At 42.7% G+C, this 72,089-nt stretch overlaps 2 protein-coding genes across 2 annotated transcripts; both read right to left on the bottom strand.

The window, feature by feature from the left end:
* Window positions 1-18,602: 18,602 nt before the first annotated feature.
* Window positions 18,603-70,248, bottom strand: POC1B (POC1 centriolar protein B). Its single transcript, XM_066633133.1, has 12 exons — window positions 70,145-70,248; window positions 68,335-68,419; window positions 54,668-54,839; window positions 52,119-52,298; window positions 47,893-48,000; window positions 45,369-45,484; window positions 43,952-44,085; window positions 40,832-40,900; window positions 40,262-40,414; window positions 34,083-34,166; window positions 20,695-20,940; window positions 18,603-18,823 (listed from the first exon to the last, which is right to left on the bottom strand). Exons 1-12 carry the CDS (start codon window positions 70,157-70,159, stop codon window positions 18,725-18,727), a joined length of 1,461 nt encoding a protein of 486 aa, XP_066489230.1. The 5' UTR covers window positions 70,160-70,248; the 3' UTR covers window positions 18,603-18,724.
* On the bottom strand, window positions 58,180-64,599 carry GALNT4 (polypeptide N-acetylgalactosaminyltransferase 4). Its single transcript, XM_066633132.1, has one exon. It carries the CDS (start codon window positions 64,587-64,589, stop codon window positions 62,838-62,840), a length of 1,752 nt encoding a protein of 583 aa, XP_066489229.1. The 5' UTR covers window positions 64,590-64,599; the 3' UTR covers window positions 58,180-62,837.
* Window positions 70,249-72,089: the final 1,841 nt, after the last annotated feature.

Here is a 72,089-nt window from a genome sequence, read left to right as displayed (position 1 = left end):
TGATCCCAATGGGAACATTTATCATTGGGCAAATAGATGCTTCAAAGGGCCAGTTTGGATTGGAACTACGTGGGAGAATGCTTTGGATCTAGATCAGGCCCACATTTGCATGCTATTTTACATTGAAAAATCACGCATACTGACTCCAACCACGCGACAGGTGTATGATCTAGTTTGACTCTTAATGCCCAAGGGCCCTTATACAGAGGTTCCAAAGATAGTCGCTGTTGCTGTCGTCTACGTGGTCAACTCTGTTCTTAAACACCACAATATAGGGATGTCTTCAGAACTTCCCCTCCAGCAGTATAGCAAGAAGTCATGGAAGTGCAAGAAAAGGTTGGTGCTGGATTGCCACCCTCTCCAGCTGCCTTCCATTGCAATGAATCAGTGGTGTGTTCCAGCTCTTGGGTGCTGGTTCCCAGCCTCTTTGTTGATGCCCAGCCTGGCTTTCTACAAGCAGAGCAAGGTGATTTGCAGCTGCTAGGAATCCTGCACAAGGTCATCATCTGCTATTATGGGCTGGTGCTGGCAACCTCTTCATCCTGCTTCCATCATGGAAGGTAAACATGCCTTATGACTGTTTCAAGGAAATGTCATCTCTGCCTCCAAGTTTTTTTCGGAACGGCAGACAAATACGAATATCTACCTCCCCTCAGCTAAGGAATCCAGGCTTCCCTACAGGAAAGTGCCAGCTGATTGGCAGCAGGCTTCAGGTGTCTGCACGAGGATGTGGATTTGGGCACTGGCACCTGACCTCAATGTCCAGACAATCAAATTAGTCATTGTAGACTAATGTACTAACGAACTAGTGTAGAAGCCTGTTGGATACATCAGTGGCATCACTAGGGCTTGTGTCACCCAGTGCAGAAGGCCACTGCATCACCCCCATAATGGATCTCCTCCCATGCAGTGGGCAGGGCAAAGCCCTGGGCAGTGGGTGTGGTGACGTACTGTTGCCCTGCCCCGCTGGTGTTTTGGCTATAACTTTTGATAGAATAGAGATATTTCAAGGCTGTTTGTTCCATTGCATTCTGCAGGAGAATACGCATTGAATGATATATAACATGATGGTATAATTCAAAAATACCAAAATTTTAAAAATTTTGGCCAGTAGTGGTCACCTTCCCCCTCCCCCCGTGCACGTCACCCGGTGAGACCCACACTCCCTAGTGACACCACTGGGACACATGTTTGAGAGAGGTAGCATAACTACTGATTCAGTACCCTGGTAATACCTTTAACAGGACCAACCCAAATGACAAGAAAGTCGTCTGCAGGCCTTCAGCATGTGTGTAGAATAGTGCATGGGAGAGCAGCGAGAGCGCACTGGTAGGTGCAGCATTGATCCCTAGTAACAAATGCAGTACTCGGGGAAAGATCCTCCCCATCTTTGAGAGTGTTGGGATGCTCAGAATTCCTAACCATGTGGGGGGGGAGCCTTCCCCCCAAGACAAGAACATCACAGCAGAAAAATGCTACACTCATAGTGGCTGGGGAGGCAGGGCTTTGGAACATGTTGGTGGGACTTGCTGGCACTCTCCCTGCCCCTCCACCAGGTGTTGGAGTTCATGGTTGGATAACATCTACACAGGGCTTATGCCTGAAGCAAGCCTTTAAGTTCCCGGGAACCCTTAATCAGACTGGAATGTAAGCAGAGCAAAAGGGGGTGGGTAAAAGCTGGGCACGTTACAGGGGTGCAATTGTCTGCAGTTTAACCTTTTGAAGGTGCAGTGCATCATGTGTTACGCAGACTTATGTGAACTAGGCTAGCGAGGTGCTAGGCACTGGCTTCAGGATGCACCCTACGCTTCTGGGAGAGCAATGGCTCTTTCTTCATTCTTAGAAATGATAAAATCCAGCAGTTATTCTGTCCCTTCTCCAGAACTCCTTGAAGCACGCAAGCAGGAATGGCTCTAGGCTGCAGGAGACTTTGGGGCAGAATTCTGTACTGGCCCCTCCCCCTTGAGACCACCATTGCAAAGGTGCCATAAATCACTTTGCAACAATGTCACAGTTAGGCATGCTAGCAGAGGCCTCTGTTTTGCTCTCACTGCCCGGAATGGCTCTGGAGGGGCTCCCTGGCATGTTCAGGTGCCTGCAAAACTTAGTGCTTTGCACTCCCTCTAGCTACACTACGGGGGGGGGGCAGATTGGGCCTGGAAGAACGCCAGGATCAGTGGTGATGGTGTGCACAGTATCCTATCCCCCCTTCCCAGGCCTGAGTAACTGGCCCACCTCACCCCAGCACTGTCTGTTTTAGTGGCTGTCTGCTGGTATTCTTTTTGCATCTTTTTAGATTGTGAGCCCTTTTGGGACAGGGAGCCATTTAGTTATTTGATTTTTCTCTGTAAACCGCTTTGTGAACATTTAGTTGAAAAGCGGTATATAAATACTGTTGTTGTTGTTGTTGTTGTTGTTGTTGATCCGCAGACACGAATAAGTGTGAACTTTCACCAGTGATGTTGCTAAATTCCCCCGTAGGAATACAACGTAATCCACACTGCCCCTGCTGCATCAGTGCAGGGGAACTTAAGTAGGATTCAGCTGCCAGTCACGTTTGGCGCTTTCCACCTATAACTGAGAAAGTGAGAAGAGCCTATCTGGATCAGACCAGAAGTCCATTAAGTCCAGCATTCTCTTCCTCACAGTGGACAACCAGATGCCTGGTGAAAAGTAGTCCTGGTGATCCTCCCCTAAAAAGCCATTCCGCATTGCAGGCACCACCACCAAAGAAGCCCTGCCTCTTGTGCCTGCCTGCCATACTCTGAGCAGGGCCACTGATACTGGACTTCAAGTTCAGGCCGGTTCGTAGAGGAGACGGAGATTCACAAAGACGTATTAAACTTGGTGAAGTTGTGCAGAACTAGCTGCAAGGTCAGGCAGAATATTCTGGCTCTCCTATGAGCCATGGTTTAAACTAAGGATAATCATATTCCGCATAAGGCTCTGTTTCGTAACAGAATATTTATCTCAAGCTTTCAACAGTGTCATTATAGTGAGGAGTGGATGGGAATCATGAAGTTGATATGGAAGAGAATGCTCAGTAAAAAAAAAAAAAAAAAAAGGAGCGTGCATTTGCAATGTCAACAGTCAATTAGGTTTTAGGGTGGCTGACAGTGCTTTGCACCCCCCTCTAGCTACACCACTGCCTGGGATTGTACTAAGTTTTGCAGGCACCTGAATGTGCTGTGCAACCAGCCCCTTCCCTCCAGAGCCATTCTGGGCGATTCTGGCCTACATTTTGCTCCCGCTGCCCAGAATGGCTCCAAAGGGGAAGGGGAGGGGTTGCTTGTACAGCATGTTCCGGCACCAGCAAAACGTAGTGCTTTGCTATGCCCTAGCTACCCCCTCTAGCTCTGCCACTGATCCTAGGCACTCAGCTGTAGCTGGTGTAAAGCAATGAGGTTGAGTGAGATGCAGTGGAGCTAAGCCCAGTGACATCAGCTGAGTTCGGTTTGGTTCATGTTTGCAACTTCTTAAAAGCAAAAGCCCATCTCATTTCCACTGTAAAGTCAACAAGGAAATAAGTCACACCTTCGGTTTTGGAGAGGGGCTCTCCGGTGGCATTACTGAGCTGCGGCACCTGTGGAAGATGTTGGCACTATCAGCTTTTTATCACTTACCCAGGAAGCAGTAGCTGGTCTGGTGTTATTTATTCAGCTGGATATATTGACTTTCTCTGACAAGATCTGAGGGGGAGGCTGGTGGACTGTGTAACTTTGACCTGTAAAGGCTCTGTGAAGTTAATTACCAGGGCTCCGAACCATGATTGATGAGCATTTGTGTATAAGGTACTGAGAGTTGTGAATCACAGCCTGTTGAACTCCTTCCTCTAAATGGAAATAAAATGACATGGTTGTAAAATGATATCTCTGGGTAGATCTGTGGTATGGAACAGACATTTCACTGATGCGGGAGACACATGTATTGATCCAAATAGGATAACACTTCGCAGGCAGATCTCCATCAAGAGACCAGCTAAAAGGGGAATTTCTCAAACAGGGTTTTTTTTAGATGAATAACTCCAAATGGAGCCATTGACCTACCCACTTCTATAATAGTAGAGAGAGCTACATTATGGTCTCATTTAAGATGTAATACTAGATGATAGACCATTTTAAAAAAAAATCAGAGTTTTATGTTTGAATAAAGACAGTAATGGAGACAGTAAGGGACTCAGCCCACCCCATGCCTGGGGCAAAGGTCTGTGATGCTGCCCCCCCAACGCAATGCTGCCCCCTGCACAATGCCACCCCCCACACACTCATCAAGCCTGACAGAGCCTTACATGACTCTAAAACTGGCTGGGGAAGCGTTCTGAGGCTTCCCTGCAGTCTTAAACTGTACTTCCGGAAAACCGGAAGTACAGTCTCCAATTGCGTTGAGAGCCTCAGTAAAGCTTCCCGCACAGTCCGAGCTTCACACGGGCTCAGCGCCCAGGGCATTTGTCCCGTTCGCCCAGCATTAGGTCTGCCACTGAAGGGAGGTAAAGAATGATATCCACAAGACCACTCCAGCTCTCCCAATGTTACCTTAATCCTGACCTCTTCATAGCCATAAATGTAAGGGTGTTCGGTCTTGCATACACCCTTGTACTTTGAGGACAGAAGCCACTTTGAATGCCTGGCAGGGAGAGTGTGAATATCAAACCCCCCCACCCCCATGTGCATCACCCTGTGTGGTCTGCAGCTCCCTAGTGATGCCATTGGGTGGGGGGGCATGTCAGAGCAGGGATGGATGGCATTTGGTGCAAGCGACTTGCGCTGGATGCTATCCCCTCTTGAGTCAGCCAACATGCCTCCTTTGTCTCCTGAGATGTGCACCAGCTAAACAGCTGACGTGGTTCTGAGGAAACCCACTGGCGATTGAGGGGTTTATGAAGGGGTAAGGGAAAATCTTTTCCCTTACCTCTCCCAAGCCTCTTGGTTGGCCATCCCACCATTTTCAGTACTCACTTGGAGACTGAGGCTGATCCCTGGAGACTCCAAGTCAAACGTAAGTATCGGATGCCTTTAAACTTTCAACTGGACAGGAGCAAAAGGCATAACTCAATGAAAGCTTAGCACCCTCAAGTCTCACTTTTTGCAGCAGGAGAGTTAACCATGTGCTTAAACGTCCTCTCACTGAAATCAGTGGGAATTGAAGTGCTTCAGTTTTGGCTGGATTGCACATGGTGCCATTATTGGCTTCTAACTAAAGGAACTCGGGTTGCCATATATATTTTTTACAGGGCTTCTGTTAGGGGCATTCCAAGAGTGAGGCTGTTCATGTTGAGAAGCAAGCTGAGGGGAGTGGCAAAAAGACATGGGGGCTTATCACACCAAGCCTGCTGTCACCTCCCACCACAGTCCCCTTTCCACGCACTAAAAGCAAGGAGGAAATGGAAGAGAAGGCAGTGAGCCTGCCTCCTACCTCTGGCTTTTCTCCCTCTTGCAGTGCCTCTAAAGAAGATAGGAAGTGTGAGAGGTGCTGAAAGTTCTGCTGGAGTTTTCCACACTTCCTATTTTGTTTAAAGGGATCACAAAGGAGGAGGAGGAGGAGGAGGAGGTCGGAGACAGGCTTGTTGCCTTCCATGCAGTGGAGAGGCTGAGAAAAGCTGAAAGCATTACATTTCTGTGTGTTATGCCATTTTCAAGGCACGACAGGCTTTCCAGAAAGAAAGTGGCAACTCTAAGAAAAAACTTGCACATTTAACCACACAAGTGCGCACGTTTCCTCCTGCAATACAGACCTACTGTCCCTGCAAGGGGAGTGTAACATCAGCCCCTGGAATGCTTAATTCCATGTGTATTTCTTTGCAGGTCTGCAGTTTATCTGATAGCATTTTAACTGTTTAAATTCTAAGGCTTCTTCTTGCAAATCATTTTTCAAATAAATAAAATAAATAAATATCAATGCAATTCACTAAAGCTAGAAATCTATCTTAAAATGCAGAAAGTCATAGAATCAAGGCGGGGGAGGGGAGTGGTGACTGGATGTCCAATGGTTTTTTAGAAGTCTCACTACACAAGCTGTTCCAAGCATCTCAAATTGATTGTTCTCATCAAAACAGGAACTTTGTCTCAAAACAGGATGGTCTGCTTTAAAAGACGCCAGCAGATCCCAGGGGAGTTGGAGAAAAAACAAGGAGGGCGTCTCTCACTCAGCTGTAAAAGGGAAAACATCCCACTGGGTAATAAAATGGCATGGAAGGTAAACAGGAAAGAGACACTCCACAGAGTGAGAGGGGTGGAGGTGAAAACACTAGGAAGAGCTCTGACCTAGGAGTCTGATAAGGGCAAGTGAAAGAAGAGATTTTATTTTTAAACACCCTGGCCAAAAAATGAAGTGGCTGCAGAAGCACAGCCTCAGCCAGAGGTATCTACCTTCCCGCTTGAAGGCTTAACAACTCGCAGCCCAAATCTACTGGTAATTAATATGGGACTCCATGGCTTTCATTTGCTTTCCAATGAGAAACACTGTGACAGCCAAGTCAATCAGAACATAATTGCACAATTTGGAGGGTCCTTTTTTTATTTAAGGCAAACACAACAGGTCTGAAGGCACCTTGTTGTATTCTCTTTTCTTTGGGGGTTTGATGATAAGAAACAGGATTGCTTAGAGGTTCCATACATCCATCCTTAAATTCATCAATAACAGAACAACTTAGAAGTGGAATTAAATGGGGAGTGTTCTTTTGATGTCAGAAACAGCCATAGGGGACCTCAGTCCTCACTGAGACTGCAACAGGCAGTTTGGGGAAGTTCCTAGGGCAGTGGTTCCCAAACATTTTAGCATCGGGACCCACTTTTTAAAGCGACACTCTATTAGGATCTACCCAGGTTTACCAGATTTTTAAAAAAGGATATCTGGAAGAAATAATATTTATTTTTATAAGTAATAATAGCCAGATTAAAAAGACTCTCAAACATTTATCTCCCTATATTTACCCGTGCCTGCAAACTACAGGAGCTGAGTTCTTTGCATGGTAATTAGCAGCTACAGTATCTGATTTTTGAATAGCCTCAGGGCTTGGCAATTAGTTATCTGATCTTTTCATCACTCTTTGGTGACCCACCAGTGGGTCCCGACCCACAACTTAAGAACCACTGTCCTCAGCGAACCTTGTCAAGTGTAACCATTTCCATCCCTGTTTTTCCTATCAGGAGGACTCCCCAGCACTTCAAAGGCAGGCAACCTGTTCAATCAAAAGATTCATTCTTTTGCGTGCTTGCTCAGCACCACCACCTGCTGCTATCACAACCACATAGCCTGACCCTTCCTTATCATTTGCCCTCTCCCCTCTTATAGACTGACCTATCACCCCTTTCCCACTTTCTGTCACTCCAGATCTCGCCCAGGTTCTGTTCTTTCTCTCTTCTCAACTAAGGTAAACTTTTTGTCCTTCTTAGCCTTTTAGTTTCACTTCCTTTACCCCTGCTTCAACATCTCTGGCTAGAAGTAGCCACTTCGTTTGACGCATTGATTAGAGAAAGCATGTCTTTGGCAATGTCTACCATACCGCCTGGTCACATGCGCCCATCATGTGTCAGTCCGACACACAAGGATATCACAGAATTGTCCTCTCAGCTTTTCTAGCTTTCAGGAAGATTGTAGCACCAAAAATCAACAGGCAAACACAACTGTTTTCAAAATGGGTGTGTGCAGTGCTTAGAAATTTATGTTAATTCCAGGGTTGAAGGATGGGTTAGGTGTCTTGCATGAGTCCAGGTGGTCCAAAAGAATGGCCTTGTTACTGTTAGAACTTCCCATAGCCTTTCTCAGTATATCTTACATATTTTATGTCTACCTACACTAATGATCTTTTCTTTCACTTCCACAAAAAGTTTCCCAGAGGCTTCTCCCTTTGTCTTCAACAGGATACCTGTCTATGTAACCTCCAGGTAATACCGCAATTGTGTATCATCGTTGGTTCAGTGGCAATTGATAATTGTCAGATGTTCTCTTCAGATGTTCTCCGGTCTCTGTTGAAGAATGTGTTTTGAGTCTGCAGTGACAAATAGTGAATGCAAGGAGAGTTTTTTTTTCTGTGATTGTCACTTTGGATGGAACATTCAATATTCCTCCAGAAAAATTTCCCTGCACTCTTAAAAGTAAACATTCAGTGTGCAAAGGGTGGGAGCACTCACAATCAACAGGTGCAGGGCTAGTACAGTTTGATCCCAGGGGCCACCTTCCATATGTCCCACACAGATCAAAAAACATTTGAAGAGAGCTACACAGTCTTTCAATATACAAGTGGAGCCTCTTTATCCATGGTTCAAGTTTCCAGACACCCTGTGGATGCCAAAGACTGCAGATAATGAAATCCATGGTTTTCGGAGCCCACCTTTACTTCCGGTGGCCATTCCGGTGGCATCCGGAGCCATTCTCAGCCTCAGAGAGTCTGTGCATCACCTCGCATGGCCTCTCCAAGGCTCAGAATGGCCCCCCGAGCTGTTTTCGGGTGACTTCATCCAAAAACCACTCCAGCGGCCATTCTGAGCCTCGGAGAAATGGTACAAGGTGGCGCATGGCTTCTCTGAAGCTCAGAAAACCTCCCAGATGTGACTGGAATGAGCTTCTAGTCGCTTCTGGGAGGTTGCAGGGAGGGTGATCCAAAGGTTCAACATTCATGGTGGGGCAAATCCACAATGTCAAATCCGTGGATAGAGGCCCCACCTGTAATCTCCACATTACCCCTTGTCCAATTTTTGATGCATTGGAGCTGCCTCTTACCTTGCTTTGCACACCCACAACATACTAGTAATAGCCACCAAAACCAATAGATATTTCTGATTCTATGCTGCAACAACTAGACCCAGGAGAGAGGCAAAGCTGGGGGCTTGTGAAAATAATGCCTCCTTATTTCACACGCTGCCTTTGCTTTCAGGAAAGCTTTATACCCATTCAAAAATGTAGGCTTGAAGAATGGTCATACTTGTGTGCGCTTTTTAGAAGGCTATCCCTCCATTCAAGATATTTACATTAAAAAAAATTGTTTTGCTTGCCATCTTGATGGTCTTGAGCAAAAGTCTAACAGTTATTTTCTCCATGACAGAAAAATGATAATAATAATCCCCAGAATGTGGACAGAATCACTTTTCTATAAGCCTGTAGTAGCAATTGCCACACAGTGAGTTTTTCCCATGGCATTCCTGGCCCCTGAAATCCATAGGAAGAATTTGTTTGCAGCACATGAATCCCTCTACTACATTAATCAAGACTCAATGTATTCTTATTTGTCCAGGAATCAGATCTCATCTAACTGTCCTTTTCTTTTCAGTCTACTTATTCTCACCCTGTGATTGTTCAGAAGTACAGAAAAAAGACATTTTTTCCCTGGTTGGCAACCTTCAGTCTCAAAAGACTACGGTATAAGCCGGTATTCCCAAGAGATCTCCCATCCAAGTACTAACCAGGCCTGACCCTGCTTAGCTTCCGAGATTAGGGATGTGCAGAGTATTTTTTTCCCTATACAGTTCTGAAGGAGAGAAATAGTTGTTTAAGACAGCAACCATAAGATAGTTATTTCTATAATGTGGGAAGTGCTAAAATGACCTTCTTTGTAAATAGCAAGTCGTCACTTGACATTTAAAGAAATTTTCAGAACACACAGAACAGAATGATGACTGTAAAAAAAGTAATGATCGTTCAGCTTAGGCTCAGCCCAGCTTATTTCTGCCTAGTCATTCTCAGGTAGTCTCCGATTCTGCTCACTCTTTATGGTTAAGGCCAGCCCGCCAGCTTTTCTTGTGTAGACATAGGCCCACTGCTCAATCCTATGCACGTCTACTCAGAAGTAAGTCCTGTTATAGTCAATAGTGTTGTAGTCCTAGGAAAGTGTGAATCGGATTGGATTGTCCAAAGAAAACAGTGTGAACTCCTCTTACTTGATTCTGTGTTTCATTCCGTGATAGGACCATTGTGTCTTAGACAACGGTGTCCTGGCCAAATGTGTCTCAATCATTGGCATCCCTAGACATTTGCGTCCATTTTTTTTTTCTGTTCCATGTCCCAATATAGGCATATTAATGTGAGATGTACTTTTTTGTTCTTAAAATGCAAAGGTAGGGTTAGGACTGGACTAAGAGGCTTAGGGCGCAATCCTTACCCACTTTCCAGCACCGACATAAAGGCAATGCAGCTCCGAGGTAAAGGAACAAGGAGGCCTCCTTATCTTAAGGAGGCCTCTGTGAGTGCCCCCCAACTGCAGGATGCAGCACAAACCCCATTGGTACAGCTATGCCACTGCTGGAAAGTTGGTTAGGATTTGGGCCTTAAGCTATATAACATGGGGTTGTTGCACAGTTATAATAAAATAAATAAATACATAAATAAATAAAACAGGTATTTATATACCGCCTTTCTTGGTCTTTATTCAAGACATTATTCAAGGCGGTTTACATAGGCAGGCTAATTTAAATCCCTGGAAGGATTTTTCAATTGAAAGAAGGATCTATCTTTCAAGAGCCACAACATTCAGATGTTCCTTTCTTGATCTGGTCACACATTCTGGCCTCCATCCTCCCACACTCACAGCAGATGGAATAGCTCGGCTTCAGCTTGTCAGCTGCTTCAAGGTCGCACGGTGCTGGTGGCCTCGAACTGGCGACCTTGTGGATGTTATCTTCAGGCAAATGGAGGCTCAACCCTCTAGACCAGACCTCCTGCCCAATAATGGGATGCAAATAACCAGGATGTAAAAAAAAAAAAAGAGGTGGGGTGCTTGGAGCTGTGATTTTTCAGTGAAGATGAAATAAAAACACATAACACTGCTTTTTTAAAAAATAAAAAAGAAACCAAAATCTGCAAAACATCAACAACAACTGGGAAATCTGTGAAAAAATAAAAATAAATAATGGGCTGGACTGGGGGAGTGCATGGGTAATAGCTGTGGCTGCATCTGCTGACACTATACCACTTATCTAGTACACTTTTAAAGTGACTATAAAAATGTTTCCTTAGAATAAAAACACATAACATGGCTTTCTGCACTTTTCCTCCTTGGAAAAAATAATGTATATGAAAATATAAAAGCATTTAAGAAACCTCCACCAGGCATGAACGTTCAGGAATTCTATGCTTGGAATTCAGGCCAATTCTATGCTTGGGATCATTAGGAAGGGTATTGAGAACAAAACGGCTAATATTATAATGCCGTTGTACAAATCAATGGTAAGGCCACACCTGGAGTATTGTGTCCAATTCTGGTCACCGCATCTCAAAAAAGACATAGTGGAAATGGAAAAGGTGCAAAAGAGAGCGACTAAGATGATTACGGGGCTGGGGCACCTTCCTTATGAGGAAAGGCTACGGCGTTTGGGCCTCTTCAGCCTAGAAAAGAGACGCCTGAGGGGGGATATGATTGAGACATACAAAATTATGCATGGGAAGGGTAAAGTGGATAGAGAGATGCTCTTTTCACTCTCACATAACACCAGAACCAGGGGACATCCACTAAAATTGAGTGTTGGGAGAGTTAGAACAGACAAGAAAAAATATTTCTTTACTCAGCGTGTGGTTGGTCTGTGGAACTCTTTGCCACAGGAGGTGGTGATGGCGACTGGCCTGGATGCCTTTAGAAGGGGATTGGACAAGTTTCTGGAGGAAAAATCCATTATGGGTTACAAGCCATGATGTGTATGTGCAACCTCCTGATTTTAGAAATGGGCTATGCAAGATGCAAGGGAGGGCACCAGGATGCAGGTCTCTTGCTATCTGGTGTGCTCCTTGGGGCATTTGGTGGGCCGCTGTGAGATACAGGAAGCTGGACTAGATGGGCCTATGGCCTGATCCAGTGGGGCTGTTCTTATGTTCTTATAGGAATGCCAATGACCAGGAAGCATTTGACCAGGACACAATTCTCCAGGATATAAACACCCTAATACAGGTGTTTTTTTTCCTCAATGTGTACAGTCTCAGGAATAAGACTATGCATGGACACAAATGGGTGGGGCCTTTGAATGCACAGTGGCTGGGGCCAGGTGGCCAAAAGCATCCCCCCAACACATTCATTAGATCAGTGTTTCCCAAACTGTGGATCAGGAACCATTAGGTGGGCCATGACCCAATTTCAGGAGCATCACATAGCACCTTAGTTAGCAGCAATTGAAAATACAGAGATGAAAATACAGGTACAGGCTGCTGGGCAAAACAGATTCCCAGTGAGGGACCTATGGTGCTTTGTCCTGAATAGGTAGGAAGATGGGAGGCTGGAAAGGAGGGAGGGCTCTGCGGTTGAAAAAGGATCCAAGTCTGTGTTCTGCTTTGTCTTCTGAGCTAGAATGTTTGAATTCCAAGTTATGCAAAATAACAGCATGAGCACTCTGTATGATGGGACCTTTGGTTGATTGTGGCTAAGGTTAGAAGCCTAAATTAATGGTGTCACTTCTGGCCACGACATCACTTCCAGTGGATCCTGACAGATTGTCATTCTAAAAAGTGGGTCCCGGCGCTAAAACGTTTGTGAACCGCTGCATTAGATGCTTCTACAGCAGGAGAGGTTAGGGCTACTAACTTCTGCTGGATCATCTCTTTGCATAAGGAGAGAAACAAAGGGGATTTGCTTTTGACAGAGTTCTACGCAATTTGGAAAACAAAAACCGCAAGACACAAACACGAAGAGTTCACTTCTCAAGATCCCTTCTGCATTTAAGCAAGCTTGCTGGTACCAGCCCTTAATGCAGTGCAACTTTCAGGGAGAGCAGCAGACGTCTGTGGAATAAAACAAAACAAAACAAAACTTGTTCAATGGATGTCCCCTGTGGGTCAGCTTTGCCTCCCATTCATTGCCTCGCAGCCACTGTGTCTGGGGCAACAGACACTTAACAATGGTTAATGTTTGAAAGGTACAATATGTTCTGTGTAACCAGGCTGCTCATTTCCTCTTCCTAATAGCTTGATTGCTATTGCAGGAGGCTGAAGATTTTTATTTACCTCATTAGACCACAAGAAACAAGGTTATTAATATTCAAGCTTTGACACATGTAGAAAGCAGAGACAAAGCTAAGCCTCAGCAATCCATTAACCATATATTTTTTAAAGGTCAATGTGTTTGATTTGAGTGTTGGACAGAGGGTGATGAGAGTACTTCATCCTTGATTGCTGCTAATTATGCAAACAAATTGTGCAAACATTATGTAATTATGCAAACTATTTTTTTTCTGACCCATCTTGAAAGCTCAAGGGTGAGTAACAATAACATCAGAGAACAAACTAAGATGTTCCACCAAAGTTGAGATAAAATCTACACAGTCACTTACAGATTAGGCTATATAAGTTTCTGTAGGTTCATCAAGTAAATCTGTATAAATTTGTGTATGAGAAAACAAATGGACCTCCTCCTCTACCAGACCATGCAGAATAAATTACAAATCATACACACAGCCTAAATGCAGTGGCATCACTAGGTTGGTGTAACCTCCCTCCCCCCATTAACTTTATTTATTTTCATTTATTTAAGTACAGGTAACCCAACAAATCAATAATCAACAAAAAACCAGTGGCCAACTTGATAACACTCACACAACTGAACAAGAGTTCTAGAATTAGCTTTCATGGAAATGAGAGCTGACTCAAACTAATATCTTATTGGCTCCCTGCAGTAACACCTCATTGGCTCTCAGAACAATCAGTCTCATTGTTCACTTTTGGGTTAAGAAATCCACTTTTTGTTACATAAGGCAGTTGTGTTTTCCTTTTCTGGTTATTTGGCTATAATGTTGATAGAATAAAGTTATTTCAATGGAGTTTATTTCATTGAATTATGAATGACATTCCACGTCAAAAGTTATATAACGTGAGGGTATAATTTTTAAAAAACCAAGATTTTCAAAACTTTGGCCAATAGTGGTGTCATTTCCTCCAAATTGTGGTCTGCACTTCCTAGTAACACCACTGCTCTTGCTTTAATCAAACAAGCAGGCACACAGCCGCTTGCATTTACTGTATGTCTCTTGCTTTAACAGACCAATAAGCAGGTAGCCAAGAAGGGAGTGTTTGTTAGCCATCTTTGGACTCCTTTTAAATAAACGTTTAAACCAATCAGTACACGGGACTGCCACAGATTCAATTGTCAAGTTATAGTGACAATATATAGTTAAGTTATATTAACAGTTAAATAATAATAATAATAATAATAATAATAATAATAATAATAATAATAATAATAATAATAGTGGCTTCTTCCGAGTTGTGTGACTCAGCAGTTTGTCTTCTCCCACCCTGCCCCAGTGACCTCAATGAGGTTGAATGGGATTACAGTCTAATAACGTCACTTTACCAGGCTGTGGCTTGATCTACACAAAATGCAAACATTACCAAAAGAAGGGTTTGTGAATTATAAAGATTTATTGACCTATTTATTTACTGTATTTTTATCCGACTTTTCTCCTCATATGGGGATCCAAAGCAGCTTACCAAAGGTTATAAACAGAAAATACAAAATGTCATAGAACTGCAATTAAAACAAGTACAAATTACCTTAAAAAACTCTCAAAACATGTAAAACAATCTAAAATCAATTGCCCTAAAACACAAGAAAGAACAGCAGATACTGTATTAAAAAGGACAGAACCTGTAAAATCCGGATGTCCTTATTTAAAAGGCTGAGAACTCAGAAGGTTTGTCAAAAAAGAAATGTCTTCATGGCCTGCTGGAAAATCTGTAAGAAGAGAGCAGTTCGTAGAGTAAGGGAGTTCCATAAGGTTGATGCCACTACTGAGAAGGCCATCTTCTTGCTGCTGGTCCATCACCTCCAAAGGCAACAGAACTTGTAAGAGGGCCTTCTCCAATAGCCCGAGGGAACAAGCCAGATTATACAGAGTCGGTACATAGACTTTGTAAAACCTATTCCAATTAAATACCACCCAAAAGTAGCAGATCTCCTCAACTAAACTCAGTAGGACTTTCCTGATCACCGTGCACGGCTTGACCCTTTTTATGAACTTTAAAAATACCGCTCTTGTTAAAAGCATTGCCTAAGGCAGGCAAACAAAACTGCTCACCGGAGAGCGCTAGGAAATATTCCATTACCATATGTCTTCTAATAAAGGGCTTAACATCGCTTTGGACTGCAATTAGAGAATCCCATATCAAATAATTGCCTGTGCACATCCACAGAGACAGACTAAGTGACTGGTGAAAACAGAAGATAGCCACAGACACTACAGGTAATTATGGGATTATTTCTGGCTAACTCAATCCAACAGCAGCACAGTTGGGGAAGTTGGCCTCCCAATAACTGTTACTAAACTGACAATAGCAGGAAGAGACTTGTTGTCTTTTTCTGTCCTTACAGGTCCCAAAGAGCTGAAGCCAGAGCTCCAGACACCAGGTGTGGGAAACGTGCTTGGACAAATTGTGACCCACCAAGCGGAATCCAGCGCCATCCCTCCTCATTTCCACCGCTCCCGTGTGCCTGCATTTTCAGGCACACAGTAAAAACAAGTGATTAATTAATCCCCTCCTAGGCCTGGTTTGGAACATGCACACAAGTTAACCAGATGGGGGAAGCGGATTTCTGACACATGCAATAGAGCAGGATGGTGTGGTTTGGGAGCTGAACGTAGACCTGAAAGAGCCAGGTTCAAATCCCCGCTCAGCCACAGAGCTTCCTAAGTAACCTTGGGCCAGTCACTCTCTCTCTCAGCCTCACCTACCTCACAGGGGTGTTGTGCGAGGACAAAAGGAGCGGAGAAACTATGGGGGCCACCTTGATCTCATTGGAGGACGAGTGTGAAAAATAAATGTTTACCACCACCTTTGCTTTATCTATGCAGGAACCTAACCCAGGGTAATGTAACAGCCACAAGGGACAGTGCCTTCTCTGTCAACAGTGCGGCTGGTCAAAAAGAAAATTGAAAGCTCTCCCTCTCCTACAAATCTGGATATTGGATATGCTAACAGATGTACCTAACCTCCTGCCTAGCTCTGAGAAAACAATTCCATTGTCCTGTTCTTCTCTGCTTCTATTCCTTGAGACCTCTTCCTATTTAAAGTGGTTTTAAGCAGTCAGACTGCTTAAAGTGGTTTTAAATAAGTCAGACTCAAACCTGCCCACCGCAAACATCAGCAGATCCAATCTCGCTGCACGTATGAAACCCCTCTTTTCACCCAAAACAGCTGTGATGTCCCTGATCCTGATCAGGACAGTCAGCTTACAGGGAGGAAATAAGTCTATTTTTTGTAATGGAGAAAAACGTTCTTTTCCCCCCTTTTCCCCCCCAAAAGGTGTATTTAAGAAAAAACCAACCTCCAAGTCTGGCAAATGCTCTCAAAGAGAAAGAAGCGCTACCTGCAGCAATTTGTCCCTTTTTTTCCTGCCTAAAAGGGGTTGGCAGCTTTAATGTTTTGTTGCTATAGATGTGGGAAAAGGGAACATGAAGCGGCAGGCCTCTTGCAAGGGGGCTCAGCTGGAGTTTACCGACTGAAAAATCCCCAACTTACAGATGGGTTTAACACCTTTTGAACTTCTGTGAACTTTTTTTTTTCCCCCTTCTGAGACAATTGCTCCTAGAAACGATTGTCTGGTCTGGTGCAAACACGCTCAATGGTGCTTTCGAAATGATTCATCAGGCCAGACCTTGATATTCAATACAGGTGAAGCCATAAACACCGTCAAGCTTTCAGGCTTGATCATCAAGGGCTGGAAAAACTTCAAGAGAAATTCTATAGCATGGAGGCCAGCGCCAGGCAGTTTCCTGGGCCTTTCCCTTTGTTCTGTTTTATCTCTTGAAAAGAAGGATTTCCTTGGAGAATCTGGGAAACAACCTTAGCTGGAGGTACCTTTCCTTTTGCAAGATCAAGTACAAAAGGATGAAAAGATGACTCAGTTCTTTCTCCTCTCCTGGCAACTGGTTCCCCTTTCTGGCAGCTGCAAAGTTGTGATCAGGTTCATTTGCTTTATCCTGTTGGTAGATTTTCAAATGACTTAATGAAAAGCCAAGACATTACAAAGGTCCATATAGTTCAAGCTATGGCTTTCCCAGTAGTAATGTATGGCTGTGAGGATTGGACCATAAGGAGTTTGAGCGCCGAAGAACACATGCTTTTGAATTATGGTGTTGGAGAAGACTTTTGAGAGTCCCCTGGATTGCAAGGAGATCAAATCAGTCAACCCTACAGGAAATCAACCCTGATTATTTATTAGAAGGACAGATACTGAAGCTGAAAACTTTGGTCATCTCATGAAAAGGGAGAACTGTTTAGAAAAGACCCTGATGGTGGGAAAAAACTGAAGGCAAAAGGAGAAGGGGATAGCAGATAGTGTCACTGAGGCAATGAACATGAATTTGGAAAAACTCTGGAAGTTAGTGATAGACAGGGAAGCCTGGCGTGCTGTGGTCCATGCAGTCGCGAAGAGTTGGACACAATTTAATGGCTGAACAACAAGAAATTCAAATACTCACTGTGCTTTTTATTGAGATGCATTCAAGACCATGCCTAGAAACTGAAATAGACTGTTGTCAGAAGGGACTGAACATGAAGTCCAAACTACATGTTACACACATGGGTAATAAAAAAACAGTTGCTTCTTCCAGGGAACACAGCACCCAAGGGGGGGTGACTTGGAACAGAGAAGTGATGGGAAAGGTGTTTAGCCTTTCCCCCTCTCACTGTGATTTCCCTCAAATGCCCCTCTGATACCCCTCACCCTACAGGGATCAAGGTGCAAATGTATGCAATAAAACCCTTATGGACAAAGCTTAAGGGCACCACCACCAGCATATGAGTGTACATATTTCTGTATGACGCCCAGTTTGACCCCTATTTTGGTTTAACACATTCTTCTGCCTTTTCTGAGAAAGAAAAAAAAAAAACAGAGGAAAAGATTTTGGAATTTGAATTGACAAGCAAATGCAGAATCTGGTGGCATATGTAAAGAACCTCAGCTTCAATCCAAAAAGCAGGTTTCCCAGCTCGTCAGGTTATATATCATTGATAATCATTACCAATGTCTGTTTCAGCTTTCCAGTACTCAGGGAGCATGAATTTCATTTGCCTCCTGGAGCCTGGAGGGAGGAGGGAGGGGACTCCTTTCCCTCTACCTCCAAGGTTGTTCCCATTGATTATATTCCCTGATTGCTCTCTATTCATAAATCATCATTTCCTCTCTACCTCAGCTAGCTTATGAGGAAACATGAAGAGAGAAGAATCGGGTTCACTGTTCCAGCTTAGGGCCTTGATATTATTCTGGTCCTATACGTAGGTGAGGGGAGAAAGGGAAGCCAGCCCCTGTGTGTAGCAGAGAAATGTCACTGCAACAATCTTATAGGCGAAATTGCTCCTATTTCTAATGGACAACCTCATGTCTTCTAGGAGAGAGCAAGAATGCTGTGGGAAATCTACATGGTGGACAAGACAGGAATGGGATCAGTTTTGCACAGATGCAAAACTGTGAGTGCACACTGAAGACCCACAGAACTTTGGACTGTGTTTATTATTATTAAGAATATTCAATCTATTTATCTACCTATCTAAGAGATTTATTCCCTGCCTTTCCACCCCTGCTTAAGGGCCCTCAAGGCGGCCCATATGGAGAAAAATTCAGAGATAAGTAGACAAGAGATATGGAAAAAAAAATACATTTTTATTAAGATGCACAAAAATAATACGTTCAAAATTTTTATCAGTTATCTATATAAAAACTCTTATACATAAGAGGCACTTTTTTGCTTCCTGTTAGCCTGCCGCTGTTTGCCTAAGCATCTGTATTGTTTGCCAGCATCTGAATTGCTCACTCTCAGTGTATCGCAGAAAGTAGCGATTTCTCTTGGCTCTCCAAACACTCTTTCAGTTTATCTTCGGTCAAAGTCAAGCGCTGCTCCAAGATTGAAATGGTCTGTTAGGACAACAGAAGAACAAGTGGATGTTACATCTGGCCACCTGAATGTGCAGCATTTTAATTGAAAAATAATTTCCCTTCATGCATAAAAAGACAGTTGCCAAAAAAAAGAGACAGAAATCCTATCATTTAAAAAATGGCTCTGTAATCTACTGAAATGTTATGAAATTTTGCTTTTTGGAAGTCCCTCTAACTGTGCTTGTGCTACTGACACATGGTATTCACAAGTGTCACAGATAATATTCTCATTATCAAAAAGAGAGGAAAGCTCAATTGCCTAGCAATCCAGAACTGGGGAATGAAGACAAAAAGATGATCGTTTTAAATCCCATTGGAGTTTAATTCAAATCCACCTGGAGTTTTATTCATTCATTACTGAAATGTACAGGACAATGAAAATAATTGATTCTTGGAGCAAGTTAAATCTTAGAGAAGAAAAAGGCAAAGGAAAACGGCAGGGAAAAGTTAAAAGTAGAAAAGAAATGGGTAGTAAAGTTAGTATAAAATAGCAATACAAGAAGAGGTAAAGGAGGATGAAGGAGAGATGGGAAAAGAAAATACAGTTTAAAAGCATGATTACTAGAAATACAAGATCCATATTAATACTGTAAATACCCCTTTGTATAAAAATGTGGACCATATTGATTATCAGATGAATTAACAAATTTTAAATGAAGAACTTAATTTTGAATGTAATTATCATTTCTATGAATGAACTATCTAAAAGAGTAGGTATACAGCAAATATTAAATTTACTGCTTAAGGCCTAAAGTTCTCAAACTTTTAGCATCAGGACCCACTTTTTGGAATGAGAATCTGTCAGGACCCACCGGAAGTGATGTCATGACCAGAAGTGACTCATTAACAGGAAGAGTTTAAACAATCCTAGGCTGCAATCCTACCCACACTTACCCAGGAGTAAGCCCCATTGACTATCATTGTTAAAAGTATATACTTAGTAGCCTATTAAAAGTACAGATCAGTAATATTTCCCCAAATGCAGTCACATAACTTGTTAGCATTAAGTCTAGTATATTAAAAATAAAATATTGAAATGAATGGGGACCCACTGAAATTGGCTTGTGACCCACCTAGTGGGCCCTGACCTACACTGACTTAGAGAATTATTAAAGAACAAAAGTATCCTGGCACAACTGAAATTTAGACTATTTGGAATGACAATGGTAGTAGAAATCAAAGCTTAGCACTCTAATCCCAGATAATTTGCTCTGGCAGCATATGTCTATACATGACTTGCGACTTGCATATTCAGACACAGGTTGGTACTATCCATATGAGAAATAAATCTTTCAGGAATCTACCTTCTTTTAAGATAGATAACTTCCTGGAAATGAAATTGTTGGGAACTTCCCTTTCAAGTTTGAAATCTTCAGATACGGAATAAAATATAACATTAAAAATCATATTCCCTTCTAACAAGTTGTGATACCTTCGACTGAACTGTAGGTTTCCTTCAATATCTCAAAACAGATTTTGTACTGAGTAACAATATGTGCATTTATTTCATGGACTGGTTAAAAGCTCTACTCCAGATATGCTGTGATTACAACTCAGTAGAAAGCACTACTATCCCCCCCTTTGTACAGAAGAAGCACTGCGGCAGAGTGAGAAGCTTGCCCCAGGCCTCCTAGAGAGTTCATGACCGAACTGGGAACTTCCAGCTTGGGACACAGAAGCAGCCTAGTTCTGGGACACCTCCTCCCACATAACTAGATGCTTCTTGTTCTCCTGCTCAGACACCTGGTTTCTTTGGGAGAAGCAGATGTGTGAGGTCACAAAAAATATCAATAAAACATCAGCATAAAAGATACATCGAAGCAGGCATGATGTGCTGGGAATTCACTCACAAGAGTAAGAACATCCAGTTGCTCCACAATGTGCTCCAAGGCATTACTCAGAACTAGTGAAATGCCCACTGGCTCATCCATTGTACGTGAAGTGCCTTTACTTCCATCTTCCAAATTCATTTTTGACCTTGCCGGTGAAGATAAAGCAGAACGACGCTGAGAGTCTCTGGGATACTCTAGAGAGGTACTTGCCTTTGTGGCTAGAGAGGGACTTGCCTTTGTCACTAGAGAGGGATTCATCTTTGTCTTCATTTCAAGGGAAAACACAAACGTAATTATGTTAGGCATTAAAAAAATCTTCACTTTTGCTAACCAAGAATGTCTATTTTTCCCATTTTAAAAGCAAACCTGATATTATAATTAGAGCAATTCCTTCCATTTTACATGCAATTATAAAATACCTATCTTAACGGACACACTATCTTCTCTATGTTTTCCCAAAAGATCTTTTCTGTTTTACATCACATTATTTTTTTTAAATTCAGCTTTCATTGTTTTGTTTAATCCCAGTAGTATTTATCTTTTACCTTTTTGCTATCACAAACTCGTTTAAGAAACAAATTTTCATTATTATTAACAACAACAAAAGCATTTTTATCCCGACTTTCTCCCCAAGGAGACCCAAGGCAGCTTACAAAAACAAATACATGTACAAACGATCAGAAAAATCACAATTAAAAACAAATTACGCTGTAACCTAATAGCCCATAAAATAATCTTAAAACAACCATAAAACACAATTACATAGAAGAGTAGTAGCAGACACTGCATAAAGAAGGTTCAAACTTGTAGAAGTCAGATGTTCTTATTAAAAAGGCTGAGAACTAAGATGGCTTGTTTGGAAGAAAAAGAAAAAATTTCTTTAGGCCTGCCAGAAAGTTTCCAAGGAGGGAGCAATTTGTAAATCGAGAGGGAGGTGATTCCAAAGGGTTGGTGCCACTACTGAGAAGGCCCTATTTCTTGCTGCTGCCCCTCATGCCTTCCTAGGTAAAGGCACTTGTAAGAGGGCCTTCTTCTATAAGAACATAAGAAGAGCCCCGCTGGATCAGGCCAAAGGCCTATCTAGTCCAGTTTCCTTATCTCACAGTGGCCCACCAGATGCCTCAGGGAGCACACAAGACCACAAGATACTAGCACTCCCCTGTATTTGGCATTCTATTTTCCCTCGCACCCCCCAAAAAGACACCAGACTTCACTTGGGTTTAATTTGGGCCACTTGATTAAACACAAGTGTCCAATTTTTAACACCTGAAACCTACTTAACATACCTTCCCTCCCTCACCACTCTGGGGTAGGTGAAAAAAACTGCAAATCGCGGCCAATTTGGATGACAGAAAAAGATTCCTACCCGGTCCTCATGATGAGTGAAGAGCTAATCTCAGACTAAACGTTGTACATACCCATTATGGCTTGTAACCTGTGATGGAATTTTCTTTCAAAAATCTGTCCAATTCCCTTTTAAAAGCATCTAGGCCATAGAGCATCAAAACGTCCTGCAGCAATTAGTTCTAAAGACTAATTACAAGCTGAGTAAAGAAATACTCTTTTGTCTGGTCGAACTCATCCAACACTCAATTTTAGTGGCTGTCCCTTGGTTCTGGGGTTATGTAAAAGGGAAAAGAGCATTCCTCTATCCACCCTCTCCATCCCCTGCATAATTTTGTATATCTCTGTCATGTCCCCCCTCAGACACCTTTTTTCTAGACTGAAGAGCCTCAACTGCTGTAGTCTTTCCTCATAATGTTGGTGCCATTGTTGGTGCCATAATGTTGGTGCAAAGGAATCATTTTGGTCGCTCTCTTCTGCACCTTTTCTAGTTCTGCTGTCCTTTTTAAGATGTGGTGACCAGAACTGAACACAATACTCCAGATTTGGTCTTACTATTGATTTGAACAATGGCATTATAATATTGGCCGTTTTATTCTCAGCTCCCTTTTTAATAATCCTGAGCATGAAATTGGCCTTCTTCACTGCCACCGCACATTGGGTCGACACTTTCATCGACCTGTCCACCACCACCCCAAGATCTCTCTCCTGATCTGTCACAGATAGCTCAGAACCCGTTAGCCTATATGTGAAGTTTTGATTTTTTGCCCCAATGTGCATGACTTTGCACTTACTAAACTGAAATGCATCTGCCATTTTGCTGCCCATTCTCCCAGTTTGAAGAGATCCTTCTGGAGCTCTTCATGATCTTTTCTGGTCTTCACCAGAAGGCTTCAGAAATGTTTGGTGTCATCCACAAACTTGGCCATATCACTGCCTAACCCTATCTCCAGGTCATTTATGTTGAAAAGCACTGGTCCCAGGACAGATCCTTGGGGCACACCACTTTTCACCTCTCTCCATTGTGAAAATTGCCCATTGACACCCACTCTCTGTTTCCTGGTTCTCAACCAGTACCTAATCCATGAGAGCACCTGCCTCTTACTCCTGACTGTGGAGTTTTCTTTACCCCGGGCACGGGGCTGTGGAGGTCCGCTGCTGCTTACAGAAGCCATGCTGATTCAAAACTTGTTCTTCTATGTGTTTTAAGATTTTATCTTTGATAAGGCATTACACTACTGTTGCCTTGCACATGCCTGATCTCTCAGAAGCTAAGCAGGGTCAGGCCTGGTTAGTACTTGGATGGGAGACCGCCTGGGAATACCGGGTGCTGTAGTCTTATACCATAGTCTTTCGAGACTGAAGGTTGCCAACCAACACTATCTTACCTGGAACAGATGTTAAGCTAACTGGCCTATAGTTTCCCAGATCCCTTCTCCTTCCTTTTTAAAAGATTGGTGTGACATTTGCTGTTCTTTAATCTGGCATCATTGCCATTTTAAAGGGCAAGTTGCATATTTTAGTCCAAAGATCGGCAAGCAGCAGTGCTGGGGCATGTCCAGGGACTTCTGCTAGGCCGGTGCTGCTGCTTGCATCTTGCTGCAGTGGTCTGGCTCCTCCTGACAGTGGGTGGCATTTGCTGCCACTGTAATACTGCCAGAACACTAGATCTGGCAGCGTTATGTAAGCATAGGAATAGGCAGGCCATAAGGCTTATACAGGTCTAGGGCTATACTTTTTTATTCAAAAGGAAGAAAAAAATCAGAAACTTCTTAAACAAGAGAAAGAGGGTATTCAGGAAAAAAGGATATAACCTGAGCACATAAGAAACATAAACGTTAAATGTATTCTCCATTGGTTAAAAATGGTGAAGGCTACGAAGACAGAGCAAAATAAGGCTGTGAATGCCAGATACAAGATCCTTGCACGCCAAACATGGTAATGCTGTTAGGACCAACTAAACTATCACAAACTATTAATGTGGCAATGTTTGAGTTCTCCAGAACTCTTCTTTGGGATGTTAAGTAAAACAAGAATAAGGAGAAAAACACAGAACAAAACATGAGGAACAGGCTTCCAAAGACTTCTGTTTGGTAAAATGCTTGAGATGGAGTGAGGGATGTTTTATGCAGACTTTGCTAGGTGTAATTGAGGAATGGAACAAAGGAACAAAAATGTCGGTTCCCCAATTATCAAAAAGATAAGATCTAACAATTGCTTGGTTCTGTCTCCAGCCCTGAGCAGAGCACACAGGTCACTCGGAAGGGAAAGAGCATTTTGTCAAACAAAATGGCCAGGCCTAGTCACAATGATCAGGCGGTGCTATTCCTGAATCTGTGAAATGTTTGCCATGATAAAAGTGGTCTTCGGATTCTAGGAAGTTCCTGCATGGAGAATTGGCATGCATCTGATGACATCAAGCATCATTATCAAACACAAAAAAGCACCTCCAAACTAGATCTACTTAAAAGCTAATTTTGCCTAAAAACAAACTTTTAAGGTCTCAGAAAGCACAAGGCCAAGTTACACAACTCAAAAACCATCTGCCTTTAATCTTTGGCCAGCCTTTGTATTCATAAAGCATATTTGACAGCTTCCTGTGGAATACCAGAATGAGCTCATGACAGACAAGGATTTGAAGATAGGATTTCTAATGAATCAGGACACTGGTGTGACATGCTCTTTAAAAATAGGACATCCAGTACCCAGTATATGTTCTCCGTTACAGATTGATTTTCTTAATTCAATTTTTTTCTGTTTAAATATCACCTTGTTCCAATGCAGGGGAACCCAAAAAAAGTACCTTTAATTCAACAACAACCTGGAACTACGTTGTTAAGAATGAGGTATTGCAAATATAATACTATTAATACCACATTTGGTTGCATGACTGATCACTGATAAAGCTTCTGTGGGCTGGTGTCTTGAAATGAGTGATCTACATACCTTCTACTTTACAGCAGCATCTTTTATTAAACTGTCATAAAACTGGATGACACCAACTGATGGATTTAATTTTGTTGGTTTAAGCCACTTTGAATGTATGCCATTAAAACAAATATTAATATAAAAAAGGCTAATTTGTACCCATTTGTTATTTGCTGTGTTATCTCTTTTTTACATACACAAAGAGCCAATAGCAAAATTGATGTAGTGAGAGTGCATGGTACACAAAACACAGGTGGCCATGAGATAAACCCTCAAAACCTTGCCATTAATGCATAAAGATCTATACAGAGCCCATTTCTATCCCTCCCCTCCCAGTTGGTGCAGCCATGCTGAAAAGGAGTGTGCTGATTCCAGTGAGGAGGGGGCGGATCATAAGGTTTTGGAGGGGAAATGAGATCTAAAACCCTTTACCCCTCCATAAGCTTCCTGCTCCACAATAGGTCTCCTTGGACCTATGCCAGCTCTTTAGCTGGTGCAAGTCAGAGGAGAGAAAGTGAGCAGGGAGGCTGCAAAAAGAGGGATCTGGCTTGTGGCATTACCACTGGGTCCACCCCCCACTTGTAGCCTCCCCACCCTGTTCCTCCTCCTCCCCATCCAGTTTCGCCCCCCTCCCCGCCCCTGCCACTGCCTTACCTGTAGCCGCAGAGTCCAGCAATGAATGGAGAGCACTGCTGTCTTTCACAGCAGCACTTCCAAAATGGCCACTGATGGTGTGCGCTGCACACTGTTGGCAACTACTTTGTGATAGGATCAGGCTGCTATTCTCTTTCAGGAGCCCTATCAAAATTATAGGAAGTTATGCAGCATCAACATTTGGTGGACACTGCTCAAAATAACTTTGCCCAAACTTTGTTCATATGAACAATGATTTTGGAATTGGACACAACACGGAATAATTCTGTTTCTGAAACATAACCTAAAATTTTCTATTCATTCATTCGATCAACAGTTCATTCTGAAAAGCATCTGAATACAGAGAATCCACAACATAAAAATCCTAAAATGATAAATGCAACTTATAATAGTAAATCAAAATTGCTTTCATAAATGATTTGGCAAGATGAAGTGTTGAACTTCCAGTTCCAGTTCAACAGCCTGGTCCTTATTGTTCAGCAAAGAAACATCTTCTAAGGGTCCCTCTGCTGGCACTAAGCCATATGGCTTGTATGGTGCTGGAGACCAGAGGAATCAGAAGCCTTGTACCCTACACAATACCGGTTGTGTGCCGGTGAGTTTGTGTTGTATTGGCAGGGGCAGAACAGGACCATCGCTTGAATTGCACTTTTTATGTCTTAGTAACCCACAGGCGCTGGAAGGTTGGAATAAATTCACACTGGGTCCTGCTAGGGACAGGGAAGGAGTCAAGCGAGCTTCCCAGGAAGATGCCTGTACTTCAGCTACAGTTCTATGAGCTGCTCATAGTCACTCTATGAGCTCTTGTGTCCTAAGACCCAGGAATGGGCTGTAAATCTGTGGCAATGCAACGATCCCAAACTAAAGCAGCAAGACTAACTAACTGGATTTTAATAATGAAATTGACATTTTCATGGCACACTTGGTTATTCTTACTAATTTTGCCTAAAGCTAACCAAAGCTTTATAGGGCACTAGGTCATTTCAGAGCATAGAAAACACACACACACACACACACACACACACACACACACACACACATACACACACACACAAAGTGGAGCTTTGCTTTTATTATAACGTATGCTGAAGGAAAGCCAGCCAGCTCCTCTGCTGCTGCCTCTGCAGCTGTGCTTGGGTAAGCCAGTTTTATTTATTTGCCAAGGATGACAGCTGGGTTAAATTTAGCACAGCTTTGGTGGCATTAAGGAGCAGCTGCCTCTCAATCGCACTGGGAGCAAATAAGTGGGTCTCTGGCTTTTTAAACAGATTTAGGGGTGGGAACATAGAAAGCGGCCTTAGATGGTCCATTTCACTCAGCACTGTCAGTGCCAAATGACTTAGTTCTGCAGGGTTACAAGCAGGAAGCTTTCCCTGCCCTACCAGGAGACTGAGCCTGGGGGCCTTCTGTCTGCAAGGCTCACATACTGTGAGCTTTACCATGGAACCATGGCCCCTCCGTGGAGCCTGGAAGTAAGATGGGGTTTTCCATTTGCCTATGGCCAACAGAAAGTTTCCTGCATTGCTGCTCATTAAACTAGAACAATAATAACATTTTATTACAGATTAGTGCTTAGCATTTTTTTTTAAACAAAGAAAGATAATGACACGGTGACAGAGTTCACAGTTGCAAGGCCCTTGGTTCAATCCCTAGCCTCTCCAGCTAAAAGGATAAGGCAGAAAGCAATAGGAAAGATCCTAGAGCTTGCTGACAGTTGGAGAACAATGGGCTGGGCAAAGTTGACCAGTATTCTTCACATGTTCCAATCTAGTGCAGGGAGGAGGGCGGAACAGGGTGATGGGGATAGGTAGATCAGGTTTGGGGGGGCGGGATTGGCGGCACTGGCATACACTGCATCCAAACTGCCTTTCCTGTGCCTGATCCGCCTGAATGGGTCAACGCAGACTGGTGCCAGGGATATCACTGGTGCAGACACGAGTTGACCCTTGGGGCTTATCCAGGGGTAAGGGAACAAATGTCCCAGTGGAAACCTCTAGCAGCCAAACATCCCCCACGGGATGCAGCATACTCTGCACCAGCACTGTTGCATTGCTGCACAGGAATTTAGGTAGGATTGGGCTGTTAACCCATTTCTGCCCAGCCCACAGGTGTACACATTTGATCCCTGTTGCATATAAGCAACATTGGGCAGAAATGACTTAAGTACATTTCAGTATTTTTTTAAAGACATTTAAAAGTAAGCTGGTCTTTACATTACCTTCTCCATTTACTATATTTAATTTACACTGAAGTATGCAACATGTACATGGTTCAATTTTCACCTACCAGCAGAAATAGCTAGCTTTAAAAAAAAGAAGAAAAAGAAGAAGAAAAAACCACAGGACACCAACCAGAGACTAAACTCATCAAAGCTGCAGGCTCCCAAAGGTGAGAAATTCCCTGCCAGGAAGTCAACCCTAAATATAAACCCTCCAGGAAGAAGCATATACAAGTGTTTTCATAAACGACAAATATTCTTAGGGAGACCACAGGTGCCAAAACCAACAATATGAGTTTCACAGGGGGGAAGTAAAGAAATGCAATAAAGGCTGGTCTTCTGTGTCTCGGACAACAGCTGAAGCAGGAAGCTCTTAAAATGAGAAGGACAAATAACTCGAAACCACCAAAACATTTGCACTATTTACAAGAAAAAAGAACCCAGTTTAATTTGCAGAAAGTTTTTTTCAGACTGTATATCTATGCATCCTTGGGAATACTTCACAGCTAGATCTAAAAGGAGAGCCTCATAATGAGGATGCTGTGCTACCTATCTCCTTACTGGGCTGCAGTTCTTGCTGAAGTGGCTTCTTCAAAACCAGCCTTACATTCACTCTCTTATCCCACCCCCTTCCATATCCTTCTATCTTCTCTACATTGCTTTGATGCTCCATTTTGCTTCCCCCAATTCTCCTTCACATACCCCACATCATGCACCATCTTTCTTATCGAGATTTTCAATTTATAGCAATGCAGAAGTCAAAAATGCTGAATCTATGCCATACACAGCTTTACTTCTTTTCAACATAGATTCATTCTGGTCTTTTTCAATCTTCCGAGACTCAGTGAATGTCAGAGAGCTATCCATAATCTCTTCACAGCAGACTATACTATATTTTCCATAGCAAGGCTTTTAAAGACAATGGTTGAGATTCAAAGAATCACCAGTTAATTTCAAACACTCATTGGGGGTCAAGGAATCACCAGTTATGGACAAGTCCACAAGACTTGTTTTCCTAAAAAAGCAACACCCCAGCCCCTAGAGTTACATATCATCTGCTTGCAGTAATCTGAACTATGTATGCTTCAGCAGGCGGCATCTCAAGAATAAACCAATGTTCCCAAGTTTGGCATGGCATAAGAATGTGCCAAACTGTCTGGGAACAGTAAGATAAAAGGAGATTGTTCCCATAAGGAAATGGTCACCATAACATATTAATTGTAAAGCTACCCAAATCAAAAATGTTATGGAATATTTCTTAGGACTATTCTTGGTTAATTGCTGGTGCTGAGGTAGGATAAATGGTTAAGGGAAAAGTGATATATAGATACAATATACTTAATAATATCACAATACCTTGAAGAGTCTGGCATTTGGGGGATATGTTCCCCAAAAGTCAAGCACTGTGTTAAGCAATGCTGTTGGAGACCCTCTCACTCTAACAGGCAGGAAATGGGTGCCAAATGGTCCAGAATGCACTGCTCCCATTAGTTAGAATGGCTGTCAATCATTCTGGGACAAAGAGGACTGAAGCAAAGCAGAGTTAATGGAGGGTGTAACTAATTAACTTTTCTTGCACCCACCTTTCTCTGAAACCAGCGAACCTTTCCAGAAACAAAAGAGTTGGCCTGCATCAATCAAAAGACCAAACTGGCATTTTAACTGAACATTAAGGCAGAGCTTAGATAAGCTTTTGTGCGAGAGCAATGTCAAGATGCAATTAAGGGATGCTAATGGCATTTAATTGCCTTTGCATAGCCACAGTAATTAAAAAGTACATCAAAATACTACAGAGAAAGAAGAAATTACAAAATGCTAGATCAAACATAAAATACTTAAGTCTAGAAAAATATCTACTACACTGTGGCTACCGCGTATATCATCCGCTAATAATAATATGTGGCATTTTGAGTGTTCAGAGGCCTTCATGTTGTCTCAGTAATGCTTACAATAGCTCTTTAAGATAGCCTCATTATCCCTTTACTGCTGATGAGGGTGGGCTGCAGCTTACAGGCTCAGTGACTTACCCAATCCTATCCAACTTTCGGTGCAGCCATGATACAGCCCTGTGGTAAGGGAACAAATGTTCCCTTACCTTGAGAAGGCCTCTCTGACTGCCTCCCCCCCCCCCCCCACAGGATTTCTCTCTGGGGAAACATGTTCTGTTAGTCTGAAGCAAAAAAGCTTGTGCACAGTATAAATAGGAGAGGTGCATGGGACATCATGAAGAATCTTCCAAGAGCAGTTTCTCAGCTTAAAAAATCATTATTTTAAAAATCAGGCTTTGCTGAACGCTTAAAAGCAAAATTACACTAATCATATAAATAAACAAAAGTGAGACAGCCCACCAAAAACACGGGTCAAGGGAAAAATGGATGAAGAGATTGCTGTTTACCAGAGGGAGGTTTGTAACATTTGAAGAACAAATTGACTTATCCACTTCAGACACCTTCCATTACAATTAAATGTCCCTTGCTTCGAACCAAAGCAAGGGACTTGCTGCACATTTAAGGGCCTTTTGGCATATATTCATATTCAGAGTGTTGGCTGTACCACATTCCTGATTATTAAAGTTTGCACTGATTAAGCACCTTTAAGCTCATATGTATCATTCAATTGAAATCAACGAGACTTAGGCCCAAATCCTAACCAACTTTCCAGCACTGACACAGCTGTGCCAATGGGGTATATGCCGCATCCTGCAATTGGGTGGCAGTCACAGAAGCCTCCTCAAGGTAAGGGAATGTTTGTTGCCTTACTCAATGCTGCACTGCCCTTCCCTCAGTGCTGGAAAGTTGGTTAGGATTGTGCCCTTAAAGTGCAATCCTATGTATGTTTACTAGGAAACCAGCTCCACTATGTACACTGGTGCTTACTCCCTAGTAAGTATGTATATGATTGCAGCTTTAGAGTGATTAGCCTTGGCTAGAATGTACACAAGGGAAAAAAATACAGTACAGTGGTGCCTCGCAAGACGAAATTAATTCGTTCCGTAAGTTGTTTCGTTTTGCGAAATGTTCGTCTTGCGAAGTGCAATTTAAAACAAACCAAAAAAAAAAAAAGGAAAAAAATTCGTCTTGCGAAGCACGGCCATAGAAAAATTTGTCTTGCGAGTCACCAAAAAAAAATCACAAAACGCTTTCGTCTTGCGAGTTTTTCGTTGCGCGAGGCATTCGTCTTGCGGGGCACCACTGTACTTTCTTCAGGTAGCATATACATTATGATGCTTGTACACATTTCAGAGGATGGAATTTGTAATAATGAGTAACAGAATTTTCATTCACCACTTTAGCGTGAAATTTTTAATTTAGATTTTTCCTTCCCCCCATCAGTTGGAGGCTGTGCACCCCTCTCTCCCATGCATAAAAGTTGCTTTTTTTTTTTTTTAAAGCTGAACTGAAGCAAGGCTATCTTGTAGGAGCATAGTTATTCTCTCTACCCATTATGCCCAAATTGAACACTGTAATAATGTATTACTCTATGTAGTGGTTCTAAAACTTTTAAGCAACGGGACTCACTTTTTAGAATGACAATCTGTCGAGATCCACCAGAAGTGATGTCATTAACCTGAAAGCGATGTCCTGGCCGGAAGTGGCATCATCAATTTAGGCTTCAAACTTAAGACATGATCAACCAAGGAAGTCAACCACCCATTACACAGTGTGCTTGCATGGTTTGGAATTCAAACATTCCAGCTTGGAAGTCAAAGCAGAACAAAGACTTGGATTCTTCTCCAACCGTACAGCCCTCCCCTTTTTCCAACATTCCACCTTCTCAACTATTAAGGGAAAGCGCCATGCCTCTCTCACTGGGAGCCTGCCTAGCAGCTCTGTACCTTGTATTTTCAATGGCGGTTGAGCTAGGTGCTGCATGACCCATCTGAAATTGGCTTGTGACCCACCTAGTGGTCTGGACCCACAGTTTGAGAAACGCTGCTCTATAGCCATTGAAGAAAAGGATACATGGATTATTGTGCAAAGGCTAAAATGTAACTAGAGCATACTTTAATCATGCAGCAAGGCCCTGACAAATTACCAATGCAGTTTGGTGATAAAATAAGTCAAGGGCAGTGCTCTAGCTTCAAGTTGCACTATTCACCAAGCTTCTGATTCACCAAGCACTGCATCTGTGTACCCACCATTCACTTCAATGGAACAGGTAAGGAGATGATGGAATGAAGCCTGCAAGATTTTGTGACCTGGTGTCAATTTTCTATGCCACAGATGTTAAAAACTTGAAAAAGGGGGGAGGGGTTAAAGTATAATCCACTATATAAAAAAAGCAAATGTCTCGAAATGTTGCAAGTCACCGAACTACATACTTTTACATTTTATGAAGCATGCACCATTTACTACCCAGTCTTTCTTGACAGAATTGAAAAATGCTCAGTCCAATGCATATATGCCCAACACTCTGAAGTTTAGAGCAGCAGGGCAGTTACAGATTTACAGAACTGCTGATTGCCAGCTTCATTAGCTGCTGTTACGCTTACAGACTGGCAAAGGCATTTAGATCAAGTAGTAAATCATTTTGTAGGTCAGCAGGAAGCTCATTATGGGCAGACAGTCCAAGTGACAGAAGCACTTTCTGAGAGCGCGAGAGTAGCAATTTCCTGTGTGAAAGGCTTGCCGTTGTTTCTGCATTCCTCTGGGCACGGCTCTCTGAGAATGCTGCTTTTCCACAGGAAGAGGAAGGAACCAACCAGTTGTTAGTGGAAATGTGGGCTGAGGGCTGTCAGTCATTTTATACATGCCTCAGCATCAGCTGCGAGAACGATGATCACCGCTTGGATTCCCAGAAATATGGGAAAAAAGTGGAAAGATGCCAAGAAGGGAGTTCGTGATGGAGACATGAGGTAATGGTTCACAAGCAAAATGTCACAGGAACCTGCAAAAGAGAAATGCCACCTAACATGGATAATCCCTAATCCTACAGATATATGGAGGTGTTTATGCAGCTTCAAAAAGAAGTAGTCCCTCTTTTGAACAAAGCAGCCAGGGAAGACGACTAACAAACACAGAGACATTTGTTATTGCTTCATTTCAGAGCACATTTTTCAAATCTCTGCTTGACTAAGTGTTGGAACTAAAACACTGCTAGGACAAGCTGTTGTGGTAACACATACTGACGCATGCTTTATCTTTTCAAAGTGTCACTCTACTACGTCAATAAAATACACCCTACTACCAGAGTACAGAAAAATCCAGGTCTCCTCTGGGAAAGTTGCACAGACTCTGCTGCCAAGTCATTGAACCAGAACAGCTCTTGCCCTGATTTGCTTGAGTCCTTTCACACATCACGAAATCAACATTAAACATTTCCAGTATGAAGGTTATCTTTTTAGAAAAAAATATGCATACTTAATGTCAGGAGGAGAAAAAGAATATATAGTTAAGGATATCAGCTTCTGAATTTGTGTGAGAAGGAGGAAGAAATTTGGCTACTTGCTCAACAACTAATTTCTGCCTTAACCCGTTTTCTGATTTTATAGATCAACACTATTTTCTAGAGCACATTTGGTGAGCTTGTCAGAGATCACTTTGTGATTATTAACACAGGTATGAAAAAATAAGTACAGTAGATGCTCAGGAAATTATTGTTTAGTAACACAAAGAGCCTTAATTAAGATTAACGAGTAACACCTATAACTGTCAAGCTTACAGTCAGGTTTAGGGTGCAATCCTAACCCCTTATGTCAGTGCTTTCCAGCACTTGCATAGCGGTGCCAATGGGACACGTGCTGCATCCCGCAGTTGGATATCACTCACGGAGGCCTCCTCAAAGTAAGGGAACATTTCTTCCCTTACCTCGGAGCTGCATTGCCCTTATGTCAGTGCTGGAAAGCACTGACATAAGAGGTTAGGATAGCGCCCTTAGTTGAGTTTGAACTACAGTGACCATTGCAATAAATAGATTAGAAAGAAAAGATGTGCTACACAACAGGAAGTAAATTGGGCAGGGATGGATGAGGGTGTTCCTGAAAGGACATACTCAGATGCATTGTGTGGCTAGTTTAAATTCTAACACAGAATATTCATTTGTGAACGTAATTCACAAGGTAATGAATGAAGGTAATTCATTCATTACCTTCTACTTTGGCTGCAAAAAAAGAGGGGAAAGAACACAAAATTGTCAGGAACAAAGGCTGTGTAAACCCTGCATGACAACACTATCCTAACTTGCATATAATAGTTTTAATTGCTCTCGATAACAAACATTACCAGTACTTGGTTTATATGGCAATTTGACCTGAAAGGCTTACCTGAGAAATGGAAGGGGAAGCATGGATATCTATGACTGTAGGGTCACACGTTTGCATGTCGGTTACATCGTAGCTAGGGTTTATCTGTTGAAAACCAGATTGGAGGACATTAATATTATGCCACCTACAGAACTTGAGCACTGAACTCCCAAAGACTACAAGGGATAGGGGGATATCCCTCCTAACAACCTATAACGTACACACTAACATTCCATCAACTACTCTAGCAGCCAGTTACATAGCTACCTAATAAACACATTCTTTATGTCCCTATGCCCATATGGTTTGCATAATAATAATAAGCACTTTCAGTCTGCAAACCACTTTATATGATTTTTCTCAAATCCTTCTGCAACCCTGACTGTTAAGTATTAGTATCCCCTTATTGCAGCTGAAGCTGAGAAATGGCTCATCTAGGACAAGTGGCAGAGGTGAAATTTGAACCAGGGAGGTCTTGATTTGCAACTTTCCAAAGCAATCCAATGCATGTCTACTTGGAGGTTTCATTTATTTTCAATGGGATGTACTTCACAGTTAAGGGTGTTTAGGATTGCATCCCGAGGCAGCAATCCTATACACACTTACCTGGGAGTAAGTTCCATAGAGCACAATGAGACTGACGTCTGAGTAGGCATGAATAAGATTGTGCTACGAGCCTCTCTGCTGCTAGGATAACCAGCTTTCAAAGTCGTTACTTTTGCTTTAATCTTATTTTTAAAGTCTCATACACAAATGTTCAGAATTCTCAGTATGGTAATGCATCATCCAGGGCAGTGGTTCTCACATTTTAGCACCAGGACCCACGTTTTAGAATGAGAATCTGTCAGGACCCACCGGAAGTGATGTCATGACCAGAAGTGACATCATCAAGCAAGAAAATTTTTAACAATCCTAGCCTGCAATCCTACCAATACTTACCCAGGAGTAACTCCCATTTACTATCATTGTTAAAAGAATATACATAGTTGCTTGTTAAAAGTACAGGTCTGTAACATATCCCCAAATGCAGTCACATACCATGGGAACATCAAGCCTAATATATTAAAAATGAAATATTGAAATGAATGGGGACCTACCTGAAATTGGCTTGTGACCCACCTAGTGGGTCCCAACCCACAGTTTGAGAAACACTGATCCTGAGAATCCGTGCAAATGATGCACTGCAAAGAGTATCTGAATTTAACATATATTTATTCGGGTGAGAAGACCATGGTTGTGTCAAAGAATTAGAATCTTTGATGCTAACTATCAAGGTCCAGCAACTTCTTCAAAATTCTAGGGATAGGAGACAACAGCTAGATACATCTGGCATGTATAGGATACCCTGTGAGTGTAATTGTGTCTATATAGGCACACTAAATATATTATAAAAACAAGACTTGCAGAACATGAGAGGCACTGCAGTTTAATGAACCTAGATCAATCAGCAACAGCACAGCATACAGTAGAAACAGGTCATCAACTAAATTTCAAAGCCACACAGGTTCTTTCCAGTAATAGATTTTATTTCCCAAGGCTTTACAGAGAAGCTATCAAAATCGTTAAACATCCCCAAAACATCAACAGAAAAGAAGAGGCTCTACATATTAGTAATACCTGGCTTCTAGTCCTAAAAACAACAGACATTAAAGAGCTTTATAAGGAAGAGGTTTCTAGCAGAGGTGGGATACTGTGATTAGGCTGAGTTTGCTTTAAGAATGCAGCAGTAAAATGGGACTCTAAGCACCTGGAGGGTACTGGTTTCTTAACTGCTGTTGCTGTTAGTAACATGTCCTGTCTGACGAAGTTATGAGAAAACAGAATGAAACATCCGACTTTTTTTAACAACATGAATTCTAATTCTTTGACACAACATTGTCTTCTCACCCAAATAAATATATGTTAAATTGTTGGATTATTGCTGGCCATGAAAACCTACGAACATATATAGTATCTGAATTCTGCACTGGTGAACATTTTTAGCCTGTCTTCTGTCTAGGCCAAACAGCTATCATCACAACAAAATGTAACAATCCAACCAGTAATGTTAAAAGTCATATAAAGCTCCACCAACACACCTCTGAAAGATGAGCAGCTGTTCAGCAACAGTCAGCCCAACAATATTAAAACATCTTTCATGAAAGTCTTTTTTTAAAAAGCTTGTTGGAACAAACATAGCTTTCTTTAATTGATAACTATGCACAGGTGTGCATTTCTTTGGGAAATTAATTATATAATACTGGGGCAGTTGACAAGAAAGTCCCGTTCTATCCAGCCACAATTCCAACATCTTTCAGGGATGGGACTTGAAGCAAGGCTTCCCAGCCGGATCTCAGCATGTGTGGGGACAGAGAAGGGGGTTCCATAAAGAATTATTGAACTGGGGCTAGGCACTAGCATGGAATCTGCTGCAACACCTGCAAAACAGATGAAGGGTTCTCATAAACCCCCCCCCCCCCAAGATGTGGCATGCTGTACCAGCCAAGCCTTTCAAATTGTATGCATCTTTAGCAAACCCTGACTAGTCCATTAAATTAGCAGCCTTTATTAAATTAACAGCTTTATTCTAACAAAATTCACAGAAGGGTGTGCAGTCAAGGTTACCAGAATAAAACGGAATTGCCTGAGGCAGGGAGAACAGAGAATTCTCCAGTAATCCTTGCCTGGGGCAGCAAAAATATTCCTTACCCTGTCCTTAACGACTTACACTGATCTGACCAGATGACTTAACTAACCTACAGTGTGAGGTGTGATGCTTCCAATATTTAAAAACGTGCTCAGTCAGAAAATCCTATTTTGTAGTGTTTACCACAAGAGCTATTATTGGATTTTAGTGCCATCTAGTGTGTGTAAGATGCCTCTTCACTTAAAACAAGCAAACATTTAACTTCTAATAAGGCTAGCCAGCCCATGATGTAGGGCAGCGATTTTTTTAACTGTTTTCAGTTCATGGAATACTGAGAAGGTGCAAAAATTATCAAGGCGCTTCATCAGCTTTTTTGACAATGGACAAGGCACACTGTGCTGCTAGCTGGGGGCTCACATACCCCAATGGCCCTACTAATATAAAACCCTCTTCCAAACTCCCATGGTGCACCTGCAGACCGTTCGTGGCAGACCAATGGGAATGGCAGCTGTAGAAGATTGCCAATGTAGGGTAAACAATTGCTTTGAGGACTAGGGTGACCTCCAAATTGGCAAGGGGTGCCCTGAGTACTCCTGTGTCTACATGCTACCTGATTGGTCACTCACTATACCTACTTGTGCAGCTGCTGCCAGGGGAGTAAAAGGAGAAGGTGGGAGGGTGCACCACCATCTCCTTATGACTGGAGAGAGAAGGAAGAGAAGTGCAGCAGCACCCCCGACCTTCTCCTCCAGTCCAGCTGCAATCTTCTTCCTGGGCACCTTAGTCTTTTTCTAAGGTAGGGGTCTCTAAACTTTTTGGCTGAAGGGCCGCATCAAATATCTGGCACAGTGTCAAGGGCCAGAAAAAAAATTAAATAAAAAATTTAAATAAATGCATTAGAGCTGGAACTTAGATGAATGAATAAATGGGCTCAAATGTCCACGATTTCTCCACACATCAACACAGCCAAAGAAAGAAAGCACACACATAAATGGACTCCATTCCTCCACACCACAAGTACAACTCCAATTGTGTTTGGTCAACAGGGACAGGGGCTTTCAGGGGATCAAAGGGCTGGCTGCGGGCTGGACAGAGGCTCACCGCGGACGCATCTGGCCCCTGGGTCAGGGTTTGGAGACCCCTGTTCTAAGGGAAATAACCAACTTTAAGATTTTGGCAATGGCAGCTGTGCCAGAAAAAGAACAGGTGGGAGAGCAACTCTGCTTGCTCCAGTTGCAATCAAAAAGATGTTTGTGGAAGCCATTGTTATTTCACCAGCCACCGCTGCCAACCAGTTGGTCCCTTTCCAAAAAAGACTGGGGCAGGCAGACAGTGTGGACAGCTCTCTGCTTGCTAGATATGAAGGCCTGGAAAAAGTCTGGAAAAATTCATAAAAAACCTGGTTTTTTTTCCAAAAAATTGGAAAAATTGAAAAAAAAGAGAAAAAAATTGATTATGGAATGTTTTATTTTAACATGATGCATAAAATGCATAAGACAAGGTGTTCAGATATTTTTCAAACCATTTCTAAAAAATATGTATGGTATCAGATTATTCTAATTTCTGTGCACTGAGGACAAGCAAGTCCTAGATTACAAACTGAACTCTCCAATTCAAGAACAAGACGCATTTCTTCCTTTAGGAGATGCTGCTATTGACACAAGAAAAGAAAAAGGTTTCAGTTCTGTTTTTGCATGTGGGTGGGTATGTTTGGTTCTGTTCTGTCCTCTTCACTAGGCCTCAAAGCATTGGAAGAAAATACAGAGCAACAAAAAGGACCTGAAAGTATATACTTCATGTAAAAAAGTAAGAGTTCACATTTATCTGATTCCAGAAAATTGAAGCATTTAGCTTCATTAGTTTATCTTTATAAACTTTGTGTAAATAATAATTTAATTACTACTAATCTGGTTCTTTACTTCCCCCACCCACAACCATAGATTAGTGTCTTCTTGCAAACTAGCCAATAAATTATTTTTCTTTCCTACTTCCCTCAGGAAAATGGTGAAACTAGCATATGGAGGCATTTTCACATGACAAGTACTTCTGAGAAGAAAAAAATGCAAAGAATAAAATAGTGACACTGAAGCTCTGTAGTAAAACTCGGTGGGCTGGAGCGGTGGTCTACTTTGAAAGTTTACTAAAAAACCAAGAAGCTCTTCAAGAAATAGTAATAGTTGAAGATCTTAAAGTATCCAGGAGTGTAAGAAACCCTGTTCTTGATCAGGATGTCTTCTGGGTTCAGCTGCAAAATTCCCTGAAGATTCTAAAGCCAACTGCTGCAGCAATCACTGCATCTGAATCAGAAATTTCTTATGTAAGATAAAAACAGCTGTTTTTGAAAATCTCAGTATATCTCCACTTACAACTAGAGAAGAAAATAAAGTGAAAGATTTTATTTTTAAAAGGGAAGAATTTTGTTGTCATCCAATTCATGCTGCTGCAAATCTTTCTAAAGCAATATCCTGCAATGGTTTTTTGTTTTTTTAAATACATAGTAAATCTCTGATGCTGAAATCTGCTTGCTGCTTGCTCCTCTTGGAAAAGGTGGTAGCAAGCAGAGATGTAAAAAATTTCTGGAAATTTTGAAGCTTGGAAAAAACCCGTTTTTTTTCAGTTTTTTTGTAAACACCTGTGGACAGAGTAGCTGAACCAAATGCAGTGTTAAAACCTGTGCTGTCCCAGTATTAAAGGTATTCTTTTCTGATGCTTGGGTGTACTCAATAAACCCAATGATTAAAGACAACTACCTCTCAGTAGGCAACTCTGTTCTCAAACCTTTCTGTCTTTTTCTCTTGGGCAGCCCAAACCAGCATCCAGGGCTGCAGTGATGCTAAAATGGCTACTACTGCATCCCATGGGGCTGGGAAGTAGCTCTGGGGCTACTCGGGGTAAGGGAGATTATGCTATGCTCCCTTATCCTGTATAGCGATCAGGCAGCCTTGATGGGTCTTCCTGGATCTGTGCCTGCTATAGAGCAGCGCAGAGTTGAGGAGACCCATGTCAGGTCTCCCCGGCCAGGACGGGAAATAGGATATGGTGGCAGAGCCTGCCACCATCTCCACCCCCTTCTGCCCCACTCCCTTCCCCCCACCCGGAGCACCAGACAGCATCTGACTGGCCTCCAACCAGCGCTGGTCCAGCACAGGCTTACGCTGATTCAGCTATGGCGCTGGACTGGTGCTGACTGCCGCAGGCATGTCTTACGGCACATTTGCAACAGTGTGCACCAGTGCTGGGCTGGGCATGCCCCACTTTGGATCAGGATCTAAGGCTGCAATCCTATACTGTATACACATTTCTGGAAATAAGCTCCATTGAACACAGTGGGACTACATTTGACTAAACATGCATAGGATCGCACTGTAAGATTCACCATGAGTGTTTTCCTTAATAAACAATTCTTTTTGAGAGCAAGGAAGTCATTGTTATTGTTTAAGATTCTGGGAAAATGGACCACACAAAACACTGAAATAATATTGTCTTATCAGTGTTACCCAACAGTGTCAAATAACAGCCCAGAGTATAGGTGATGTACTGACAACTATCCGTAGTAGAAGCTGTATTAATTTACCTCTACTGATTGTGATTTTGCATCATGGCGATGAGGCGAACGCGGATAAATATCAAGAAGGTGAGGGGGCTCCTCCATATGCATTCTTCGTGTATTCTTTTCAACAAGTTTCTTAAATTCAAATACATCAAAATTGGTCTTCCACAGTAGAACCTGAAACATTATAGATGTGTATTTACTATGATGAACTTACACATTGTGGGAAAATAGTCCTTTTATTTAGTAATAGGAGAGATTACTTGAAGTCCCACTAACTGCCTTGCTTTTTAAGCCAATTAGTTATCCTAATTTATTTTAAAAAATTATACACAAGTTTTACCTAGCAAGAACAAAGACATGCAAAAAAGATTTTAAAATATAACAATTCTAATAAGACTTTTCATAAAGATTAACAGCATAACTCCATGCATCTCTACTTGTAAGTAAGCCCCATTGAGGTCTCACTCCCCCAAGTAAGTGTGAACAGGTTTGAGACCCTAGGCTTACAGACAAAAGAACATCTTTGTTTAGAGCACTCTTATAGGAATCATGTTTTTATGCTAAGAATTCAAGAGTTTTGTTTAAACAAACCTGTGTATCTGTACCACCAGAGGCAAATGTTTCCCCACCTTTTGAAAAGGCCACAGAGAGGACAGGTCCCTGGGGAGGAAAAAAAATCAGATTAAAAAGACTAAACGAAGCATAGCACTTTTCCATTTTGTACTTTTTAGCCTCTAGCCTTGACAACTCCTAATGTTTTTCATTTCTATTAATTCTAAAGCAACATTACATTAAACAAACAAGGCAAAATATAAGTTTGTGTTAATATTTTGTTTGCCACAGTTAGAAATTTCATCTTTATCATTCATGCACTTTTTGTTACATTATTAAGCAGTCTTTATTGACACAATAAAATAGATTTTTTTTTTTAAAAAGGAAGGATTTAAGTATTAACATTTATATTCCACCCCACCTTTTCACAATCATATGCAAGACAGCTTAAGGTCACACTCATTAACTCTTAATGTATGGTTTGACTGCAGTTTTTCTTTTGTGCAGGTACAATTTACATACACACATGCTAGTGGGCATGATCCAGATTTGAACTGCAGCAGGGGCAAAGTGTAAAACCCAGGTTTGTAGTTTTGGCAGAATGTACCAGAACTCTGCTCCCGCACTTCTTCTGGAGAGAGATCAGGTGGAAAATCTCTGTTCTGGCCACCAGGTCTGGCAGTGCTGACGGTACCAGAAAGGCACAAATCAATTCAATGAAATTAGGAGATATCCCAGGAATAATATGGATGTGTTGGCAGAATGAATGACAGACTGGACGGAGATAGCAATATCCACTCTAGGTGAAGTCCACCATCCCTAGTACTTTCCTTGCTAAACATTAAGTGAAGGAAAATTTGCAGTGTTGGAACTGATCTATAGTTACCAGACTTTCTTGAAGGAGCAATTTCCCAAACTTAATAGAGCCCCAGCTTCCAAATACAACAACCACAAATTGGGCTGGATCCAAGGATACCCTTGCAGAAAACACCTTTGGCTCATAGAAGGCCACTTTTACAGATTGTGCTACAATATGACATGAGAAAAGTGACTAAGTTCAAAGAGCTTAGTCTCTCGCACAAGAGCTTATGCAGCATCCTGCATCAGGACGGCTGTATGCCTCATTTGTTCAAGTACTGTGCAAACTGTTGTGCAAGCATAGACAAGTAGTGCCGGGTTGCTATTTTTCTCCTGCTCACAATGCTTCAGAAGAAACCCAATAACTATACATTTTTTAAATGAAAAAGACATTACCAGTACTCAAAGTATATTGGACAAAGTATGAACCAAATTCCAGTTAGCTGTGAAAGCATTTGAAACCTTTTGATGCCTCTATCACCTAATGAAATCTAGGCCCAAATCCTAACCAACTTTCCAGCACTGACACAGTTGTGCTAATGGTGCATGTGCTGCATCCTGCAGTTGGGTGGCAGTCATGGAGTCCTTCTCAAGGTAAGGGAATGCTTGTTCCCTTTCCTCAGGGCTGCACTGCCCTTACCTGGGTGCTGGGAAAGTTGGTTAGGACTGCGCCCCTAGAGAGCGCATGAGATAGTGAGTGCGCATAAATTGTCCACTGCACAGCTATCAAGCCAAGACATGCAATTTCTGACATGGTGCCTGAACTGTTCAAGGGGTTTCCACAGAGAAGGATGCAGTTTTAGGATATATGAGCAATGTATGAAAGGCAGTGGCTTACTTCCTCTGTGAGATTACTGTCCAAGATATGATAATACACTATGGATAATTTCACATATTAATATTTTCCCACCCTGTTGACCTCCCCCCAAAAAGTAGTGTTACTGTAATCGTAGTAATGCAGCAGGATGGGTTTTTGTGTATTTTTTTTAATGCCATGAATATACAGGTTGTGCCTCATAACTCACTGGAGTTTCGATCCAGAATCCCCAATGGATGGAAAAAAAAAATCAGTGAGTATCAAATTAGTGGAAAAATAACTTTAAAAACCCACTTCCAGGTTTCTTGCACCTCCACTGTTGCCCAAGAATGCATTGGTACAGATGCTATACCACATTTAGCCACTAGAAGAGGGGAATAATGGAATCTAGTGGAATGAATTATAGGTTGAGTCTCGTTATCCACAAGGGTTCCATTCCCAGAACTCATGTGGATGGCAAAAATTGCATTAAAGCAAATCTATTTAAAAAATAATGTCCCTTTGCTCAGTGATTTAAAAACAGCCTTGCTGACCTTTGTGATGTAAGACAGTCATTAGGCAGACAATCTATCAATAAATCTTCTTCTAGGCCAGCCATTTTCAACCACTGTGCCATGGCACACTGGTGTGCCACAAATAGTCCCCAGGTGTGCCGCAGGAATTTGGGAGAGGATCATTTATCAATAGGACCATTGGGGGATGTGAGCCCCCATTGACAGCACAGTGTGCCTTGTCAATTATCAAAAAGCTGATGGTGTGCCTTGACCATTTTAGTGCCTTGCCAGTGCCATGAGATGAAAAAGGTTGAAAATCATCTCTCTGGGCACTTAAGAAATCTTTAGTCTAAGCTAGCAACCCCTCCCTTCGCCCTTCCCCTGCGCTGAGAAAGAATGCAAAGTGATTATCTTTCTTTCACGTACTCAGGAGGAAGAGAGGGATTGCTTGCCTTGGAGTGAAGCTGTTCTAAGTGGAGAAAGAATGATTGATGGATTGTCAACTGGCTGCCCTCTCTTGCATCAACAAGGCTATTGTTAAAAGACTTTTTTCCTTTTATTTAAAAGGCCCTTCTCATTGCATTGAGATACTGTGGGTGAAAAATCAGTGGATAATTAGGTTATACCTGTACTGTATAATTAATTAACAGCATGATGGTGGGAAATTGGATTTTGGCGCTTTTTTTCCTTGTTACAAGGCATTTAAAGGTGGACCTCGGTATTAATGGTGAGTCAGATCAGTGGATACTGAGGTCCCACCTGTACTAAGTGGGCACCTTGTGTGTGCAGTGTCTGTCCAATTACTGTACCCAGAGCACAAACATGCAATTGTGCCATATTTCACTCTTTGAAATAAGCCTTGATTTCCAAACACAAAGATTATTTCAGTGTAGGAAAACAGCAATGCCTGAAGTTCCTCGGAAATATTCTCAGTAGATAATGAAAATAATAAAAGGAAGGTGAAAGAAAAGAACAAACAGAACAAGCTACCTCATGACCACGAAGTGTGTACAAGAGTCTTCCTTCCAAAAGATCCATAATCCTGAGAGTGCCATCATTAGACGCTGTGATGAGATAGTCACCAGAAGGATGGAAAGACGCGCAGTTAACTCCATCTCCGTGAACTGATTCAAGGAAAAATAATTAAATATTGTCACAAGAATAGACAACTATACTAGCTTATTAATTTGATAGCGACCATACTCTCCAAAGAGCAGCACTCATTCCTTGCAGTTAGCAAATGACAATTTTGGCTCTCTTTGTACCAACCAATTTAACTAAAGCAACATATCCGGAGGGAGGGAATAAGTGAGGCAGGGACCCTTATACATTCAGATCAATGCCTGCATGGAGCTTGTGCAGGAGCTATTACTAGGAAGCCTGCTTTTTCATGCTCCATGAAGAAATTCAACTGAATGCATGTAGGCTGTAGGTTGGGCCTCCTCCTATGATCCATCCAACACCCTAGATTCGGTGGCTGCTACTATGGTTCTCTGTCGGCATCAGTTTTACAACACACACATTCTTATGGAGAGACAGTTCTTTCAGGATCAGAGCCGTAACTAGGCTGGAGCCTGAGGGGCACCTGCCCCAGGGGTTATGTCAAAAGGAGTGCATGGCTGCCCCTCAGGCTCTGCCTTAGTTATGGAGGAGGCACTGGCAGCTTAGTGCCCCCGTTCTGAGCCTCCACAGCAGAAGGAACAGGAGGTGCAAAGCTGTTGCAGAAGCCCCTCCTCTGGGCAGAACTTGGAAGTGATGTCATGGGACACAGTGTCATGTTACGTCACTGACCCAGGCACCAGGGCAGTGTGTTATGCCTCTGTTCAGGATTGAATGACTTTTAGAACTCTCCATTAATATGGTCCTAAAATACAAATACTTTGGCCTTGCTAAACTAGTTATGTAAGATCACTAAAACAGTGGACTGGGGAAGTCTACAAGGTGAATTATTGTGTTTCTTTTATAAGGTTTAACCCCATACTAAAGGACAGTGTTTACTAGAAATGAAATAATTTATAATACCACTTCGATGTGATGAAGCAACATAACTGAAAAGTTGTATTTTTAGACAGCCAATTTATATAAATTACATTTACATGTTGTTAGATTTGCCATGTGTTAATTAAATGGACCACATTTAAATACTAACATTTATGACCACTTTCAAACGTGCAAAATGCTTCACTTAGCATTTCAGTAATCCTTACGACAACTTAGTAAAATAAGCCAATGCACAAGTTATTATCCATGCACAAGTGGGGGACAAGTGGAGAGAATCACGGCACGCCCAAAACTACCTAGCAGCTTATGGCAGGGGGATGATTTGCATCGGGGACTCCTTAGCCACCACACAAGCTATTAAAGAAATTAGAGAAAGGTTAGCAGTTTTGAGCAGCCTAATGTTTACCTTGGTGACACTGCAATAATTTGTTTATTCGAATGTCCCAGAGCTTCACTGTGTAATCAGAACCTGCACAAGCTATGCAGGTGCCATCAGGATTAAACTCTACATAGTTTGCAAATCTATAAGGAAGAAACAGAAATAGTTATTTCTCATTGTTAAGAATGAATATCATCTACCAGTTGGATTTGAAGGTGTGCATTCGTTTAAAAAGTTTCTGTCTCCTCTTGGACGGTTTATGATATCATTCTGTCATTACAATATCTCCACAAGCTAGGTGACACTGAGAGATGTTGGAAACAGCACTGAACTAAGCAGGGATCCGAACCTGTCATACTCATGTCAAAACACGATACTCTCTCTGCTACATCAAACCGGGAAACCTACACATCAAGTAGGCAGAAGGGCCAGATCAGATGGTCAAAACAGAAGGGATGCTCGCCACACTGTAGATCCTCATTTGCTAACTCAGTGAAAGAGAAAAGATACGTACAGCAAGTCTTCCCTTAAAGCTGCCGTTTCCAAGAACCTATCAACAATTTTAGATGAAATGAATGCATTATTAGTGAACCCAATTTTACCGCAAGCTAATTGATATACATGAACAAGATTTCTGTTCATACAGCATATTTCCGGTCACAAAAAACATCACCAGGCCTGTAAATAACAACCCAAAAACTTCTAATATTAAACACTGAAATAAATGTGAGCTTTGCAGGTCGAAGAAAAGCCATGCAGACATTGGGAATGTGCAAACTTCACACACAGACAGTAGCCCCAGTTAGGTTTTTTTCCCCTCATTAACTTTATAACAAAATGACTTTAAGCGAGGACTTGCTGTACTGCACTTTCACAAGATGCACTGGATCTCCCAAGTTCTGGAAGAAGAGGCATGAAACCTCCTCTTGATCAGATATACACTAACCAACTCTCTCCCTTTACATTTCTGCTGAGGTACAGTTTCTTCTAAGAGGAAAACAAAAGCTCTATTCTGAACTTTCAGATCACTTTCTCTAAGAATAGGACATGTCATTGCTCAGTTATCATGCCGAACCTCTTTCCTGAAGGCTGTGGTGGATATCCCCACAACCAAAAGCAATCAAATTAAAACATTTTTTTTTTCAACTGGGAGGAGGGATTATTTTCTCCCAGTTAGTGCAGAAACAGGTAAAGTAAGTCCCATCTGGAGACTTGTGACTGCACAAGTATCTGAGTCCCTGTTAGTTTAGTATCTGTGACATTATTAGCAAAAAGCAACACAACTTTGTCTTCTTTGGCCAATTTTGGTGACTCCAGTTTTATAAGACTGATTATTCTTCAGAGATTTGGTGCTGCCCCATTCCACCACTCAAGTACAAGGAGACATATGTTTACAAACTCTTTAGACATACATGAAAATGGTAAACAGCTGCAAGGCTGTTCCTCTCATGTGCATTAGTGCCATTCCATCCTGTGAAATCTGCTTTTTATTTTGCAAAATCTACCATCTTTTTAAAAAATGAACACAATGTTCTTGCAAGGAAGATTATACCTATCAATAAACTACACAAGGAGACAGGCAGCTGTACTGTGTCTTTTAGAACATGAGTCTGAAGGAGGCTGTGCCACGGCTACTGTGCTTGCTTTGATCATGTGAATCAGTCTGCCCAAACGCAATCCAATTTTCTTTGCCCTTATGAACCAGAAGAAGGACTAACAAATCAAGGTGGAACTTGAAAACCTTTTAATTAAAAAGCTTTTAATGCTTCATAGAACTGGTTTTACATGCATTTTATCATCTCTTTTACTGCTGTGGTTTATTATTATAATTTTTTGCTGTCTGCTGTATTTTGACATATAATAAGCTCCATTTTAAATTGTTTTCACTGAAAGTCATTTGACAATTTAAAAAATGCAAAATGGAGTATAAATACAGATAAATAAGCAGCATTTTCAAGTTACTGGAAATGTGCAAAACACTTCTCGACAACTAACAGACATCCAAACTAGTAAGAGACTAATTATACCAAATATTTTGATACACAGGTAACAGAAGAAGTCAAAGAAAAATCTGGCATCTAATTACAGCAGACTGTGGTATATTGGGTTTACTTTAACTGACGCAACACCTTTTGTAGCATGACATTTTTACTATGGAGCAGAAAGGGCAAATAATAAAGCACAGGCAACATATTTTTAAAATGGACTAAAAAAAACCCTAACATACCACTTTGGAGAGTCAGAGAAGGCAAAGATCCACAGATAGAACTGGTTGAGCAGGACATTCTGGCCCTGGACTGATTTACAGCAGTGTGAAAAAAAGGTGCAGGGTGAATTCAGAGAAAATATAGCTTTGAAATAATGCAAGAAAAAAGGAAATATCAACAGTTCAACCACTACGCAAGTCAGCAAAAAGATTTCGCCCTCATATATCACAGTGGCTTCATTTTTCTCTTAGGATCACCTACTAATATAAGAATAGCTGAAATATAGATGAATTGAAGCTATCACTACTATACTTACACTTTAAAAAAATTTGAATGGTGCTTACCCATCATGATCTATTATGTTATCAATGCAAACTTTGTTTCTTAGATCCCAGAGTTTAACAGTTTTATCTTCACTGCAAGAGACTATTAATCTTCCATCAGGTGAGTATCTAGAAGGAAAAGGAATATGAGGCAAAATAAATAAAAAACCTGTACCTTTAACTATTAGCACCTTAGTCAATTTCAGTTGATAAATTTGGTGATTATCTAGTCTCTGAATACAGTACTAATGGAATGCGGGGGGGAGGTTCCAAGATGGCTGCCGGTGCAGCTGCTCTTTTAGAGTGCTCCGGCTTTAACTTATAATATTTGTTTTATCCTCCTACTTCCGTCTTTTATTTTTTTTCCTATCCTTTTTTGTTATTGTTATTTTATAGTATACTCTTTGTTTTTATAAGTTTAGTGTGATATTGAGCAGCTTTGAGCTAATATATAGCTTGGTAAAGTTCCTGAAGGCCACAATGCCGATAGCTTCTTCTAAGAAAAAGCCGACAGTGCCAACAGCCTCCACAATGAAAAGACGGAGAACCAGCCCGGTGCCGAGTGGGACTGATAAGAAGGGTGCCAAAAGGAAGAAAAAAAAAAGAATTCAGTACTAATGTTTTCCTTACATTTCTATTCTTTTTGTTTGTTTGTTTGTTTGTTTCATGCCTAGCCATTTCTGAAATACAAACAAGTAGAATATATTTCAAAGCAAATAAAAATGAACAAGAGAGTCTCCTATCTAAAGCCACAAAAAGCCTGCTTAAATAAAAGAAACAAACATTGAAGAAAACTAAGTGCATGACAAATATCTTTGCCTGACTATCAGAGAACCCCTTGTCCCAGTACAACTATGACAATATAACAACTGATTAGTCCAGTGGTTCTCAAACTTTTAGCATCAGGATCCACATTTTATAAAGATACCCTATCACAGGGGTCCCCAACTCCTGGGTGACAGACTGGTGCCAGTACGTGGCCTGTTAGGAACTGGGCCACAAAGCAGGAGGTGAGCGGCGGCCAAGCAAGTGAAGCTGTCAGGATGCAGGTGAAGCCCTGGACCCCAACTTACCCCCAAGACCGGCCTCAGCAGAGGAGACGCAGCAGGAGAGCAAGAGAGCACAGGGCGTGGCTGCCAGGGAGTGAGTGTCTGGCCTCCCTGTGCCTCACCTGGCTCCACCACTCCAGTGGGGAAGTGATGGGGAACTCCAGGGACTTCTGGATCATCTCTGGCCGATGACACGGGAAGCAGGCAACCTTGTGGGCCGGCGCTGGAAGTGGATGCGTGGTTCCCAGCTGCTCCCACTAGGGGAGATCAGCTTGGGGACCTGCCATCCATGGACGATACAAGGCAGGAAGCCCCCCTGACGCCACAGAAGGCACACCCCAGCAAGGAAGTCACGGAGGGAGCGGGCTGGCTGGGGGGAGACAGGCTGCAAGGGAGGACAGAGGTGCTGCTAGCCACCAGGGAAAGACAGGTAAGGAGAGCTGGGGCCCCTTTATGACCCCACCAGAGAGGAAGGGGTGGGGCCAACGGAGGCTGACCAGTCCCATAAAGCACGGGGGGGGGATCAGTGATGAGCAGGCAGTATGGTGAGACAGGAGGCTGTGAAACTAACAGTCACCTGCCTGGGACCCACCTCAGGGCTGTAACTCCTGGAGGGATGAAAGTGGGGTTACGTAACCTCCTTCCCCCAGAGCCTAGTCTGAAGCCCCCCGACAGCCTCACCCTGCCAAGGTCCCCCTGGAGAGGACTCAGGAAACCCCCTTCTTCCCAGCCATTAGCAAGGGCAGGCGCCCAACAATCCCTCATCCCCCCCCCCGGTCTGCGGAAAAATTCTTCCATGAAATCGGTCCCTGGTGCCAAAAAGGGGACTGCTGCCCTATCAGGACCCATCTAGTTTTACAAGATTTTTTTTAGAAGATCTAGAAAAAAGATATTTTTATTTATTTATTTACAAGTAATATTTTATTGATATATTTGCAAAAAAAAAAAAAAAAAAAAAGATCCAATGCTTGTAATGAGGCAGCCCTAATGAATAGCCTTCACCTGCCCCCATTACCTGTCATAGACAGACTTGGGAAAAAACACCAGAAAGAAACACACTCAAACATTTATCTTCCTATGTATATATGTGCTTGCAAACCGCAGGAGCTCAGCTCTTTGCAGGGCAGTTAGCAGCTATCTGGTTTTTGAATGGCCTCAGGGCTTGAGGCAATTAATTATCTGATCTTTCCACCACCTGTGTTTCCACTGAAGGCTCTGCAGGACCCACCAAGTTTTTCCCAACCCACAGTTTGAGAAACGCTGTATTAGTCTAAACAGTTTAAGTCAATAGCTAGCACGTAGCTAACAGGGAGCCTGGATAATCTTTGGAAGTTCTGGCATTATGAGATCCAGGCATTCAAGAAATAAAGCACTGTTCCTACACATTTCATAGATTTTTATTTTTCTATCCTTGTGGTTACAGTGGTGTAATGGATTACTGGATCTACAATCTGCAGAAAAGCTTCATGACATTTTTATAGAGTAAGTAGCCACCGCCACCATAATCTGAAGACATGGGTTCAAACAATCAAGAATAAGAATACAAAACTTGAGAGAGTAGGGATATTTAAGTCTCACTAGCAGCTGGTATCATTATACTCCCATGTCCAGGTCAAAGACCTGTCAACAGTAAGTTCACTGTCATCCATAGGCAGCCCGGTTAGGACTGGACTGTAAGACAACATCATGTTAAGACAGTAAAACTCTTTCTAGTAGACCTTTTAGACTCTGATGGTCCAACTCATCATATGAAAATACTGACATGCAGTATGTTTTTGAAAATGCATGTTTAATTCAATGGTGCTTCCCCAAGAGTGGTTCCTTCCATTTACTTACAATACAGCTCATCATTTCTATAGCACTTTTTACTGAATAAAGTGTTACATGATTTTTACATCATTTCCTCTTAAATGAAGAGTAAGCCAAACCTGATCAAGGCACAAATTACAGAGCTGGGCAAGACGTTGATTCTGGACTTGCCAGGCACCTGGTCTAACACACTGGCAAACTAAGTCCTCCTGATCAAGTTGTTTAAGAGTGTAACTTCCCTTTATTTAGAAAAGGCTTTCTGTTTGCCTAGCCCACGTTTTACAAGTAAAACAAAACAAAACAAAATATTGACTTACTAGAATCATGTATTTGAAGATATGCTTATCCTTTATGTTCATATGTACGCAAAAGGCTAAACTGTTTTGCAGTTTGTGCAAGTTAACATCTCTACCTAGCACACGGAAGGAAGGATAGGAACAGAAGCAGGATATGTAAAGTCCAAGTAAAGAGAGTGGATTCCTAAAAATCTACATGCAAACAAACCAAAGAAGGAGCATGAGAAGTTATTAACCCTTCAAAATTACAAACAGATTGGATTTAAGGACATTTAGGCCTTCTGAATTCCTCACCATAGTGTTGTTTTTTAAAAAACATTTTTTCTACACACATAACAGGACATTTTAAAAACAGACCGTGATGAACAACCTAATTCAGACATGGAAAGGAAGGGATATGGTGCTCTACCAACATAAAAGCATGACACTGGCATGACATTACTCCTTTCTGTAGCAACAAAATGCCAGGTTCAACGACAGAAGCATTTGCACTAAGAAAACTCATGTTTGGTCTAAACCAGGGGTTCCCAACCTGTGATCCATGTGATCTGTGAAACCCAGTAAAGTGGTTCATGCAATCTCAGAAAAAAGAGGAATGCCTTAGATCACTTTCATCATCTCGATGAGCAAGCACTCCCCCATGAACCACCAGAAAGGACAGAGAATGAACTGCCCATAGCCAGCGCTTCCAGCATCTCGCTTCCCCATAGACCACCAAATTTAATCGTATTTTTGGTGTGCAGTGGGGTGGGGAGGTTGCATGTGACTCAGAGGTCCCCGGACTCCTAAAGGTTGGAAACTACTGGTCTAAACAAAAGTGATATATAACAAACTGTACTACTTGGCCTCTACACTAATCACTATGAAGCTGAGCTGTAAAAGTACTGCAGTTAGAGCATATAGTTGCTTATACTGCACTGCTTTGTACCCTTTTTGATGCACTTATCCACTGACAACTTGTAACTGCTGCACACATTTAATGTGCGCCCGCCAGGAATGAAATGGATGAAGCCGTCTCAAAAAGCAAACACGCATTCCTACAATGAAGCAAGCTCCTGCTTTTCAAACAACAAGAGATAAAGAAAACACTTACTTGGCACAGCGCACCCAGTGTGTGTGCTGGGATAAAGTCAACAGTTGACGCTGGCTGTGAACACTCCACACTTTGACTGACTTGTCATTGGATGCAGTAACTAGAAATTGGCTGTCGAGTGAGAAGTTCACACTGCGGACTGCTGCAGTATGGCCTTTTAAAGGCGTAGATTCACCATGACTGAAAGAAATTTTTTCAAAAATCATACATTACATACCACAATGTGATAGCCCCATAATCAGATGAATCCATTATGTTATGAATAACATAATCAGATGAAGCTGTGTTTTTCTAATTAAATCTGGTTTGAGTTTATAAAAGGGTACCTTTCATTGCTTCTCAGTCTCTGCTTGCCTGTGTGTGTAAAACCCAAGATCTTTTACACAAAGAATACATCTAATGCAAATTTGCTTGCAAGGGGCTTCCTTAAGGCTGAATCAAATTTCAGGATGGACTTAACACCATCTCCTCTCCCAGAGATGCCCCGCCCTTTAAGAGAATGGAACACCCTGCCAGAGAGAATGTGTATTACTTGACAACTTACATGCCAAATTGTGGGTTGTGGTTGACCCCAACAGGGGCAAAGGCCCAAGCAACCACGAGTGGCAATCCACATGCACAGAGAAGTGAAAATTTCCTTCTACTGGAACCTCTCAAGTCATTTCCCCACCCCAAAAAAAGGTCAGGGAACCCGCCTTTCAACGTGGTGCAAGTCTCTCTAGCCTGCTGCCAGAAAGGAAAATCTGCAGTCCTGCTCTTTGGTGTGAAAGTGGTTTGCACTCACAAAAGAGCTCTTTAGATCCTAGGCAAAGTATCACTTTACTATTCCTGTTTGAATAACAGCTTGATTTTGAGGATATCATTGTTACAAAACAAACATTAAACATGCCAAATCTTGGTGACCCTTCTTATACAGCTAACTGTCACAGCTGACCTAGAGGATTAAAAAAAAAAAATCCAAAATACAAATAATGACGAAGAGTCTTCCTCAATAACTCAGTGAGATGATAGTTTATTATAGTTTATACATGTTTTGAGAAAATATTTACTCTGATTTGTAGTTTATTATGTCTCAAAGATAAGTAGACAACTTCCTGGTACAAAAATTAAGACCACCATTTCCTGAAAGCAAGTTTTGTTGGGGCTGGTCCACTCAGGAGGCCATGTTAAATGGCCGTTTCACAAGGTGGTCTGAAAATGAATTGGTAAAGAGTGCCCTGTATCCTGCACCTGCCCACCCTGTTACCCACCCTGTTGGTTCATCCAGCTGCTGCCTCAATACTTCAAGGAATGCATAGCAATCTGGAAGAGAATCATATGTGCCCCCTTCCCTTCTCCCCCTGCCTCCTTCAAAAGAGGAAGCCTCTTCTTGTTTTGTAGAATGTGGACAGAGAAGGAAGATGCTGAAGAAGTGACTGTGTGTGGAGGCTATGCATGCTAATACCCTCAGACTCCCAAAGGGCCCTACATCAAGCATAATTTCAGCTTGGGCCAGGCCTGATTTTTTTTTTTTTTTTTTTTGCATCTATGAACTGTGCATGTACAAAGAGTACAACAGGAACCTTCTGGGACAAATTTAGTTTATTCCCTACTTGACAAATGAAAACAAGAAAAAAGTGGATACAAAAGCATCTTGAGCATTCTCCAGAAGCAGAAGCATTTTAAGGCCCTCAGGCTGGATTGGATTTTAGTGACCTATTAAGACAGCATGGAATAAATATGTTTAAGCTACTTAGGGTTCAATCCTAACCAGCTTTCCAGCACTTACATAACTGTGCCTTTGTGGCACACGCTGCATCCTGCAGTGGGGAGGCAGTCAAAGAGGCCTCCTCAAGGTAAGGGCATGTTTGTTACTTTACCTTGGGGCTGCATTGCGCCTATGTCAGTGCTGGAAAGTTGGTTAGGATTGTGCCCTTACTTGATTAGTAAAATTTATTCTATCATTCATGTGCCATTTTCTTAGCACTGTACTCTACTCTAAATCTCATGAATGGGCACAGGATGCAAACTTCAATAAAGGTACATTTACAAGCCACAGATTTGACTCAAAAAAAAAGCAGCCTTGACGGGGAGAGGGGAGTTCAGGCAATAACAAGCAGAAGCAAGACTTCAGAACATACTTTCTGCTGCTTCTCTGGCATGTTGCGATTCCTTCCGTCTTTTCCTGGTGGAAACCAACAGCAAACTAAGAATTGCGGTTGCTCTGCAAACCAGACTCTAGCACTGGTTTGCAAGGCAAACTACCACAGCTTGCAAAGCTTGGACAAAAGAGTGAGTTAGAGTTTTCTGCAAACCAGGACTGAACAGAAAAAAATCACAGCAACTGAGGCAAGGAGGATGCATGCAATTCTGAGGCACACCACTGCTTGCTAATCAAACTGTGTTTGGTGCTGTCTGAACCAATTGAGTGAAAAGATCAGATGTGTGAGCTCAGAGAAGTTCAGCTGAAGAATCAACTTAAGAATTCTTCATTTATATCTCCTACCAGAGGGAGTGCCAAGAATGAATACATGCACAACAGAAATATTTATTTTTCAGTAAATACTCACATACAGGGAATCCATAACCGGGCTGTCCTGTCTTGAGAAGCTGATGCCACCAGGCTCCCATCTGGTGAAAACTGTACACTGGTTACGCCTTCCGTGTGGCCCACAAATCTGAAAGCTTTGGAATTTGGCTTCAAATTCCATATCATAAGAAACCTATCCATAGAAGAGGTGGCTGGCAAGAAACAATTCCAAAGTGACTGAGTGTAAAAAACAGCACATGTGAAATATTGCATTCACATTCATTCCAAGACAGATCAAAAATATTTAATCTAATATTAAAGTCAGAGTGTGTAAGCTTGAAAGACTAAAAAGCATAAGAGAAAAAAACAGAATAAGCTTTTTAGCAAGGCCAACCACATACCTGTTCATATTAGTGTTTCAGTGAATAAAGGCAATTGGAATGCTAGTAGGGTTGTCACTATCTTCTCCAGCAAAGGCTCTTGTTCATTTAACAATGGTATGACCATGAGATGGGTACAGTCAGTTATCTGCTTGGGTTAGGTTCCTGAAAACCCTAGGAGATAGTGAATTTACAGATCCTGTGGGATCAGTGGAGTTGGGTACAAGGGATACTCTGGAGGAGGGAAGGGGTACATTCCCTGCTATCAGAAGAATCCAGCGGAAACCCACAGGAAGATAGCAGAGCGCAGGAAGAAATGCCCAAATTTCTCAGACTGCTTCAGAGACCTTCCAGAGGCTGCAGAGACCTTCAGAATGACACCCACAACCAGCACAGATTCCTTTAAAATGATCAACAGATGCTTCTGCCAGCCATTTTAAAAGGGTTCGTGCTGATCACAGGCACCATTCTGAAGGTTCCTACAGCCTCTGGAATGCGTCTGCATAGTGGATTATTTATTTATTTATACATACAGGTATTTATATACCACCTTTCTTTGGTCGTCAGATTTCTCCTCAGACTTTAATCCAAGGTGGTTTACATAGGCAGGCTGTTCTAAACCCCTGTAGGGATTTTTACAATTGAATAGTTCTAGTGTTTCATAGAACTCCTTGATCCAGCTGGATTCCTTCCCAGTCTGGCCTCTCTCTGGCCCTTCGCCTCCCACGCTCCACTTGACAGCAACTCCTCTCTGCCACCGAGGGTCAGCTCATCAGTATATCAGCATGTTGTCAGTTCTCAGGTACTTCTGGTTGTTTTGAACTGGCAGCCTCAGATCTTCAGGCATACAAGGCAGCAGCTCTACCAACTGAGCCAGACAGAAGCATGGATAGCAAGGGAAGGCAGCAATTCTGACCCTTGCTGATAAGTGAATTCACATATAAAGCGAACTGACTGTACTGCTTCCCTTGTCATGGAGCTACAAGGAATTTCCCATCATCATGCAGTTGGCCCTGATCCAACTTCATGATGTGCAGTTTTATTTTATGAATGTTTATTTGGAAATAAATCTCAGTGAGTTCAGTGGAATTTAGTTCCAGGTAAGCATGCATACAACATAGCCTAAATGCCAATAAAATCAATAGAACTTAAGGTAGTAACCATTAACTTGATTTAATGCGATTAAGATGTGACTAATGTTAGCAGAACAGGAAGTAGTATCTCTACATTATTCACCATTCAAAAGTTAAGCAATCTGTTTATAAGGCACACTTAATAAAATCCCTAAAAAAATGAATCAGTGCTGTTTCGATCTGATAGGAAGGAAAAGGTAGATATTCACATATGATACTGTCAAGTAGCTGAAGTATTTTGGACTAATTATGCTACTGACTTTATCAACAATGGGAACAACATGAGAACAATGTGGAACATTTCTCAGAAATTCACCACCACCTCCCTAGAAAATCCACTCCATTAAATGCCAATGTAGAAGCTTTTGAAGTAAGATTTTAGACTAAGAATTTGAGGTCGTGGTGTTCTGTCAGCTGTGTCATACAACAGATATGTAGGTTACAAATAATTAGACTAGCCTGAATATAGTACCACATTCCATGTTCATACTCAGGGGAGAAAAAAAAATATAGGAATTGGGTGCATAAACTAGCAAATTCAAGTATGCTGCTAGAGAACAGGAAGCTATTTTTTTTCTTGTTGCTATTGCCAGAGAAAGATAGCATTCATTTCTTCTGGTAACTGCAGATAGGAGAATGGCAGGGCATAGGGAGCTCCAAAACCCAACATGATACTGTACATTCAACTACATCCTTTTTGTGTGATAATCTAAACGTCCAAAAGTACATAAACTGGTACTTGCAAAGTATAACCCAAAGGACACAAGTGACTATATTAACTCTAGCAACAAAGTCATATCATCATGACTGTTCCATGCAATGAGTTCAGCCTCAAAACGATTTTACATAATACATAAAATTGCCTGGCAATATAAACTTCCATCCTTTGTTAAACTGTGACCCTTCCTCTATTTGCGCTGTTAGCTAAACGGAAAACTTCCTGGTGATGTCTGAACTGGAAAAAAAAATGTAAACAATCTCTATAAACCAGGATACGAAACCATGGTTCCATCCTAGTTTGGTCTGAACCACTCTTTGTTGGGTTATCTGAACAAGGTCAGTATGATTTTATATGAGAAGCAGAAATATTCTGCAACATATAGTTGGTGCTAAGACTTTTCATGGAGATAAAACCTTACCTTGGAATTAGATTTCCAAGGAAAACTCTGTCACAGATGGATACACAGGCATGCGCTGCTTAACAACTGTTTGCTTAATGACAGACTGCATATACGATGGTAGTCAAAGCACAATAGAGATGCTCTTAATAAGGCAATCGGGTCTCCCACTGCCTGCAGCAGAGTGTCTGTTTACACAACAGAGAGGCTCATAATGCAAAGAAGAAGCAATCTATCTCCAGTAGCCTGTGCAGCCAGCTAGTGTCTAGCAGGGAGTGTCTGCACAACAAAGGCAATAGATTGGACTGAAGGTTCACTTAATGACCTAATCGCACAACAACAGGAATAGGAGAATGTATCCCTTTCGTTAAGTGGTGCACACCTGTGATTAAAATTCTTCTTGTTATTATCTATCTACCAAGACTCAAATCTGCATATGATCCTAAGATGCATTGGGAAGTTCTATACACCGTAAACAAGCTCTTTCCCTGTAGACATGTGGTATACAGAGAAAACACAGACCAGGAAAGAAGCTTCTTTACAGTCCTGGCAGAATGGGTTTTACAGCACATATAAATTTTATAAAAGCTTCTCTTCTAGGCTTGCCCATTGGTCTGGGCAACAAGGGGACTCCTCTCCTACACCTGCAAGACTGCTTTTTCACTGTGCCATTGCCCTTTCTCTATCTGCATACCACTATTTCAAATAGACAGACACACCCATTCATACACACACACCACAATCGCAAATCCATCTTAGTTTTTAAAAAATCCTGTCCAGGTTTCTGTAACAGGGTTCAAAATAGTAAATGTAGTAAATTACACTAACAAATAGAAGCAACACACACAAAGCAAACTGTCAATTCAAGATTAACTGAGAAAAAGTTTATTTCTTTCTTTTTTTTAAAGAAACAGATCACATGTATACACTGTGAAGTTAATTTTCTTAAAAACAGACAATGGAAATCAGTAGTTTAAACCCCTCACAGTAATTGCCCCTAATAATTCAAAAATCATTCAAGGAAAAAAAAATGAATACCTTCATTTCTCAAATATCAAACGTTTCAGAAACGTGTAAACAATTTATTACCTTTTTCTGAAATCTCTTAGTAGCAACATTATAGTTAAGAAGATTGCCAATGCAAATTCTCAGTATAAAAAATAGATAATTTTAAGAAGTATTGTCACTATGCAGAACAACAGTTATATCATTGGCATACGGTTATTTCACAGGGAACTGCATTTCCCAGCAGAACTAAGAAAAATTAGTTCAGCTTCACTTTACATCAGTTAAGAATATTCTTAGATTTCCATACATTGGCTTTTCTGCTCAGATAACACAACTTCTTAAGTTTTTCAATCTGGTTTACAAGCAGTCCTCCATAAGGAACACAGTTGTTTCCAAATATAGAGAAAACAAAAGAAATAAGGCACATAAAAAATGCATAGCTTATTGCTTATCACACAGCTGAGCAGCTGTAATGTGCATGTGGAGAACTGAGGTGGTTCTTAAAAAAAACAACACAAGAGCAACAAGGCCACTTGTGGCTATTCATGACACTTTACCTCAGTACTACCAAACCATCTCACAATACTAAAGTGTCCCAGAAATTCCTTGGCACATCAGTTTAGGTAAATGTGCATAGAGGAATCTGACTGAAATAAGGCAGAGCAATTGCGTTTTCAAATTAGTCAGTTCCAATTTGTGCAAGTTTATCAAAAGAACAAATATGAAGTCTCGGGGTAGATTTGGATTATTTCTTGTTACACACTGACAATCATCACTGTGGGACCAGATTGCCACAAGATGGTCCAAAGAGTCCAATAAAGGTTGGATAACTTCAGATGACCCAGACCCATCTACCTCTCACTATGCAGCAAATGCAATATTCACCTCTATATCACAAACAAAAATTGGCAATCTGAATCTAATCTAAGACACTGTTGCCTATGACACCTTAGGTAGCAAACTTAAACACATCTACCTTAAGCAAGTCCTATCAGAAAGCACTGTTGTGCTGGTCTGAGAAGATGCATTCCTTTTATTGGCAATACTGCACAAGTCTGTTGCCTAATGCGCAGTTTGGCACTGCACTGTGCCAGGAAAAGAACTACAAAAGAGTCCGTGCTCAGGGTACACCTCAAGTTCCCCTCTCCTTCACAGATTGGTTTCTATATCCCTTTGTGTATTCTGAAAAGGCAACAGATAGAGAGTGCAAACAATTAAAAAAAATTAATTCAATTTTGTTCCACATAGATACATATTTTAATGCTGCCAAGATTGAAGTATCCAAAATTATTTGCATTTTTGGCAAGGTCTGGCATATGCTAAACCTAGGGGGATGAGAGAGGAAAGTATGAGAAGCAACAGAAATTGGTAGAAAAATGGAGTCATGGAATGGTAGCATTGAGGAAAGAAGCAGCAACCACTTAAGGTATAACATTTCCTCTCCCATGAGCACCAGAAACCCTACCACCTTTCAGTTTTATAAGTATCAAGACAGGCAAGACTGTGAGTTGCAGGTTACAGTAAAAGCGTAATTGCTGGTGGTGCATTTTACTCATTTATTTTGTTCCTATCATTTCAATTCACATAAGTTTGCAAGTTTTTTAATTGTTGCAAAAACCTACAAACTGTTCCACTCAGGGATGATGACAGGATGAGTGAGAACACCAGAGGTGATTACGCTGCCATGATGTCACCTTCAACTGTCTTAAAATGTTATGCATCTACCTTCGGCCTACGCTACCCCATAATTCCAAGTTGCTTCATCAAGCAGTAACATTAGAAATCTAGTTTTTTTAAAAATGGGAGCTGGCCTTGTTGAAATTGCACATTTCAAAGTAAAATTAGAATCTATGAGCACACAGTGGGCAAGACCGGTTTTGTCTACAGCTAGAGCGCCAAGCTACCACAACACTTCACAATAATAATATAGGAAACCTGTATCTTGTAACTTAGAAACTCTTCTGAGAGCTAACGTGGCTAACAATTCAGGCTCATTTACCTAGTAGTCTCCTACTGTCTCTCTCAACTTCACTTATACAAGTGCTTAACTTGAGAAATTCCTTTTGTGAAACTGTTTTTCTTCAGTGTAAATCAGGAATTCAGTAACCTATTCCAGAAGTAGGTAGGTACAACACATCATAGGCCTCTAATGTGGACCCTTCCTTATGCACAGACTGTAGCGCTTGTGAACACGCCAGTGTTCCCTACATATGGCATTAGGACAGGTAGAAAACCAAGGCAGGATGTCTGCCAGCATTATGCAGTCTGCTTCTTCCCTAAGCTGGTGGCAATCCATAATTACGCCTTTCTTATGACTAAGCCCTTAAAATCACCAGCTGCTAGTTTGTGATGACCCTGTTCTTCCTCTACTTCATATGTCCTTCAGTGAGTGAGGATTCACCATGTCTGTTGTGCTAACTAAAACACGTTTATGACGACAGAAAAGACAAAGAGAACAGTTGCATGAGGGACCCATAGTACCAAGGACTCCATCTAGCAAAAGTTACAGCCCAAGCCTTTGGCGTCTCAGCACCAGCACTGGAGTCCCAGTGCCAGCACTCAGTGTCACAAACATGCCATAAGATACGTTTGCGCCACTATGAGAGTAAGTGGCACTGATGGGGGGGCTGCACCACTCCATCACTGCCACAGATTGATTTCTAACCACTGACAGAGAGGAGATGAGTGCTGAGAGGTGTGGGGGAGTGAGGAGAGTAGAGGGAAAATGTGGGGGAAGAGCAGAATGGTTGGTGGAAGCTGCTTGGGAGGGAGGTGGAACAGGCAGCGGCCTCATCTGCTAAATCCTATCCCTGTGTTGAGCTTAGAAGCCTGACATGGGGCTTCTCAAGTCTGAGCCAGCAATTTAGCTGGTGCTGCGTTGAGAAGCCCCAATGAGCAGGCTGTGGTTTTATTCAGGATCAATGTCCAAGGAGACCTTCAACCTGATGTATCCAGCACAGGATACAGGATACTATCCTGTGCTGGATAGTATTGGGTCCTTAGCCACAACTAAACCCTGATGAAAGAAAGAATTAACCTTCAAGTGTGGTCTTCATTTCTACTAATTTTTAACATTAACTAACTTTTACTGGACTGCGCCCAACAAATACATGGATTAGTAATACAACATATTTTGATCAAAGCTCAAGCTTTGTTCCATTTTTCCAACCAAGAGGCAGCAGTTTTGTAGCTTCAAGAGTTGCCTTTCAGAATCATTCTCCTTCAGAGGAGTTCTACTATGTTCTTCTACAGCCCGAAACAATGCCTCTCATTTATTCCTCTCCCATGATCTCTGCTTGGGTACTATACTTTTACCTTTTCAGAGGGAATGGATTCCCTTTTCAGAGACTGAAGTCTCAGGCAACATTCACATTTGATGCACACTGTTCCTCTCACTACATAATCTCTTGAGCAAAACCCTCTGTTTTCAAAGAAAAGATTTGGACTGCAACAATTAAAATGCTATTTTCTACTACAAGAAACCTGAATTAGCCAAGCAGCTACAAACAGTTTTGAGGAATGGATGAGGAAATAGAACAACACCTTCTTAGGTGTATGAGGAAATAGGACAACACTACCTAAGGGCATATTGCGTTGTTGAACAAGAGTAACTACAGCAAAAAAAAAATGTGAATTGTATCTTAGTACACTGAATGCATTGAGGGCCATCTACAAAACCAATTTCCCTTACCCCCTGGCACATTAATACATTTTTAAAAGGGAAACACACAAGACGTTACGTAAACTGTAATGAGGCAGAGATCATAAACACCATCAAAAACTTAATGTTAACATTAACTTGGGTGGTTTGGGTAAAAGAAACAATCTAGATTATTTTCCTCTTTCTATTCTTTTCAATTAATGTTATAAGATTTTTAAAAGAAACCACTTGACACTACTATTTCCAACCTTAGTTACAACTTGATTATTCTGCCCTCATCCCAAGTTAACATCTGATCGCTTTTAGCACTTGTAGACAGCATGCAGTTCTTCATTGTTCTTCCTTAATTAAATATAAACAAAATATACACACCCAAGGCACATCAAGAACTAGAGGAACAGGCTCAGTTCTACCATTCTTTGCTTCCCCTAAAGGTAGGAAATCATCCTTCCTCCCAATAGAGTCACCAGTCTTTCCAGTTCAACCTTCAAATAAGACAGCATCCTAAGGTGATGTTTCTTCTCCATCCCGAATAACTTCATTAGCCATCCACTATATATATACTGTTGAAAAAGCCTTAATATAGGATCAGTGCTGTGGCTGTAAAAGCAATTCAATGTCAGCTTTCCTGCCTGATGCTACAGTAACATCTTTTGCACTGAATAAGAGACATGAGGTTTCATCAAGATTATGTTGCTCCCTCGAACTATTGCATATACATTTTTTAAGTAACACTTTAGAACAAAAGGCACTTTTAACTGCTTTTTCATGCTCAGTCCATTGCAGGTCTCAGTTCATTTTTTTTTAAATCCTTTAAAAAGACGGTGTAGAAAAAGTGGTATAGAAATCATGTCTCTAGAAATTATTCAGCTGGCAATAGTCTTGGACAGAGGCTAGATCAATGGTAATTCTATTTCTCAAACTTCCACACTTGATTTTTATCTGCAGCATTACATGTCCTCATTTCTACATCAGGCCGTCCCTCAGGGGTGCGATAAGCACTAAGGCACTTGGCTGAATGTGGATGATAAATGGTGCCATCTTCTCTAAAATGCCATATAATGGTTTCCGGGACTGTAGATCCATCTTTTGGACAATTTCTCATGCCTACAAAATCCTTCTGTTCAGGAACTTCAGCACAGAGTTCAGTCACCGAATTAAATCGGATTTCTTTATTGGAGGTGTACTCAAAAAACTGGTTGCCTCCTTGGCCATGACATCCAAAGAGATTCACGTGGGCCCCAGTAGGATTGTGTTCAGGTGAATTGTAATCCAGACACTCTGAAGAGATCCCTATGCTATGGATGGCTCCATGCCAGCCAGTTCGATCCTCTGGTACGTGTAAGTTAGGAAATATATTTTTCAAATACCAGTCGAAGTTCTTGCACTTCAGACGCTCTCTTAAGAGTTTTCTTTCTGAAAGATCTCCATAGTTTTCCTTCCGTGCAGGAGGATTTCTGTTATAGAAGTGCTCTTTATATTCATCCATCCACACCTCAGCGGCACGTGCCGTGTTCTGGAGAAAGTTTGGTCTGGCATATGGAGCCCGCTTTGGAAACACGTGTCCCACATGGGAACAAGGGTGAATCTCCAATAAACCCCCACATTGCCATACTCTAAATGAGAGTTCCAGGTTCTCCCCACCCCAGACATCCATCCCCATATCATACGTACCAAGGTATTCAAAATACTTTTTACTCACAGCAAAGAGCCCTCCGGCCATAGTTGGGGATCTTAATGGATCGGTTTTAGATTTTCGCCTTCGGCGTTCATAATCAGGTACAGAGTGCCACTGAAATGTCAGCCGCCAATCAAATCCCCCAATCATGGGTTCTGCTGACTGCATGTAAAATTCAAATGTATTCCAATCAATTGTATCAATAACGGGGCAAATGATCACACTCTCATTCTCTGCAATTCTTTCGAGCAGGGGCTCCAGCCACCCAGGGACGCACTCGCAGTGGCAGTCCAGAAAGGTGAGGACGTCACCTGTCGCAAAGGTGGCTCCGATTAAGCGGGCACGAACCAGCCCTTCTCGCTTGTTAGTTCTTATCAAGCGGACTCTTTTCAGAGTGCTGATGTACTTTTCAAGCTCGCTCTTCAGGTACACCTTGTCGCTCAGGTCGTCGACCAGTATGATTTCCTTGAGGAGAATGGCTGGGGATGTCTCCAGCACGCTGTGGATCGTCCGCAGCAACGTGGACCAGGCTTCATTGTAGAAGGCGATGACCACAGATGTGGTGGGGAGCTTTCGGTACTGGTACACCTTGGACTTGCACTCGGGCATCCTGCTGTCCTGTATGTGGCGGTGCAGAGAGATCTTGTCGCTCAGGTAGATATTGATGGCGTACTTCTCTATCAGGTCCTCCTCCAGCTTCTTCTCCTCTGGGCTCAGCTGCAGGTGGGCAGGCTTCCCCCACTCTCCCGGGGCAGAGGGCTGGGGGGGACCCTTCTGGTAGACTGGACGGGCCAGCTCCTGGGGCTGCTCCGCCCGGTCAGAGAAGCGCCTCTCCCACCTGCCCTTGGTGATGCTGTCCCCGGAGGAGGGCGCCTGGAAGGTGGAGATGGACAGCTCCAGGACCAGGAAGACCACTGTCAGGAGCCCCAGGAGCAGGCAGCTCCTGCCCAGCCAGGGAGACCTCCTGGCCAGCCGGATCCTCATGGCAGGCGCTGGAGGCAGGCAGGCAGGCTGGAGAAGTTCTGGCCCCTTCCCGGGGAGAGGAGCAGTTCCGGGCTGTGCGGAGGCTCCCTCCTTCCCGGATACAGAGGCGGGCTGGGGGTGGAGGGAGCCTGCAGCGAAGGAGCGATCCGGGCGCAACCCCACCTCCCGGCCCGCCTCGGCTCCTTCCTCCTCGCCCGGGACGGAGCCCTCCCACCGCGCCTGCCCGGCCATTCGCTCCAGAAGTTGTCGCGCAGGGGAGAGAAGGAGGCGGCGGCTCCCCGGCCCGCTCGGCCCCAGGCACGCCGCGCACCGCTCACCTCCGCCTCCTCGGGAGTCAAGCCCCGCGAACGGCGCTGGGGCTGCCTCCCCAGGGATGCCCAAGCTCGCCCCATCCCACTGATGCCTACCAGCCTGGGTCCCAAAGAGCGTCTAGCAGGGCAGCCTCTGAGCGCAGTCCTGGGCAGGTCTACACGGGAGTCAGCCTCGCTGAGGTCAATGGGGAAGTGTGTGTGGATAGAAGGACAGGCAGCTTTTGGGGGGAGTACTTTCCTCCAGGAAGCCCCACTGACTGAACACAGTGCTGGGACAGTGCAGTCCTGGGCACGTCTACTCAGAAGTCAGTGCCATTATGTTCAGTGTGGCTTACTCCTAGGAAAGTGTGTGTAGGATTGCAGCCTCCAGGCCCAATCCTCAGCGCCGTGCAGCACTTTCCTTGAGGAAGCCCACTGACTGAACAGAGCTGGAACAGACTAACAGTGCAGTCCTAGGCATGTCTACTCAGAAGTAAGTGCCATTGTGTTCAGTGAGGCTTACTGCTAGGAAAATACAGCCATGCCATGGGGGGGGGGCAGTCACAGAGCTCTGCTCAAGGTAAGGGAACATTTGTCCACTTACCTCAGGGCTGCACTGTGGCTGCATCAGTGCTGGAAAGTTGAATAGGATTGGGTCCTTACTTCTGAGTAAACAGGCATAGGCTTGTGCTGCTTTCTCAAGGCCTCTAGCTGCCTCTCCTCACCATCCTCGTACACCTGTCAGCTGTTTTTACTGTTTGTCTGTTTTATTAGTTGTCTTGTGATGCCAATGAAGGTTTCTGACATCCCTGTACACAAGTCTGTCTGGAACCAGCAGGTGATCGTTCCAGGTTAACATGAAGCACAACAAATCTTTAGCAGACTTGGGAACGGAAGGGACTGATGTGTGATGGCACAATGGCAGTGGAACAGGAGCCCCTTTGTTTTAGCATCACTCCACTTTCAGTTGCTATAATTTGAGGCTGATGGTCAGTCTTCTACAGCTGCTGTCATTCTGCTGCAGAATCTGCCACTGGTGTTTTAACTCTAATCACCCCATACTCCAGACAGTGTGATTCCCTTTTCATTTCCCCCCTTGAATCACTCAGTCCAGTTTCTAGCATTTTTAAATGACCCATTCAATGCAAAGTCAAACTTTCAATGCTCATTCCACCTTCTGACCACTCATTTAAGTAGTTTGGTCCATTATCCTGTCTGTAAATGACTACAGTGTTTCTCAAACTGTGGGTGGGACCAATTAGGCAGGTCCCAAGCCCATTTCAGGTAGGTCCCTATTCATTTCAATGTGTATTTTCTTTTTAATATATTATACTTGATGCAACCAAGGTATGTTACTGCATTCTGGGAAATGTTACAGTTCTGTACAGTACTTTTAACAGGCTACTATGTATATGCTTTTAACAATGATAGTCAATGGGGCTTACTCCTGGGAAAGTGTGGATTGGATTGCAACTTTGCAATGTTTGGGGAACTGTTTTTAAAAAGATCAGCAACTGCTTGGGAGGGCTAGGAATGTTCTTTATTTTAAATAGATTTTTAAGCATATTCTTTTTGTAAACTTTTAATTTACCTAATTTTGATTTTGTCATATGAGGGTGCTAATTTTTCCTGCTTGATGATACTTCTGTACAAGACATTACTTCCAGGTTAATGACATTACTTCCAGTGGGTCCCAACAGATTGTCATTCTAAAAAAGTGGGTCCCAGTGCTAAAAAGTTTGAGAACCACTGGGCTATGACTTTATCTACCATTGATACTAGAGACTGGGAATAGCTTGACCTATCCTACATTGTTGGGCTCCCTAAGTGATGAGAATGTATGGGGAAAACACATCCCAGAGGCATTCCTAGTTGGGGGGGGGAGCAAAACAGTAAATGTCTTCAGATGCCTGTGTAAAGTGGCTCCTCCCCCTCCAAGCCTGAGCCAGTCTCAGCTATGAAGGCAAAGCAGAGGCATCTCCTCCTCTGCTTTGCTCTTGCCTTCCGGAATGGCTTGGAAGTGGAGGGGGAAGAGCCGCATTACAGGGCATACAGGGGCCTAAAGACACTTACTGCTTTGCTCCCCACCAGGAACACCTCTGACACATCCATTCTTTATTAGTATGGAATACATCTTGATAGTACCCACATATTATGTGTATTTATATCCCAACTTTCTTCCATGGTGGAACTCAAAGCAATATCTATGGAATACCCAGGTGGCCAGAACTATATTCACTTCACTTCAGCAAGGTTGCTCATCACATGCTTTCAACCAGGTCCTGAAACAAGGGACAAGACCCCCTTAGCCATATAGATATACAAAAGGAGTATACAAATGCACAACATAGCCTCCCTCTCCAAAGAATTCTCATCTGTCCCATCCATAAAATATTCTGCAGTACAGAGAACATCCTGCTCATTATACTGGCCAAGCTGATAAATACTGGCTGGGAATTGTGCACTGCTGTTTTGTTCCTTGGATAAGTAAATAGATACATCATGCTCTAGATCATTGGCAATTTTTAGCGCAATCTGTACAGGACGCAAGCAAGACTAACATTGGTAAATTCTAAATAACGGAACTACCTATGTTTATAATACATATTACAGTTTTGCAAGACACAGGCTGAAATTCTATACACACTGCCCTGGGAGTAAGCCCACTGAACACAATGGGAAACACTTCTGAATAAGCATGCATAGGAGTTGCGCTCACCATCTTGCAGTACGCATGGGCTGCTCTCCCATTTCACCTCATTTGGTAGCATTTCCCCCCAGTGGTCTGTTCAAATGTCTCTCCCACTTTTCAATACTGAATTTCCTACTCCACAATAGGATCTAGAATGCAAATTATTCCTCAGTAAATAGTTCTCACTGGGGACCATATTTTTCTTTTTCAAGGGACTAGGCCAGGGGTTTCCAAACCCCGGCCCGGGGGCCAGATGCGGCCTGCAGCAAGCCTCTTTCCAGCCTGCGGTCAACTTCTTGTCCCCTGAAAGCCTCTGGCCCACTCAACTGAACATGACCAGAACTGTGCTCTGATTGTGTCTGGAGAGTGTTCTGAGGGCCAGAGAGGTTGAATGGATGAGCCCATTCATTCATTTATTCACTCATCTAAGTTCAATCTCTAATTTATTTATTTAAATTTTATATTTAAATTTGTTTCCAGCCCCCCACACCGCGCAAGATATTTGATTTGGCCCTCTGGCCAAAAAGTTTGGAGACCCCTGGACTAGGCTAACATATCCTCTGCTTACAGAGTGCTTTAGGCCAAAAACATCATTATTTGGTGCAGTGTCCCTGAGCCTGCCCATATCAGGAAGCACGTCAATAAATAACTGCAAAAGCGAGCTGGACCACTTCCTTTTTTTTTAAATGTGTGAAGATACCATTAAAGAGACCCTTTTGTTCATACACTTGAACCATTTGTTCATATACTTCAACAAACTTACCAAGTACTCTAGTAGTTGGACTGAAAGCAACACAGGTGACTGCATCTTTGTGGCCTTTAAAATGACGGAGCAATATAGGATCCTCCTGATAAAGAAAAACATGCAGAAGAGTTACAGTTGTTTTTAAGTTATATTTGAAAACAGACACTAAAGGTGCAATCCTAACCAACTTTCCAGCACTAACTTAGCCACAATGCAAGGTAACAAACATGCCCTTACCTTGAAGGGTCTCTCTTGACTGTCTCCCCACTGCAGGATGCAGTGCATGCCACACTGGCACAGTTATGTCAGTGCTGGAAAGTTGGTTAGGATTGTGCCCATAGTTTGATGCAGCAATACATAAACTGCTGCAATTTAAAGTGCTACAATAAATGTATTAGTTATATTTGCAAGCTACTAATCCAGGAGGGCCTTTTCAATCTGTGTCTTGCAAGACTCTGTTACCAGATACTGCATCCTCAATGGATTTGTCAATGAAACTCTGTTACCATTCATTGACAAATCCCTTGAGGATGCAGTATCTGAGTTAAGACTATTTTAACACACAAGCTACAAGTCTAAAGTACAGGCAGTAGGGATTGACTGTATGGATAGCCTGGGTATAGTAAAGTGACTGCATTTGAGGAAGTGTTTCAGAGCTGTACTTTTAACAGGCTACTTTGTATATGTTTTTAGCAATGATAGTCAGTGGGGCTTACTCCCAGGTAAGTGTGGGTAGGGTTGCAGCCTTTGGGATGTTTGGGGAATTGTGATATCACTTCCGGCCATCTGTTGGCAACCTTCAGTCTCGAAAGACTATGGTATCGCGCTCTGAATGGTGGTTCTGGAACAGTGTCTAGTGTGGCTGAAAAGGCCAATTTGGGAGTGACAATCCCTTCCACACTGGGAGCAAGTGCAGTCTGTCCCTGGTCTGTCTCCCTGGCTATGGGCCTTCCTTCTTTGCCTCAGTCTGTTGGCCAAGTGTCTCTTCAAACTGGGAAAGGCCATGCTGCACAGCCTGCCTCCAAGTGGGCCGCTCAGAGGCCAGGGTTTCCCACTTGTTGAGGTCCACTCCTAAGGCCTTCAGATCCCTCTTGCAGATGTCCATGTATTACTTCCAGGTTAATGACATCACTTCTGGTAGGTTCTGACAGACGGTCATTCTAAAAAGTGGTCCTGGTGCTAAAAGGTTTGAGAGCCAGTGGTGTGGAGGGTCAGACTAGGAGGAAGGAAACTCTGGTTCAAAGACAAGGCTGAGTTGCTCGCAGGGCGACCAGATTCAATGGAGGGCGGAGAGCCTGCACCTTTAACCATCTGAAGAAGGGGGAATTTGGGCAGGTGCAGCTTTCTAAACCCTTCAGTGTTGAGGTGTGTGTGTGTAGGTGTGGGATGTTGGAAAGTGTGTGTGGGGGGGGTGGAGGTGGAATGTGTGTGGGTCAGGTGCTGGGTGCGTGCATGAGTGTGTGATGTGCTGTGTGGTAGGTGTGTTGGGGGATGTGTGTGAAGTGGGTGTGGGGTATGTGTGTGGTGTGTTGGGGGGATGTGTGCCGTAGGTGTGTGGAGCTGTTTGTGTGGGAGTGAGGTGCTGGGTGTGTGTATGAGTGTGTGTGTTGGGGGGGGTGGGTATGTATGGGGTGTGTGAGGTGTTGAAGAGTGGGTGTGGTGGAGGTGTGTGTGTGTGTGGAGGGGGCGTCGGGGGGCACAGTGAGTGTCCAGGGGAGAGGCGGAGAGCCGGGCTGGGCCTCCAAGCTGAGCGCGGCTGCCCAGGTGGCTCCTCCCGCGCAGGGGCGAAGGCCTCTGGGGAGCAGCGCGGCGCCCCCTCCCCGCCTACCAGCGCCGACGCCATCAGCAGCCTCGCCCCGACCTCTGCGGGCCTGTCAAAGTCCCCGCGCCGGCTGCGCTGCGCCGCGCCCCAGACCAGAGCAGTCGAGCCTCGCGCTTTCGCCGCACGGAAGGGAAGACATCGCCGCATAGGCGCTCCGCCCGCGCTCTTAAAGGGGCCGCGTCGCCGAAGCCCTCTTGTCACGGTTGCCTAGCGACGGCGCGCGCGTGTCGGCTGGCGGCGCGCGGGAAGGGGGGCCGCGCACGCGCCCTTTGGAATGTTGGAAATAGTGCGGTTTCTCAGGCTGTGCGTCGGGACCCACTAGGTGGGTCGGGAGCCCACTTCAGGTGGGTCCCCATTCGTTTCAATATTTTGTTTTTAATACGTTAGACTGGTCTGTGACTGCGTGTGGGGAAGTGTAGCAGAGCTGCACTTTAAACGGAAACACAAAAGAATCCCTGCCGGCAGGCCCTGGTGCAAGGCTCAGGGAAGCAGCTCCAGCAGCAGTGAAGGCTGCAGGCTTCATTTCAGCGCAGGCGGAGGGGGCCTCCTGGGGCTCACGGCCAAAGGAAACAGGCACACGCAGCTTCTGGCCCCCAGGCCAGGGTTTGAAGACCCCTGGTCTAGAGCGGCCGTTTTCAACCACTGTGCCCTGCCACACACTGGTGTGCCGCAGAAATTTGGGACATGGTCATTTATGAGCAGGGCCGTTGAGGGATGAAAGCCCCCACACACACAGGGACTGTGGTGTGCCCTGTCACTCATGGCACTTTGCCATGAGGGAAGAGGGTGAAAAGCTGCTCTACAGTCTTGTCTATCTGATAGGTCACACTTTGCCGAAGAGGTGGGCAGGCACTCGATAGGGTGCAATTTGCATCAAGGGGGGGGGGGTTTGCCCTTAAAGCCTGGAAAATTACAAAGTTTCTGAAGACAGGTAGAGAGCAGCAGAACTCCTAATAAGTGAGAAGGTACCTCTAGCATAACACATCATCTCAGGCACATCTCTTGCTAGTGGCCTGGTACCATTATCTTAACGCCCTCCACTAGCATAAACACCATGGCCCTTTCTGCAAAGGCAAGGCTTTTTGTCTTTTACAGAGCTTAAGCAGCCTTGGTTTCTGTGGTTCTCTTGCTTCTGCAGCTATGGTAGCCTTTACCTGAAGTCGCAGTCTGGGGTCAAAGGCCATCCTGTCTCACCCCCAGAAAGTATCACAGTAATAAATCAGCCTTCCCTTTTACCAAAGGCTTCTCCCAGCATCAGCATTCTCTCACTGAGTGGTCTCTTCCACCCAACCAGCTCCTCTCCAAAAGTGGCAGATCAGTTACAGAGTACTGTGCTAAACTCGCATTCTAAAAACCACTCCTGCTTTTTGCTGTCCACAGAATTTCATTATGGTCTGTAAGGACAGACTGGCACCCAGTAGCAGCTCAGCTGTTTGTATTGCTGGTTCGAGCAGCAGAGCCAGCTTTCACCCCTCATTAATACTCATTTGCTTCTCCTTTATGTCAATTACTATCTCTATGGACATACTCTTGGGGAGAGCATTTGCCTCTTTGACCAAACACTCTCCACAAGGAAGTAGGGCTACAAGTGGTGTCCATGGTTAAGCTTAAGTGTTAGACCGAAGATGTTGCTGTCAGCCCAGTTACCTATGAGAATCTCCTAGACCAATAATCTCCTGGGTTATTATACTGTAAATGTTGACCAAATTTGGAAGCAGATTGTTCACTGTTAATGAAATAATGCGGAGTCAACCATTATGCACTCTTTTCCAACCTCCTGCTTATATAGGAAAGAAAATATGAGGCAGGGAGCTGTTACATACCTATATCTTGTCTTTGTCCCTTGGTTACTCTCAGCCAAGTGTACGAACTGGCCCCAGTGAAGCATAGGTAACATGAAAATAGCAGTACTATGCCTGTCTGTGGAATTTTTTCACTGATGCCATAGTCA

The sequence above is a fragment of the Tiliqua scincoides genome, chromosome 7, assembly GCF_035046505.1.
Source record: "Tiliqua scincoides isolate rTilSci1 chromosome 7, rTilSci1.hap2, whole genome shotgun sequence".
NCBI lineage: Eukaryota > Metazoa > Chordata > Lepidosauria > Squamata > Scincidae > Tiliqua > Tiliqua scincoides.
The sequence above is the reverse complement of the archived record's forward strand: the minus strand, read 5'-3'. Positions and strand labels throughout refer to the sequence as shown.

What these genes read in the sequence shown, in the direction of transcription:
- GALNT4 (XM_066633132.1), bottom strand. Translation starts at nt 64,589, where the DNA reads ATGAGGATCCGGCTGGCCAGGAGGTCTCCCTGGCTGGGCAGGAGCTGC.
- POC1B (XM_066633133.1), bottom strand. An exon ending in CTGGTGGTACAGATACACAG is followed by an intron (nt 40,415 to 40,831) that starts GTTTGTTTAAAC and finishes ATAATGTTTCAG; the next exon opens with GTTCTACTGTGGAAGACCAA. An exon ending in CAAAATCACAATCAGTAGAG is followed by an intron (nt 34,167 to 40,261) that starts GTAAATTAATAC and finishes GGTTTTCAACAG; the next exon opens with ATAAACCCTAGCTACGATGT.